Source organism: Westerdykella ornata (genome assembly GCF_010094085.1).
Source record: "Westerdykella ornata strain CBS 379.55 unplaced genomic scaffold EI97scaffold_60, whole genome shotgun sequence".
NCBI lineage: Eukaryota > Fungi > Ascomycota > Dothideomycetes > Pleosporales > Sporormiaceae > Westerdykella > Westerdykella ornata.
The window spans coordinates 1-54,264 of NW_022986910.1; the positions used below are offsets into that span (position 1 = coordinate 1).

The 54,264-nt window shown below is 53.0% G+C and overlaps 21 protein-coding genes across 21 annotated transcripts; 16 read left to right on the plus strand and 5 right to left on the minus strand.

The window, feature by feature from the left end:
- Positions 1-238: 238 nt before the first annotated feature.
- Positions 239-1,453, plus strand: EI97DRAFT_446633 (soluble quino protein glucose dehydrogenase; the record flags this gene model as incomplete). The annotated part of the gene is made up of 2 exons (XM_033800042.1): positions 239-1,005; positions 1,072-1,453. Coding segments are annotated over 2 exons (1,149 nt in total), but the record flags the coding sequence as incomplete, so codon positions are not given.
- EI97DRAFT_283729 (uncharacterized protein) lies at positions 1,298-2,270 on the plus strand. Its single transcript, XM_033794388.1, has one exon. The coding sequence runs from the start codon at positions 1,587-1,589 to the stop codon at positions 2,079-2,081; it is 495 nt and encodes a 164-aa protein (XP_033648939.1). The 5' UTR covers positions 1,298-1,586; the 3' UTR covers positions 2,082-2,270.
- EI97DRAFT_283724 (uncharacterized protein) lies at positions 1,893-4,189 on the plus strand. The gene is made up of 5 exons (XM_033794387.1): positions 1,893-2,412; positions 2,461-2,746; positions 2,802-3,415; positions 3,476-3,868; positions 3,921-4,189. Exons 1-5 carry the CDS (start codon positions 2,332-2,334, stop codon positions 3,999-4,001), a joined length of 1,455 nt encoding a protein of 484 aa, XP_033648940.1. The 5' UTR covers positions 1,893-2,331; the 3' UTR covers positions 4,002-4,189.
- A 954-nt stretch (positions 4,190-5,143) lies between these two features.
- Positions 5,144-7,052, minus strand: EI97DRAFT_437878 (Sec13 protein-like protein). Its single transcript, XM_033799431.1, has 6 exons — positions 6,934-7,052; positions 6,807-6,845; positions 6,430-6,545; positions 6,338-6,368; positions 5,697-6,258; positions 5,144-5,641 (listed from the first exon to the last, which is right to left on the minus strand). The coding sequence occupies exons 1-6, from the start codon at positions 6,934-6,936 to the stop codon at positions 5,478-5,480; spliced, it is 915 nt and encodes a 304-aa protein (XP_033648941.1). The 5' UTR covers positions 6,937-7,052; the 3' UTR covers positions 5,144-5,477.
- A 341-nt stretch (positions 7,053-7,393) lies between these two features.
- Positions 7,394-8,863, minus strand: EI97DRAFT_428292 (uncharacterized protein; the record flags this gene model as incomplete). Its single annotated transcript, XM_033797243.1, has 2 exons — positions 7,394-8,041; positions 8,138-8,863. 2 exons carry the CDS (start codon positions 8,861-8,863, stop codon positions 7,691-7,693), a joined length of 1,077 nt encoding a protein of 358 aa, XP_033648942.1. The 3' UTR covers positions 7,394-7,690.
- Positions 8,864-9,856: 993 nt separating this feature from the next.
- Positions 9,857-11,740, plus strand: EI97DRAFT_453694 (SNF5-domain-containing protein; the record flags this gene model as incomplete). Its single annotated transcript, XM_033800473.1, has 3 exons — positions 9,857-10,218; positions 10,293-11,489; positions 11,539-11,740. 3 exons carry the CDS (start codon positions 9,857-9,859, stop codon positions 11,738-11,740), a joined length of 1,761 nt encoding a protein of 586 aa, XP_033648943.1.
- Positions 11,741-13,062: 1,322 nt separating this feature from the next.
- On the plus strand, positions 13,063-13,749 carry EI97DRAFT_351661 (uncharacterized protein; the record flags this gene model as incomplete). Its single annotated transcript, XM_033794853.1, has 1 exon — positions 13,063-13,749. A coding segment is annotated over one exon (687 nt), but the record flags the coding sequence as incomplete, so codon positions are not given.
- Positions 13,750-15,289: 1,540 nt separating this feature from the next.
- On the plus strand, positions 15,290-16,327 carry EI97DRAFT_446639 (uncharacterized protein; the record flags this gene model as incomplete). The annotated part of the gene is made up of 1 exon (XM_033800043.1): positions 15,290-16,327. One exon carries the CDS (start codon positions 15,290-15,292, stop codon positions 16,325-16,327), a length of 1,038 nt encoding a protein of 345 aa, XP_033648945.1.
- Positions 16,328-16,457: 130 nt separating this feature from the next.
- Positions 16,458-16,955, plus strand: EI97DRAFT_283857 (uncharacterized protein). The gene has a single exon (XM_033794389.1). The coding sequence runs from the start codon at positions 16,617-16,619 to the stop codon at positions 16,866-16,868; it is 252 nt and encodes an 83-aa protein (XP_033648946.1). The 5' UTR covers positions 16,458-16,616; the 3' UTR covers positions 16,869-16,955.
- Positions 16,956-17,508: 553 nt separating this feature from the next.
- On the plus strand, positions 17,509-18,622 carry EI97DRAFT_387985 (SURF4-domain-containing protein; the record flags this gene model as incomplete). Its single annotated transcript, XM_033796155.1, has 4 exons — positions 17,509-17,678; positions 17,770-17,882; positions 17,941-18,499; positions 18,550-18,622. The coding sequence occupies 4 exons, from the start codon at positions 17,509-17,511 to the stop codon at positions 18,620-18,622; spliced, it is 915 nt and encodes a 304-aa protein (XP_033648947.1).
- Positions 18,623-19,268: 646 nt separating this feature from the next.
- On the plus strand, positions 19,269-21,310 carry EI97DRAFT_453698 (nucleoside hydrolase; the record flags this gene model as incomplete). Its single annotated transcript, XM_033800474.1, has 8 exons — positions 19,269-19,304; positions 19,398-19,501; positions 19,618-19,730; positions 19,778-19,834; positions 19,880-19,914; positions 19,974-20,279; positions 20,367-20,670; positions 20,820-21,310. 8 exons carry the CDS (start codon positions 19,269-19,271, stop codon positions 21,308-21,310), a joined length of 1,446 nt encoding a protein of 481 aa, XP_033648948.1.
- Positions 21,311-21,748: 438 nt separating this feature from the next.
- EI97DRAFT_284240 (aldehyde dehydrogenase) lies at positions 21,749-23,764 on the minus strand. The gene is made up of 5 exons (XM_033794390.1): positions 23,578-23,764; positions 23,058-23,457; positions 22,944-23,003; positions 22,046-22,890; positions 21,749-21,997 (listed from the first exon to the last, which is right to left on the minus strand). Exons 1-5 carry the CDS (start codon positions 23,640-23,642, stop codon positions 21,871-21,873), a joined length of 1,497 nt encoding a protein of 498 aa, XP_033648949.1. The 5' UTR covers positions 23,643-23,764; the 3' UTR covers positions 21,749-21,870.
- An 861-nt stretch (positions 23,765-24,625) lies between these two features.
- EI97DRAFT_284245 (uncharacterized protein) lies at positions 24,626-25,335 on the minus strand. Its single transcript, XM_033794391.1, has 2 exons — positions 24,990-25,335; positions 24,626-24,928 (listed from the first exon to the last, which is right to left on the minus strand). The coding sequence occupies exons 1-2, from the start codon at positions 25,181-25,183 to the stop codon at positions 24,670-24,672; spliced, it is 453 nt and encodes a 150-aa protein (XP_033648950.1). The 5' UTR covers positions 25,184-25,335; the 3' UTR covers positions 24,626-24,669.
- A 1,412-nt stretch (positions 25,336-26,747) lies between these two features.
- Positions 26,748-30,212, plus strand: EI97DRAFT_437889 (vacuolar protein sorting-associated protein 11). Its single transcript, XM_033799432.1, has 6 exons — positions 26,748-26,838; positions 26,918-26,986; positions 27,035-27,970; positions 28,019-28,252; positions 28,301-28,636; positions 28,686-30,212. Exons 1-6 carry the CDS (start codon positions 26,824-26,826, stop codon positions 30,018-30,020), a joined length of 2,925 nt encoding a protein of 974 aa, XP_033648951.1. The 5' UTR covers positions 26,748-26,823; the 3' UTR covers positions 30,021-30,212.
- A 167-nt stretch (positions 30,213-30,379) lies between these two features.
- Positions 30,380-34,277, plus strand: EI97DRAFT_387970 (intermediate filament protein-like protein; the record flags this gene model as incomplete). Its single annotated transcript, XM_033796154.1, has 5 exons — positions 30,380-31,240; positions 31,285-33,085; positions 33,135-33,349; positions 33,407-34,152; positions 34,208-34,277. 5 exons carry the CDS (start codon positions 30,380-30,382, stop codon positions 34,275-34,277), a joined length of 3,693 nt encoding a protein of 1,230 aa, XP_033648952.1.
- Positions 34,278-35,092: 815 nt separating this feature from the next.
- EI97DRAFT_471232 (long-chain fatty acid transporter-like protein) lies at positions 35,093-37,321 on the plus strand (the record flags this gene model as incomplete). Its single annotated transcript, XM_033801823.1, has 4 exons — positions 35,093-35,099; positions 35,164-35,624; positions 35,685-36,610; positions 36,767-37,321. The coding sequence occupies 4 exons, from the start codon at positions 35,093-35,095 to the stop codon at positions 37,269-37,271; spliced, it is 1,899 nt and encodes a 632-aa protein (XP_033648953.1). The 3' UTR covers positions 37,272-37,321.
- A 178-nt stretch (positions 37,322-37,499) lies between these two features.
- On the minus strand, positions 37,500-38,918 carry EI97DRAFT_462871 (vacuolar ATP synthase subunit C; the record flags this gene model as incomplete). The annotated part of the gene is made up of 5 exons (XM_033801312.1): positions 37,500-37,700; positions 37,774-38,266; positions 38,320-38,411; positions 38,470-38,564; positions 38,618-38,918. 5 exons carry the CDS (start codon positions 38,916-38,918, stop codon positions 37,500-37,502), a joined length of 1,182 nt encoding a protein of 393 aa, XP_033648954.1.
- Positions 38,919-39,153: 235 nt separating this feature from the next.
- On the plus strand, positions 39,154-40,965 carry EI97DRAFT_497267 (glycine cleavage system T protein). The gene is made up of 2 exons (XM_033802504.1): positions 39,154-39,576; positions 39,641-40,965. Exons 1-2 carry the CDS (start codon positions 39,236-39,238, stop codon positions 40,662-40,664), a joined length of 1,365 nt encoding a protein of 454 aa, XP_033648955.1. The 5' UTR covers positions 39,154-39,235; the 3' UTR covers positions 40,665-40,965.
- Positions 40,966-42,387: 1,422 nt separating this feature from the next.
- On the plus strand, positions 42,388-44,113 carry EI97DRAFT_408255 (uncharacterized protein). The gene is made up of 4 exons (XM_033796638.1): positions 42,388-42,837; positions 42,891-42,998; positions 43,050-43,231; positions 43,281-44,113. The coding sequence occupies exons 1-4, from the start codon at positions 42,637-42,639 to the stop codon at positions 43,888-43,890; spliced, it is 1,101 nt and encodes a 366-aa protein (XP_033648956.1). The 5' UTR covers positions 42,388-42,636; the 3' UTR covers positions 43,891-44,113.
- A 1,135-nt stretch (positions 44,114-45,248) lies between these two features.
- EI97DRAFT_284454 (FAD/NAD(P)-binding domain-containing protein) lies at positions 45,249-47,218 on the plus strand. The gene is made up of 4 exons (XM_033794392.1): positions 45,249-45,676; positions 45,765-46,032; positions 46,093-46,224; positions 46,291-47,218. The coding sequence occupies exons 1-4, from the start codon at positions 45,438-45,440 to the stop codon at positions 47,119-47,121; spliced, it is 1,470 nt and encodes a 489-aa protein (XP_033648957.1). The 5' UTR covers positions 45,249-45,437; the 3' UTR covers positions 47,122-47,218.
- A 1,441-nt stretch (positions 47,219-48,659) lies between these two features.
- On the plus strand, positions 48,660-52,011 carry EI97DRAFT_437898 (uncharacterized protein). Its single transcript, XM_033799433.1, has 3 exons — positions 48,660-49,727; positions 49,779-50,615; positions 50,663-52,011. Exons 1-3 carry the CDS (start codon positions 48,825-48,827, stop codon positions 51,704-51,706), a joined length of 2,784 nt encoding a protein of 927 aa, XP_033648958.1. The 5' UTR covers positions 48,660-48,824; the 3' UTR covers positions 51,707-52,011.
- The last annotated feature ends 2,253 nt before the right edge of the window (positions 52,012-54,264 follow it).

A 54,264-nucleotide genomic window follows, 5' to 3' on the forward strand; every position in this document is an offset into this window, starting at 1 on the left:
CTTCTTCTTTTGTTTTCCCGACTTTTCTTCTTCTTTTTTCTTTTTCTCAATTTTTTTTTTTTTTTTTTCCTTTTTCTCAAATTTTTTTTTTTTTTGGTTTTCAGTCTTGTTTTGTGTAGTTGTGTCTTGGATATCTTATTCTCTCCTAGCTTTCTTTGTTGCTTATATATGTACATCTATATATCTTCCCTGTGTGGAATGACGATGAAGGAGACGACATCTGACTCCCTGCCAACAGATAAACCACGGCATCGCCCTCTCCGCCGATGGCAAAACGCTCTACGCATCCGGCGCAGACGGCGTCTGGGCATGGGCTTACGACCCTTCTACGGGCCGCAACACATCCCGGCCAACGCAAGTCATCGGCGACTTTGGCCCGACTGACGGGCACGTCACGAGAACGCTTTTGATGTCAAGAAAAGCAGAGGGCATGCTGCTCGTCAGCAGGGGCAGCACGTCGAACGTGGATCCCGCAGCGCTGGACGCATCGACGGGCGTCTCAACCATCAAAGCCTTCAACGTCTCGGAGAAACCGGCTCCAGATTCGCAGCCGTATAGTTTCCGCAACGACGGGAAGCTTCTCGGCTGGGGATTGAGGAACTCGGTCGGGATCGCGGAGGAGCCGGTGACGGGGGGGATCTACTCGATGGAGAACAGCGTCGACGATATGGAGCGATTGGGTCGGGATATCCATCGGGATAATCCTGGGGAAGAGCTGAATTTCCATGGGTATCTGAATGGGACGCAGACGAAGGAGCAGGGTGGGAATTTTGGGTACCCGGAGTGTTATGCTGCGTGGAATGTGGGTGCGATTCCGGAGAATGATGGAAGGATCAAGGTGGGGACGCAGTTTGCAATGGGGTCTCTGAATGGGTCGGTGGATGATGAGTATTGTAGGAGGGAGAAGGTGGCGCCGAGGTTGACGTTTGCGGCGCATATGGCGCCGTTGGATGTGAAGTTCAATCGGGATGGGAGCGCGGCGTGGGTGACGTTCCATGGGTCGTGGTAAGTATTCTCCCCTGATGCTAACTCAATATCTCGAGAAAGCTAGATCACTGACTGTGTATGTAGGAACCGCGACGCCCCCGTCGGCTACAAACTCAGCGTCATACCCTTTGCCAATGGCTCGCCCACCGACCCGCCGGATAGCACCACCGCTGCCGTCGACATCGTCTCCAACCGTGATGTCTCCCGCTGCCCGAGGGAATGCTTCCGACCGGTAGCGCTGGCGTGGGATCAGCAGGGGAGGCTGTTTTTCAGCAGTGATGCTACGGGGGAGATTTGGATGATTGAGAAGGACGGCGGTGGGACGGATGGGGCGAGACCGACTGCTACAACGGGAGGGGCAGCGCCGTCGCCGGGTTCGACGGGTGCGGCGGTTAGGAGGTTTGGGGTGGACGGGTTTGCGGCGCTGATGGCGGTCGTGATGGGGTTGCCGTTGGTGGGAGGGTGAGGGTAAATGTAGGGCGGTGTCTCGGTTTGTGTGCTGTGTTATGATCTTCTGAAGTCTCTTTACATCGAGTTCATTTCATCGTTTTTCCTGCCATATAATTCAACCTCTCCTTCGGCTCTGGTTATCTTCCTTTATGCTTACTTGGACAGTCTCGAGCCTGATGGCAGGGTGTGTGGTAAGTGGAGTTGGAGGAACGAGCGTTTGTCCGCCCCGTTGTATCTGCCACATCATATATTTTGGCTCCATTTACATCGAGCTCGATTTATCTGTTTTCCTACCATCTACTCCAATCTCACATTCTAGGTTCCAGTTTCTATTCACTGTCCGAATTGTAAAGCGGCGGTCGATCGGTCGTGCTTTCCTTCTCCGCCCTCAAGCTGAGCTACATCTTCCACTCACCTCCTCTCTTTTCTACTCCCACACCATCACTCTCCATCTGGACTCTCTCATTTCAGTCACCATTCCCCTTTCTACCTCCTGTTCTTCGGTTAAACATTGGCTTTTCCTTGCCGTCGGAAGGGCTCGTGTCGAGGCGGCTTTTAGGCGACTCGCTGCGTTTGCGTACCTCCTCCATCCCTCCCATCACTCCCGCTTAACACCACCTCCTCCACCACGGAGGGTAGAGTAGCAGCAAGCCCGGACGAGTTCAAGCTTCCCCATTACTACGGCGGCCGTGGCTACACCGCTCCAGCGGGACTGCACACTTCTCACTTACCACAACCCACCGCAAACAGCCATCACTTGGGACTCAGACTGCCAAAACACCCTCTTCATTCTCACCTCTGGCCGTTGCCTTACTATTTTGACATCACGATAGCATATCAAGGGTCTGCAGCGTTTCTGCAGGACAAAACCATTCGCAGTTGAGGTTGGATAGTATGGCCAACAAGCACAATATGTCCGCTGCAGACCGCGAGCAGCCATCAAGGCAGGGTGCTTTTCACAAGCTGGCTACTGAAGTAGAGATGCCATTATCCCGCCTTCTGGGTTCAACTAACTGTGACTAGATGCTCTGGCAGATCGCGGGTTATCTGGACAACGACCGAGACCTTTGGGCTTTCCGCTCCGTCTGTCAGCTGACACGTACGTGCATCGATGGCGGTTTTTGGCATGCTCGGTTTCGCAGCAAGTTTGCACTTGACATCAGCAAGGCACCGGACAGCGTGAAACTGGGAACTGAGTATTGGAGACGCAGCAAATGGCTGAGGCGCGGTGCCGTTGTGGACTTCGGCTCCCGTGGAAACGAGCGACGCGAGAAAGGGGTGCTGAATATCCTTCGAATTCTGATTGACGGTGAGTTGCGGCATACGTTCCGTCATTTGATGTCGAATTCGCTAACTGGCTGTAGAGTCGTTCAGCGGCGGATACTATCTTGACGCGAACGGTAGACCACGCTGCCCGAACCAGGACTGCATCATCCAGTTTATCAAGAACTCGAGAGCTTTCCTTTGTGCCAGTTTCAGGCCACCTGTCAGACAAAACTCTGCAGTGGCTACAGAGGAGCCTTTTTATGCAATCCAGCTGATGTGCGCCCAACTACTCTTCAATTTCGACCCCCCTAGGTATGGCCTGTTGTCTTTCGAAGACAGCCAACAGATGGTGTACTCGCACATGCGGGACGAGCCTATATTCCGGGGTTCGGGGAACGTAGAGATCAACATGCGCTGGGTCATGCACTGCTTCAGCTTCTTCCACCGTCATATGATTAGCGACAGTGACGATACCCTCCGGTCTCTCATGCAAGAACTTGAAGCTCCCCAGAGTCCCTCGGCTTGGCAAGGCCCATTGGTGGATGGGCCCTACGAGCTTTCCAGATCCTGGAAAGGAACCTATTCTTACCTGGAACTTCATGAGCTCGAACAGATTCGCGCAATTGCCCAAGCGCGGCGTTCGAATCGCATGGAGGACTATGACAATGACATCTTCATCGACAAGAACATCGACACCGATTCGGCCATTCAGGTGAGTGTCTGGTTTATCGCGATTCGGTAAGCGGTGATCTTGATTTTAATCCTGCACTAGGAGTTGGAGCTACGTTCCCTGGATGAAGGCCAAATTCCCTGGCCCCATGAATTTGAGACCCGATTACATTCACGCCGCCAGACTGTGAGCCCGCGAACGCGCGCCCAGCAGAAACGTGCAGGTGCCGATACATGCCCAAAGTCCATTCGGATCCAAGGCGAGGGCGTCGATGCGAAAGACGAGTTCCATGCATCGGGCTGGATCAATCCCCTAGCCCCGCAGTACGGCATCAAGGGCTGGCAACGCATCACGATGATGAAGCATTTCAACCCGGACTATAGCCAGGTGGACACCGACGATCTGTGGGCATATGAAGGCGTTGTCCTCCCTGGTGGTCGCATCATACTTGGACGATGGTGGAATGCTTCTCCTGACCCCAATCATCCTGACTATGTAGGTGTCACCATATCGTTGTCGAAGTAATTGAGGACTGACATCTTTGAAGGGATGCAACAGCGGGCCGTTCATCTGGTGGGCTGTCGATTACTTGGACAGTGTCTCTGTCGCTGAGGACAACAGTGACTAATTCCGTGAATGACGAGCAGCAGTATGCCCCGAGCATACGGACCCTGATTTCTTGCAAGCTGCCGCGTGCATCCACCGTCCAAAAAGAAGTCCTCTCTTGCCATCCAGGACATATACGATGACGATTTTGCCCTTACACGATACCCGGATATACCGTCTCATGCATTCACTTTTACTTTGCCGCATGCTCCGAGTCCTTTTAGGTTTTTTTGACATGGTTTCACATTTTTCTCTGCAGTCTCTCAGTTTTATATCCTTGCACATATTCATCGATAGCCGGAAAGCATGAAGTACTGCAAGATTTCGGGGAATTCTGGATACTTCCGTTCGTTCTAGCGGGGATTGGGCGGTGGTCATCTTTTCTTTTTTTCTACAATCTACCCTGGACATGGGGCGTGCCACGTGGCGGAGAACAAATACCAATTCCTTCTTCTACCACTTAAGCTCTTTTCTTTTCTTCCCCTTTTAACATGCTGCACTTCGGGTCTTAGATATGGCACACGAGCGAATGAATGGATGGCTGCTGGTGAATGATTTGCGGGCAGGATTGCCCTCTTTCCCTGGTGCGGTCTCGGGTTTGCTCTCTCGAATTTGCATGTAGGACAGCATGAAATGGAAATGGAATGGAAATGCGGCTTTTGTATAACTTGATGAGTTAGTCCAGCATGAACAGTGTGCATGGCGGAAGAGCAGTACGCAGATGCGAAGTGGCGACACTCTTTGCATGACGCGTGGAGCATGAATGGTCAGTGTTGACGGGTACATGCTTTCTTAAGGGGCTGACTTGCCCTGTATGTCTGTGACGTGCTGAGTGACTGGGTTGAGCACTATTCAATCAGTACACAAGGGGTGGTGGGGAGAAGTGAGGTCGAGTGCGATGACAATTTTTACCTGCTGCAGAGCACCGGTACTCTGTGGAGAGGCGGTCGCGTCTCTATGCCCGGTGTGATCTTTCAATCAGATCTACACATCGGACAGATGACGATACGCAGCCTGACAGTCCTTCAGTGCAGAAGAAGGAACAGGCCGGGTACTGGGCAGCTTGCATGATCCTTTCAGATAAAGCCGTTAGAGACTGTCAGTTAAATGTGGTGTCTACTGGAGCGGAGATCCCTGCAAATCACGAAACGGGTGACTGTTGGCCTCGTCCTAAATCTTATGATGACACCCCAGGAAGGAGGCATGATAGATATACGATCTTCTATCTTCATTCTCGGGGGAGCTGGACGTGCGCCACGGGAGAATGTCCGCATAGCTTCTTTTGACCAACCCAGCCAGGCACAAACCAGTCAAAGCCAAATGAACCACTCGCTACAAGAGACCATCCTTGTACAGCTCCCGTTCAATCGCTGAGTCTCGCATCCACCTCTCCTCACGCCGTCTCCTCCTCATTAAACCCTTCTACTTTCAAGCTTCCGCCCACCTCCAATGCCCTTCGTGTCCGACCCAAGCATCGGTACAATCTCCAACGTCGGGCTTACTCTTCAATCGTCTTAACACACTCCCATCCACCGCTCAACCTCTCCTTCCACAGACTGACGCGGTTATCTCCCGTGCTAACAGCCAGCACATTTCCGCTTAGACTCCAGCTAACGCGCCACGCCACAGCGTCGACGTTCAGCACTGTAGACTTCCATTCCCCTAGATCCGGATTAGCAATCTAGTCCCATATATCTTGTTCAATGGTCACACATACGCAGATCCGCAGACGTCCAGATCCTCACTGTCTTATCCTGCGAAGCCGACGCAATGTACGACTTGCTCAGCACAGTCGGACTCCACGCTACATCCCTCACCCAGTCCGTATGCCCGGGGAGAATTTGCGTATTTTGATACGTCCCCGTCTCCGGCACGTACTCCCAGAGCTTGACCTGGCAGTCGCTGCCTCCAGTAACAAGTCTCCTCTGCGCCTGGCCCTGGGCCCCACTCGCGCTCAGAATCTGCCCGGGAGCAACCGCAGGAGCCCAACTGACGGAGTTAACGCCGGAGCCGCAGGCCTGGAAGATTGTGTGCGACCAGTTGTTGTCTTTGAATTCGAGTACGGAGACATTGCCGTCGGAGGAGGCACAGGCGAGGAGGCAGCCTGCTTCATGGGGGGCCCAGGCGACGAGGTTGACGGAGGCGGTGTGGAGGGCTACTTCGTAGATTTTGGACCATTGCGGGGTGGTGGATGAGGAGGTCGGCGGGGATTCGCGCCAGATGAAGACTTTGCCGTCATAGGAGGAGGAAGCGAGGATGGGGCCGTATTTGGGGTGTGCCTGGAAGGGAGAGAGTTAGCAATCACTTCTTCGACTCTAAAGATTGAATGGAGGTATGGAAGGAGGTATAGATGCCTACCCATGCAACACACCAAACAGCGCCCTCATGTCTGCAACAAGCCCATTAGCAACTCCGCCCATCCTCTCATCACATTTCCACAATCCACGTACCCCTTCAATGTCTCAACTAGCCTGTGCGATTCGCCTTCCACCTCGAAGATCTTGATAGTCTTGTCCGACGAGCATGTCGCTAACCGCCTGCCGTAGTAGTCCAGCACGGCATCATGCTGTATATCATTAGTGTCCATGGAGAGCAGATCGACGAATTGCGCCATTGTTCGTTGCAACGTCTACCACCCGACCCGATTCGAAGTGTATGTGTCGAGTGTCGTTGTGTTGCCTCGTGCAATGATATATGTTGTCCGCAGCTGGGCAGTTTTGAGATTGGATGAACGGTGGGACTGGTAGTTGCGGCGGTGGTAGACGCGCGGTGAAGTTGAGGAGTTGTCGGAGAAGTGGTGCTGCCAGAGAACAAGAGAAGAACATACAATCATGTCATCGTGGCCGGAATTCGCTATTACGTTGGCCTTTAGGAATGGGGAAGTCGCGCGTTAGCGGGAGATTCTCGGAAGGCGGGGATTGCACGCGTGGCGGCGAAAGGGACAGCTCCCTTACCATTATTATTTTGCTCTGTTCTATAAATGCCGGGTGAGTGGTGGAATGTGTAAGGATAGCTATGGGGGCAACAACGGCGCAAAAGGGGGCAAGATTATGAAGAGTGAATGATGGCTGCGACGTTTCGGGATTCCGAGCAAGGGCTGGAAGCTTGGTGCTGCGGTGGCCTCTGGCGTGCAGGGGGTTGAGATGAGATTAGATTAGATCGCCAAGAGAAGTGACAACAATAATGACTAAGCAGGGTTGTGAATCCGTGAACAGAGGATGAATTAATAAAGCAGGCAAATAGCGCTTCGGGCTCCGCTTACTACTTCAACTATTCCCTCTAGCCTACCCTGCGCAACGAGCTGTAGAAAAATTGCATCTAGGGGTATAGTCATTGGTCAAGGGAAGGCAAGATAGAAACATGTCTAGATATCTTCAAGGTTGACATGCCTTTCCAAATCTGTCACAGCTGCAGGCATAGAGGAATTCAGAGACAAAAGGAAAATGATGGTTTCTGCGCCATCGAATTGGTGGAGTAGTAAACGCAAGATGCTATTCCATCACGGTACCTAAGTGTCACACTCTTCTTCACAAATAGGAATCAGGTAAAAACACAAACGTTTGTGATGCATATGCAAGAGAATGAACATCAATTTTGCTGATAAGAAATATGTACGCTACCCCCAGCCTGCTAAGGGCAGGCGTATGCACATTGCAAACCCCTCATGGGGCCCGCGAGACCATAGGAAATTCACTCAGACATTGGGAACATCTAGATAGCCGAGCGCTGGTTGCGATGAGTGTAGTCGCGCTTAGCACGGGTGATTTCGCCATTGACGCACTTGGTACCCGGAGCGACAGCTTGCCAGACGATCGTACCATGGTTGCACAGACCGAACTGAGTGTCGCCATTGCAGAGAAGGGCGCCGTCAGTGGCGCAAGTGTTCCCATTCGCGCTGCCTCCAGGAGTCGAAGGCAAGCCAGTTGGTTGAGGAGCCGTGGTAGCAGAGGGCTCACGTGCGCCCCCGGTCTGAGACGTAGTGGCCGCTGGAGTACTAGAGGTTGGCTTTCCGGTCGCTGTGACGGTCACGAGGGTTCGAACGGTGGAAGTGACCACACCGGGCTCAGACGGGGCTGCGGGAAGCTCCGGACCCAGAAATCCAGGCACAGAACGTGTAGGAGCCGGAGCCGGAGCCGGAGCTTGGGAAGTCGGTGCCACTGATTGCGGAGGTGCGGGTGCTTGGATGGCCGGAGGGGTATATTTGCCGTCGTTGGGGGGCTTAACAGAGGGTTGACCAGGCTGTCCGGGCTGTCCAGGAACTGTCTCCCCACCACACAGCGGCTTGAAGGGTCCAGGCCCAATGCGCGTACTGTACTGTCCAGGGTTGTCGAAAGTATAGTCGAAGCCCTCGGTAGTCTTGCAGTTCGCCCCTTCGCCAAATGCGATATTCGCCAGTGCCAGATCGGGCAGCTTATCGAAAGCAGCGGAATCATTGCTGCCACCGGAAATAGTGACAGGGGCGCAGTTCATGTACATCTCGCGATTGCCGATATGGTTGAACCAGGTTACCGCCATGGAGAACTCGCCATTGGGGACCTCCTTGGGAATCGTGAAGGGAATGGCCGAGAGGGGGCATCCACCCTCAATGGAATAGATGACCTTCCACGTGTCTGATTTATTCGGTGTCATATTGGTACTCAAAGCCAGCTGGCAAGATCCGCCCATATGTGCGGCGCCGCCATCGAACTCCAAATTAATTCCTTGTTCGCCAGCTTTATAGTGATTCATGGTATTGACGGTATACTCAACGTTCTGACAAGGGAAATCAGAGCCGTCGGGCTTGAGCGGAGAGCTGGTGGGCTTCCCATAGGGCTTGGGGTTCGATAGGATCATGTGGGCGTAGGCCGCCGGGACCATGGCCAGAAGAACTGCGCCGAGGTGCATCATTTTGCGCCGAACCACAGGAAAGCTCTTTGTAGGGTTGCGAAGTAAGTTTGAAGTGCGCCGATTCGTGCGTAGTCAGAAACTTCTGTGTGAATTTGAGGTTGTGGAATGAATGTTGGTGGTTGTCTGGGGAGTGAGTGGGGATAGACCAAGGGCGTTATATGGACGGTTTGGTGCCTGGAAAGTACAGACACAATCGAACGTGAAGGAACAATGGTGCACACTATTTTCCACATTGTTGTTCTAGAACGCGAGTGAAGGCGAACAGGCAATAGTGAAAGGCCACAACGCCATTGTGCGGTGGGCGTATGGATATTCGAAGTGAAAGAAAGCGCTGTTAAAAGACAATATAAGAAACGATTGGTCGAAAGTGGTGAGAGGACATGACGTATTGGCCATTCGTGGACAAGCTGGAGAAAAGTAAAACGTATGACTCAAATGCGCGGTGTGGTTTCGGAGTCGTCGAAATTCTGCAGACGGTGAGGTCCTCCAAAAGATGCGAAGCTCATGACCTCGATCCTGACACTGCCTTACCCCATGGCCCTATCAAAGTGATGAGAGAGTATTGAGCTGTGAGAAAGTTGGGCAGCAGTTAGCCTCCAGAACGCGTTGTTTTCCGGGGACATTATGACTACCCGGGGGCATGTTGCGTAGATGGCGCGGATGTAGAACGGGCGCTCGTGAATATCAAAGGTGAATGGAGTGAGGTCCAGGGCTCTGAGCGGCTAGAGCCGATAAGGACAAGCGCCTTGGCACAAGCAGCTCTCCCTCTGAAGAAACCGCTGCTGGACCGCAACTTCAAGACGCGCCAACAACTGTACCGTCGGATTATTTGCTCAAAAGCCCCTATCGAAGAGCGACTTATCTGGGCTACACATCCATCGCTCTGCGCAAGTGTGCAGTGTGCGCGTGCTTTCCTATCGCAAGAGCGGGTGCGACGCGTCGCGACCTCTTCCGAGCGGCTTCACTTTTCATAAGGGCATCACAGGAACCATGCTGACGACCAGCGGCAAGCCTGCGCCACCACAGGCGTTCATATCGACGTATGCCCCGCGGCTGCGAGCATATGGCAACTCCCTCCTTGCGCCTGTTGTCCCTCCGTCCAATACTCTCCCTCCACCACGTACCACCAAGCGTGGGACTACGGCTATCAATTACGCGGAAGACGGCTTCGATGATGACGATTTTGAGGATAGCGAAGGTCCGCGACGTGCGACTGGATTGCGAAGTCTACGAAGAGACGAATCAAATGTGGACAAGTCTGCACAGATTGCTGCCCTAGGAAAAGAACTCTCCGCGCCAGTAGAGGTTCAAGGGATATGGCGAGATTGGATGGGAAGGCCGAAGCGCACCCTGTGAGTGTTCTACTACATCCACGTTGAGGCATTGCCTCAAGCGCATGCAAAACAGAAGATTGACAGATACTCAGGACGGAAAAGCAAGTCCAGATTCAAGCTGCCCTTCCAGTAACACTTATCCCCATACGAATAGACTTAGATGTCCAACCATTCCGTCCTGAAGCGCCGTTGCCGATGCCTGCCAATGCCCGCGATTTCGGCATCGACGAGAACCATGTAGCCTATAAACAGCCAGACATGACACCAGCATATCGGTTGAAGGATGCCTTCTTATGGAACCTTCATGAAGCGATGACAACACCGGACCAGTTTGCCAAAGTCCTAGTGGATGAGCTTGACTTTCCCGCCGACAGGAAGGGAGCCCTCATACAGAATATTGCGACGCAAATACGACAGCAATTGGAAGAATATGCAGGAGTAGCGCTCCACCCGTTGTTCCACTCCGCTCCTACGATGGGGCCAGATGGCAATGCGGTCAAGCCAAGTTTGCCAGCCATCTCACGAGACGGGACCTCGACGCCGGCAGCTCCACCTACAAACGGCGCGTCTATACCCGCACGAAACGGAACGGACGCGGCGGAGGCTAATCCTGCCTCCACAGCTGCCCCCCAGGGGATTACTGCAACAGCCGCAGCGCTCCCCTCGGAAGACCTCCATAACCCAGACGATACGTATCGCTGCATAATCACATTGAATATCAACCTCATGAATCGTCTGTACAGCGACAAGTTTGAATGGTCGCTATTACATCCCCCGGGGTTCGCCGAGATGTTTGCGAAAGTGACATGCGCGGACCTTGGACTTGCGGGTGAGTGGGTGCCTGCCATGACACACGCCATCTACGAAGCCGTGCTGCGGCTCAAGAAGGAGGCATGCGAGAATGGTGGGCTTGTGGGCGATGGAGATATTGACAATGACGCCGTTGATCCATATATTGGCGCCGGCTGGCGGTACGATCATGAACACTTGTGTGATGAATGGGAACCAAAGGTCGAGATTCTATCAAAGGAAGAGATAGAGAAGAGAGAAGGCGACAGAGAGCGGCAGATCCGTCGGCTACGCCGGGAGACGGCGCGGTTCTCCTCTACCACGAACATGGCGGGCACACCCCAGAACGACTTCTTCGCGAACCCCGAACAGCAAGAGGGCATGGGCCGAGGCGAGCGGAGTAAGAAGAAGAGGCGGTTCAGGAGCTTGAGTCCTCTCGGTCGGGAGACGCCAGATACTGGGTCGGGATATGGAGGGCAAGGGGGAGGCTTACAAGACTGGTAAGTTGACACGTTATGCGTGAGCCGCTGTACTCTAACAAGATCCCAGGGAGCGACAAACCTGGCGATGCACACACTGCTTTATCTGGGGTTCTGCTGTTTGGGCCGTACGGGATGGACCCAAAGGCCCGAGAACTCTCTGTGCGAACTGCGGCTATCTGTACGAGAGAGACAAGAAATTGCCGCCGTGGTCCGCCAACCTCTTCTACTACGATCGACCGACCTACGACGTGCGACCGTATGCAAGATAAGGCCGACATCCAAAGGGCCATGTTTTTGACAAGAATGCATCTGCGGCTTCTTTTGGGACTAAAGATTTGTGCTGGACTTGGCGACCATTCCAAGGTTACATCTGGGCCACGAAGGCGTTAGGCTATTCCGTGTCTGTAGCATTTCTCAGCGGCGGCGTCGGGATATGGAAAGGCACAAAAGCAGCTGCCACAACATTTTGATAAGAACAGGATCATGCATCTGATCTGGACCTATTGCTGGTACCTCCGAAGAAGTATCGCCATCTGAAATACTCGAAACATTTATCAAATCCGTCTATTCAGCCTGTTCTTTGCGCGCAAACACATCGCAAATCTTCCCACCGACAGAGAAGCGAAATGGGGTTTCACGTTTCGTGTAGCGGCCATGCATTTATCCACCTGAGCATGTTTGAAGAACAATACTTGCGGGTACGTAGCATGCTTCAGCTGTTCCTATTGTTCATTGTCGCAGGCCTTGTCTTGGCAATCCTATTGATGAACCTATTGTTCTGCGAAGCGAGCGCAAACTTCGCAGCAACCCAACTTATTCACGCCCAAATGGAGCATGCGACCCGCACCAATTACAAATTCGCACGCCTCACAGCCGCCTTGCAGTATGCCTGCTATCCAACCGGAGCTCGCCACCCGATCTTATTGTACGAGAAGATGGGTGAATAGCAGGGACGCGTCACTATGACCCAGGATTGCGGCAGTCAAACATGCTGCCCCATTTGGCCTAGCGGGTGCACTACAATAGGGAAGCTCAGCACGGTGCGGTTGCATGCTGCTTGCTATTGTCGATGCGTTTCAGATGGACCTGTGAATAGAGGCCGGGTATATAATCTGCGAAAGAGACCGTCGGTGAAAGGTTCTTTGCTCTCTGCAGTTCATTGAACCTTTGACTAGGTGAGAAGCTGGTTGTTTCCGGGGTTCAGCCAAAGTGGATGTGCGATTACACCTGTATTTTCAGAGCAAGACATACCTAGTGAGTCTCTCCACTCTGTTATTCATCGCTGTGCGCATATTTACAAGCCGACAGCACCGCCGCGCCCCATTGTCGGCAACTGCATCTCAATTCCATTCCCGGTTGTCTTTTCCCCAATATCGCCTGATCGCGAAGCTGTGAACCTGAGATCACCATCACGCCACTGTCATTCTCACAGTACGGAGGTGCCCGTCTCAACCCCCATCGGCAGATAGCTCAGGGAAAAGCTCTACTCCGGTCACAATATCGCCACTGCTTGCATCCCGTCTCCGGCCATCCCTCCAGAAAAAATAAATAAATAAATATATTCACCCAACCGGCTCCGATCTTCATACATATGGACCCTCATTTCAACCCGGTCCTGCACAACGCAAAACTTCACTCTACCTTCGCATCCACAACCACCACAACAACGTTACCAGAACCCCCAAACTACGCACCCCCGGCATACGACATGGTGGTCGACCCCGCCGCTGCCATCCCAAATATGCGAAACGCCTACGACCCATCCGAAGACGATAAGGACGATGCCGAGGAAATCCCCGAAGTCACCATCAACTCTACCACGCAAATACGAGGATCCGGCAACATCATCTCGGTACCTCCCATGGACGCACCGCGCATCGCAGGCCTTCTGCACACAATGATGTACGGTCCACCAGGGCAACCATCAGCAAGTCCCGGTCTTGCCAGAGCGCATATGCCTCGTCTGCACATTACTGTGAATTGCGGCGCGACCATCTTCGGGGATAGGAACGTCGTGGGTCCCGCGTTGGGCGACGTGGCGCGCCAGATGCAGATTGCGAGACAGCAGTTGGCGGCGTCGCAGTCGCAGCAGGCGAGGGGGATGGGTGCGTCGCAGTGTCATCAGCCGGTGCAGGCGGTGCCGCAGCCGGTGCAAATACCTACACCGATTAGGAGTCGCAGTGGGAGTGAGAGTCACAGCGAGAGCCAGAGCGAGAGTGGGAGGAGTGAGGGGAGTGTGGCGGGTGTGAAGAGGAAGGTGGATGACGACGAAGAGGAAGAAGGACAGGGGTTGCCTCAAAGGAAGAGGTTTGTTTCGAGGGAGCACTGAGGAAGGAGTGGCATGTTGTATGAAGAATGACAAGACTGATCTTGTATGAAGGTGATGAAGAGTAATGTGGAGTTTGTATGAAGGTCATATGAATGGCGTCGAGGTAATGTTTTATGATGGGCAAGGTGTGGCGACTCTGGCAATGGTGTAATGGCAAATGGGTCCGGGATCCCAATTCTGTGGGTTTCTGGCGTTTTACGGTCATTCGCATAGGGTCGAAGTGTCCTGGTACAGACAGACTTCGGCAAGGTAGATAGCTACGAGCAAAAGCTTAATTTCTGCGTATCTACCAATGTTTGGACTTTCTGACGTGCAACGATCTCTAACCAGTGATTTACTGGTTAATCTTGCAGTACATACCTAGGGGCTGTTGTAGTAACACGTGATGAGTAAACTTAGTGCATGTATGTAGTTGTAGAACTAGGGAAAGGCACATATATAAACGCTTGATGTAGAATTAGTAGTTGTGCGGAGGTAGAGTCGTTTAAAGCCCCCTCAACCCTCTCAACACACCATGTGGTCTACCTCACTGGAATTTCGACTCTGGTTTGTCAGGGAGAGAGGTCTTCTAGCATAGTCTTATCGAAATTGTTTACGTGGTACGACAATGCCGAGAGCCGTGTCCCGTCAATACGCAGTGGATTTCCGTTAGGGCTCAAGCGCGGTCCCACAGCGTGAACGACCGCAAGGGCAAGGTGGCATCTTCGAGCTTGCCCCATACTGTGCAGTATCAGACCTCTCTCAACACTCTCTCCGTGCCCGCGCACTAGTGCATTGATTATCTCGGCGCAATAAGGAGAGGCGTCGCGGGACCTATTTCGAGCAATTGCCTGAGTGAAAGCTCAGGGGACGGCGTGTGGTGAGAACGATTCACTGTTCGGCGGTTCCTGTCCTGACGCAGGTGACCCCCCCGGCCATTGGCTTGGCGCGCTAGGCCCAATCAGCAGCTCTACGTCGTCGCCCTTCCTCCCTTCTTCAAGCTCACCAACAAACCCCTTTCGCTTTCCTTCCTTTCCTCCTCTCCAACCGCTACCTCTAGCAGTTCTTCTTCATTTCTTGACCCTGCACCGAACTTCTGCTTTATCTCTCTGTCTCACACGGCCCCTGCCGGGGGACTTGAGCACCGAGCTGCGAGGAACCGCATATCTGGCCTCGAGGAGCTCCGAGCCACTTGGTCCTCGACGTCAACCCGCCTACGAACTTCGGTGCTTTCGATCTCGAGCGGGAGCATCCCGGCAGAATTTCCATTGACTTCTTCAACTCGAATTCAAACGACGCTGCCTTACAACCTCCCCTCCGCATCCCCCAGGTGTTCCCAACCGCTGCGTTCCGCCTTTAGCCAACCCACCGCTACTTGGACCTGGCCTGATCCCCTTGCTCACAAGGCTTGCGGCGGTGGAGGCATTCCCAAGTGACTCGAGTGATCTGTGCCGTCGTCTCATCCGCACAATCAATCGGTACCTTTCCTACCTCCCACGTCTGATATACCATGATGGACAAACTCACGAGCTGGGCCGTGTTCCTGGCACTTGTGGGTGCCGGATGGTGGTATTACAGCCAACCCAACCATCGAGGAGGTCGCCAGCGAGGCCGTTCCCTCCTTAGGGCCAACAACACTACGACTGGGGGCGGTGACACCAAATGGGCAGAGGCGGAGACCGCATCCAAGTCCGCCGCCAAGCAGGCCAAGGCGAAAGCGCCTCGCAAACCTGTCAAGAAGGCCGTCCAGAGCGCTACCGAAAAGGCCGAAACCTACCTCTCCGGCGCCTCCACTACCGGTGCGGAGGCGGATGATGATCAGTCTCCTGTCACGTCCCCGACTGGCGGCGCTAAGGCTCCCAGCGGGAAGGACGTCTCCGATATGTTGGCGCCGGGTCCAGCCGCTCCGGCGGTGCTGAAGATCAACCCCTCCGAGAAGCCAGCCAAACCAAGCAAGCCGCAACAGCAGCGAACGGAGACGCCGCACGAGACCAAGAAGCAGCGCCAGAACCGGAGGAAGAATGAGGAGGCCAAGCTGCAGCGCGAGGCTGACGAGAAGAAGCGCCAGGTGCTCCTTGAGAACCAACGTCGTACCGCTCGCGAAGCGCGCGGTGAGCCGGCTAAGAACGGTGTCCTGTCTTCCAAAACCCCCGCTACGAATGCGTGGGCGTCTGGACGTCCTGCTTCGACTGTTACGGCACCATTGCTCGACACGTTCGAGCCCGAGGCCAACTCGACATCGGCATCCAGCGAAGCTGGCGCGAACGGCCAGGACTGGGCCAACGGGCTGTCCGAGGAGGCTCAGTTGAAGATGGCTTTGGAGGATTCGGCCTGGGAGACTGTACCCAAGGGCAAGAAACAGAGGAAGCCCAAGGCTGCAGAGGACTCGACTTCCGAGAAGGGGACTGTCAGTCCTCCCGTCGAGGCTGTGCCTGTCAAGCGGGCTCCCGCTCCCAAGGTTGAGAACAAGGTCCCGCAGTCCCGATACGATCTTCTGGGAGCCCCTGATGTCGCTCATCCTTTGGACTCCGACTGGGGTGTGGTGTAAAGAGGTGGATCGAGAAAGGCCAGACGGAGGTATCAAATGAAGCGAGTAATCATAGCTTCTACCCCTCCAGCCAACCGCAGCAGCATCTCGCTTGGTCGAATCCTTCTTGTCTCATGGATCCAGTTTTGGCATTTTAGGAACTGTTCTTAAGGAACGTTCAAGGCTCGATTGGGCTGCAATACTTGGACAAGGGTTTTCGCCTAGGCAGGTTGTTAGCGGTGTATCTTGCGTGTACAACATTGTGGACAGTGGTCTCATTCTCTGGACGAGCAGGGACGGTGGTGTTTCAATGCATCTTCTGTTGGCCACTAGCAGCCAACTCAAACCAAAATCTGGACAGGTGTCTAGGGGTGGAGGATATCATTTCTACGGCGGGCGCTCTATTTCTTTTGTTCCCTGTAGCAACACTCAGTGTGCTGCCATTTGCTATTCAGTCACTATGATATTTTTCCTTCCCACATTGCTTGCCATTGCCAGAGTAGTAATGGAAATATGTGCCTTCAATGTTCAATTTCCTAGTGGCAGAGTCTTCATATTCTAATCCTGTGATTAGTGCGGGCGACACTGCTATGATGTATCCTCGAATCTCCTCTATATGTACGAGATCGAGGCCAAGACATTCAATTGAAGTCTTGGCAACGTCGAAGTCGCAGCAGATGGCGCTCTTACTGTCATACAAAATCGAGGTGGTTGTATATACAGTTGATATCCTGATCAAGTGCGGTAACTAGCTGTATCTGGGCCGAGCTCGATGCAAAGCGTTCGCGCTCGGCTCCTGTGAAGGGCTTTGGAAATGGACATCTGGCATCCGAGGGTCTTTGATATCGTCATAGCGCAAACCCCTGTAAGCTTCTGCTGGAGCCAGCTTGCCCACCGGCTGTCATAAACGCTCTCCATTCTATACGACGATTGTGCATCACGCGGCTGCAACGAGTCAATCGGTAAACTGGGGGTTTCACTATTAATATCGGAACGTGATTCAAAAGTCTAGACGGTGAGTGTGCAAGATTTAACCCAAACCGCGGCGTGTTTCTCGATCTATGCGGGCAATTCCTGACTAAGCTGGGAAGGACACGGTTTCCTAGCCCAACGACCAGCTTCAAAAAACACCAAAACCCGGGACCGCCTGCCCAACACCCTCTTCTTTGCCCCGCTCGACTCTTTATCTTACTCTTAGTACCATGGCGCAGATCCGCGGTACGGCTGGCTACCACCTGGGCAACCAGAGCCCCTTCGGCAATGCGGGACGCAGCGATGGCAACACAAACGACCCCAGCCCGCTGGATGCGATCCGCGAGCAGACGAGCAAGATTGAGGACTTCCTTGATACTTTGTCGGAACCTGTGAAGCCGTGAGCACCTCCCGATCCGCTGTCGGTCCATCTGTCACCTTATGAACCGGATTGGAACCGACACGCGAGCAATGGAACTGACCGACTCCAGATACTTGCCCGCAGTGGGCCGCTTCCTGATCGTGGTAACTTTCCTAGAGGACGCCCTACGAATCATCACCCAATGGAAAGATCAACTTACCTACCTACGCGACTACCGACACAGTATGGCGCCTTCTGTGATCTAGCGACTGTCGGAACTCTGCTGACATGCGATTGATAGTTCCTACTGGCATCACACACCTGTTTCTGATCGTAAACGTCATCGCCATGACGGTCTGCTCCGTACAAATCATTACTCGCAAACACTCCGATTATGGTGTTATTGGGCTTATTGGTGTGGTCATTCTTCAAGGAATTGGATACGGCCTCGTCTTCGACCTGAACTTCTTCCTCCGCAATCTGTCCGTTATGGGTGGACTCCTCATGGTATTGTCGGACTCGTGGGTACGCAAGAGGTTCGCTCCCGCTGGCCTTCCCACACTCGATGAAAAAGACAGGAGGATGTACTTCCAGCTCGCTGGTCGTGTTTTGCTCATCTTCCTCTTCGTTGGCTTCGTCTTCCGGGGAGACTGGAACTTCTGGAGGATCATTGTCAGCTTGATTGGCTTCGTGGCCTGCGTCATGGTCGTGGTTGGATTCAAAGCCAAGTTCAGCGCCATCATGCTGGTTGTGATTCTGAGCATCTTCAACATCCTGGTGAACAACTTCTGGACGCTTCACCCGCACCACCCGCACAAGGACTTCGCCAAGTACGACTTCTTCCAGATCCTCTCCATCGTGTAAGTGCCTTGCTACTTGGTATCTTATTATCCAGCTAACACTCCCCCAGTGGCGGTCTCCTCCTTCTGGTAAACATGGGCCCTGGGCAATTCTCCGTCGACGAGAAAAAGAAGGTCTATTAAAAAAATGGTCATGTTTCCGTTGTTCCCCTGTTCCACAAGCATTTTGGCGTTGGAGATGAACGATATACACGATACTGGGCCGCGCCCTTGAGAGAAACGAGACAAGTAGTCAAAGTGGGTCATGAGTGCGGGAAGCGGTGAAAAGCGAGTATGCAGAAGAGAGCGCGCCAGTGTGTTAGCCAGGAGTCCCGGGGCTGGGTCTCGTCCTTTTGTAGACTGTGATATTATTCCAGTGGCGTTTTGTCAATTGCTTCGCGCCTGGTTTGGGATATGGCATTGCGAGCTTGTCTTTTCAAATATTTGTTTGCAATCCTTGCACTCATGGACTCTCATGGACAATGAGCGATAAACTTTCGAAGAGTTTCTCTTGTAGGTGCGGTGGCACCTGCAAAGTGCTCTAGCAATTACTTGGTACAACTGGGCTACGGTACCTAGGTATGCTCAGCATGCCCTCCGCCATACAGGCTAGTCTACGTCATGGTTATTTATTGGTGGGTCCAACCGCGGTCTATGCCCAATCTCGCAGGTGCATTCGATCCGTTAGTCATCGTCTATCAACCTTCTCTCTTCTGAGAGGTACCTTTTTCATAATAACGCATTTCTTTGGTAGAATATCCGATTCATCTTGTTAGTTCTGGGCGAGATAATGGCACCCAATCGTATCATTATCGACACTGATCCGGTTTGTTGAGGCCTTTACTTCGAATTCCATCGATTGTGAAAAGCGATGCGGGGATTGAAAGTGGATGGATATAGCTAACGGGGTTGGATGTAGGGCGTGGACGATGTGCTGGCCATGTTGCTTGCGTTTTCAGCGAAACCGGAGGAGCTCGAGGTTTTGATGGTATCGGTGCAGTTTGGGAATGTCGATGTGCAGAAGTGGGTTCTCTCTTGTCTTCGAAACCATCTCTCTCCCTCCTTTGCTTTGAGCCTTCCGGTACTTTTTGGTTTACTGCGTGAGGGGCTAAGGGTTACCGATTAACCTTTGTGGTTAGTTGTCTAAGGAACGTGATTTCGCTTTTCCAGCACGTTGACAATGAGCTGGCATGGAGGAGGGAGAATGGGCGGCCGGAGGGCTTCGAGGCGTTGAAGGCGAGGAAGCCTATTGGTATGGATATGGGACGTTTGAGGGACGAGTTGACTGACGGTTGCTAGTTGCGGTGGGCGCTGAGGAGCCTCTGGCGGAGCACCTATTCGTTGCCGACTTCTTTCGTGAGTGTCTTTTCCGAAGAAGGGAAGTGAAGCTAATGGACGTAGACGGTATTGATGGCCTGGGAGGCATTCATCACAGCGTACGTTGTCCCCCGTCTGTATGGGAAGGGACGTACTTGAACGAATGACAAAACTACAGCACCCCCATCTCACGCCCAAAGAAACGTGGAAGTCACTCTTCCAGCCGGCGCCGCAGAACATGACGCCCGAACAAGCGGCCGAGCTGCGAGCCGTGGAAGAAGAGCACTCCCTCTTCACTCCCTCCCTCCAACCCGCACACCTGGAGATTCTCCGTCTACTCCGCGAGAACGAACCGGATACCATTACCATTGTGGCCATCGGACCACTGACGAACCTTGCCACGGCCGCCGCCACGGACCCGGAATGCTTCCTTCGTGCGAAGGAGGTTGTCGTCATGGGCGGTGCTATTGATGTCCCTGGAAACGTAGGTTCGCCCATTCCTTCTGTCCGCCTACCTCCTTTCTTGCCATAAGGAAGAAAGAACCTCTTAAAAAGTCTGTCTCCCCTACAGCCTCCGAACCTCGCCCTCCTCCACTCCCCCACCTCCCCCATCCAGCACATACCCGTTCCCCCCTTCCACCTTACAAAACAACCCGACACGCCGCTGCGACGCGCGCTGAACGTCAGGAACCAGATTACTCCCGGGGCGGAATTCAACGTGTTTGCGGATAGCGTGGCGGCGGCGAGGGTGTTTGCGCTGACGAGCCCGCACCCCAAGACGACGATGCCGCCGGTGCTGCACGGGAAGAAGAAGTGGTTGGGTGAGTACCCGGAGGCGCTGAGCAAGAGGTTGAGGGTGAAGATGTTTCCGTTGGGTATGTTTGCTTTCATTCATTTTTCTCGTGTTGCTCTTTTTTTGTTTCCCTCTCCTTCTTTCGGGTTGATCTTGACCTCTCCACCCACCCACGATTCTGCCTCGAATTACAACTCATCATTGTGCCACTAACCCCAACTTTAATCCCAGATATCACATCGCACCACCTCCTCCCCCGCACCCTCTTCCACACGCACACCTCGTCCCCTTCCCTCCTCACCTCGCCCCTATCCAACTGGTCCAAGCTCTTCCTCAACCCAACCTTCGACAAGATCCTCTCCCTCTCCCAGTGCCCGGACCCAGACCGCGTCGCACTCGAGCTCCACGACCCCTTGACGATTTACTACGTCCTCACGAGCGACGATCCGGGTTGGAAGTTTACGCAGGACGAGGATGTGAGGATCGAGACGGCGGGCCAGTGGACGAGGGGCGTGTGCGTGGTGGATAGGAGGGGCAAGGTGGTTCGCGATGTAAGTGGTGATGAGGATGGGGATGTCATGGATGAGGTACCGGGGGATGCCGGGGGTTGGTTGGATGCCAGGAGGGGGAACCGCGTCATGCGCTGTACGGGCAGTCCCGATCAGAGGGGCTTTGGCGGATGGTTCCTGAGGAGGGTGTTTGGGGAGGTGCGAAGGGGATGAGTGGGTGTATATTCCCTTGCTTAGACGTGGAGTGGATACATTGTACAAGAGAGGAAGAACAAGAACGCATAGAAACGTAGAATATACAGCCTCTGTTCACATCTATCCAACTGAACACCCCCCTGCACTTCCTCTGTACTGCTGTTTTCTACATCTAATGTAAACAACTAGCAGGCGCAGCAATATAGGAGGTCCTGCAATTAGCTTTGTAGCGCGCCTTTACGTATAGTAGTATGTTTAACAAGAAAATTCTACCTGTCGCAATATTAGGTCGTAGCCAGTTGGCTTGTGCCGGGTAGGTAATTCCACCTACAGAGGAAGTGCAGCCGGATGTTCAGTCGGACGTGGAAAGCCGCAGTACAAGGGCAAGGTGGAGAGTGTGGACCTCACTTCGGATATCACGTCTCTGCATAAGTACGGCACTATCAAGGACAGCACCCACAAGCCACGAACCACATCTATCATAAGCCATCACATTATCATTCAGGCTTTCCTATAATATACATTCAGAACAAAGTTCTTTCGCAGGATATCCCACCTCACTCGTTACCATTCGTCCCTTAGCCGAAAAGAGCGTCCCCAAGTCGAATTGAAACAGTTTTCGTCTGCAGATAGTTGTCCAGCGCCGCCTCGCCCAACTCACGTCCAATACCAGACTCTTTAAAGCCTCCGAAGGGCAATTGCCAGCTGATTTCGTTAGCTTGTTGAATTTAGTAGGGAAAGGGGGGAACTTACTGCAGGGTATTGTATGTGTTGACCCAGACGGTACCCGCCTTGAGCGAGTTGGCCACCTCGATGGCCGTGTTGAGGTTTGACGTGTGCACGGCAGCAGCAAGACCGTACGTCGTGTTGTTGGCATTCTTAATGACCTCCTCCTTGGTCTTGAACTTGGAGATGGTGCAGACGGGCCCAAAGATCTCCTCCTGGACGATCTTCATGTCCTCGCGCACGTTGGAGAAGATGGTCGGCTCGATGAAGTAACCCTTGTCGCCCATGCGCTTGCCGCCAATCTCGACGGTGGCGCCCTCCTGCTTGCCGTGCTCGATGTAGCCCATGATGCGGTCGAACTGGAGCTTCGAGACCTGGGGCCCCTGGAAGGTCTCCGGGTGGAAGGGGTCACCGACCTTGTTCTTCTGTGCGCGCTCCTTGAAGCGCTCGATGAACTTGTCGTAGATGGTGTCCTGGACGTAGATGCGGGAGCCGGCGCAGCAGCACTGGCCGTGGTTGAAGTAGATACCAAAATTGACCCAGGAAATGGCATTATCGATATCGGCGTCGTCGAAGACGATGTTGGGACTCTTGCCGCCAAGCTCCAGCGTAACCTTCTTCAAGTTGGACGCGGCAGCAGCCTTCAAGATTTGCCTGCCGACAACGGTTGAGCCGGTGAAGGCAACCTTGTCGATGTCCATGTGTGAGGAGATGGCAGCACCAGCGACCTTGCCGAAACCAGAGAGGATGTTGATGACACCAGGAGGGAACCCGGCCTCCTTGACCAGGTTGGCGGCGACGAGGGCGGAGAGCGGGGTCTGTTCGGCGGTCTTGAGGACGACAGTGTTACCAGTAGCTACGGCGGGACCAATCTTCAAGCCAAATTAGCTGGCTGTTCACACAGGGACATTGTCAGTTGACTAACCTTCCATGCCCACATGAGGAGCGGGAAGTTCCAGGGAATGATCTGGCCGCAGACACCAATCTAATGGGGAGGATTAGCTCGGATAACGGCAAGGGCACAGGGGCGGATACATACAGGCTCCTTGCGGATGTAGTTGAAGGTGTCGTGGGAGGTGTCAACCACTTTGCCCTCTATCTTGTCGCTCCAACCGCCGTAATACCTCAGGCAGCCAGCACAAGCAGCAATGTCGCCCTTGGCCATGTTGATGGCCTTGCCATTGTCCAGCGACTCGACGGCAGCGAGAAGGTCGATGTTCTTCTCGAAGAGCTCGGCCAGCTTCACGAGGAGCTTGCCACGGTTCTCGGGCGTCTCCTTCCTCCAATCACCCTCGAAGGCCTTGCGAGCAGCAGCAACGGCAATGTCGACATCCTTCTCGGTGGCTTCATGGACGGAGCAGATGACGGTCTCGTCGGTCGGGTTGATGACCTCGAAGGTCTTGCCCTCGACGCCCTTGACCCATTCGTTGTTGATGAAGCTGGTAATCGTTTGTCAGCAATTGGTCTTGTATGGGGCAAAGGAGAGGTTGCTGAAGCTCCAACTCCGCAGAGAGGTCGAGGAAGCGGGTATCGTCGGTCGAAGAGGGGAGCTCACTTACAGGCCGGTGGGCTGGTCGTACTCGCCGCTGTGGGGAGTCTTGAGTCGTACAACGAGATCGGACATGATGGGCAAAGTAGGAGGAGCAGCGAGAGGTTAGGAGAGAGGGGGAGAAGAGGGACGCAGGCGGCGGCTTTGTATTTATTTGGGGAGGGGGAAGCTGCCCAGGTGATGATGAGGGGCTCCCCACTTTTCAGAGGCAAGCAGCTTCCTGCGACACCATGGCGGCATGGGGGCAATGCGCGCGAAGACCCGATTGAACAAGAGGCAACGGAGCTAGCCTCGGCATATGCATTTTGGTGTCATCCGTGATGTTGCAAGGGCAGTATGAACGTACGCGGATACCAGTGGATCAACAGATGTTGGGGATGGTGGCGCCCTCTCCCCAGCCTCGACCCCGCACTCGCCTCCTTCAACCTTTCACCCGGCTTGCCTCAATTGTCAGCAGGGAGGGGCCAAACTCCTCCTTCAATACCCACTCCGCCCTGCCAGATAGGGCAATGCTTTTTCCTTGTGAGGAGCTTATTTCGGCTTCCTTTCGAGCGAACACCGGGGATAGGACAAGACCCCAGTTGATGCTACAGAAAGCAGTAGCCGTGGCTGACACCTATTTTTATAGACATGTTCGCCGTTGTTTGAGACGGCAATGTTGAAAGCTGTCCAGAGGCCGGAACGACTGCATCGGCCGCCGCGTCAGGTAGGCTTCGAGGCCACGAGAGGGCCAACAGGCGGGTCCTCGTAAAAGGCACGCGTTGTCACAGTTAGCCAAACATCGATTTCACACTTGTCAAAAACCATCCTTTGCATACCGAAGAGAGCCACTTGATTCTATCCTTGATTAAAAAGTGCCAGAAGAAACCCGATAGTCGACAAGGAACCGCATCGCTCTGTAATTGTACAAGTGTCCTGCAATCTGCTCTTTTCTCCGTCTCGATGCTCACGCTCCAATTTCGAGTCGAACAGGAAGGAGACGCCTTGTCAAACCAGTCTGTGCCGGCTGGATAAAACTCTTGGAAATGAAAAGGATCCGAGTCGTGGCCGACATCTCAAACTTTCCCGCCGCCCTGCTCGGGCACACAGTCGTCGTATCCGTCTACAGCATCTCGTCGTCCATTGCCGTGTCGCCGCCAGCAGCCTGTCCCGCATTCCCGTTGGTCGCTCCGGCCACATTGCTGCCCTCGTTGGCAGGGAAGTAGTCCTCCATCTCGGCATCGAGCTCTTCCACAGTCTTCTTCTTCTCGCGGCGCGCGCCTCCGCGACCACCTCGACCTCGTCGGTTCCCGCGTCCGCGAGTGCCCGCTGGAGCAGCCTTCGTCGCAGTGGCAGGCTTGGGCTTGTCCTTCTTGGCTTGCCTAGTGACATGGTTAGTCTCACAGTTGCGCCGCAGCCTGCCGAAGGGGAGAAGGAACATACGAAACACGATCAGCAAGAGATGGCGCAGCGGCTGGTGCTGGGGCGTCCTTGGCGCTCACAAGGACCTCCACCTTGATGAGTCGATTGTCGATGCGGATGCCGTCGAGAGCCTTGACCGCTTTGGCGGCATGGTCAGGCTTGTGGAAGATGACCATGGCGCTTCCCAGGCTTCGACCCGTCGGTCCATACTGCATCAAGACCTTCTTCGGCTTGCCCACATTGACGGCGGTAGTGAAGTAATCCTAAAACGGCTCATTAGTCGTCGTTGCAACACGTCAAAGGTACTCGCAGCAAGCAAGGATAAGGCAATTTCAACGAGTCCCGGAGAGCAGGCCATAAAAGCGTAGGTTCCGAATTCTCGCGTTGGATGGTGACGCGCGACGAGCGGGCCCATGCACCAAGGCAAACAATTCCTTCGACGGCAAGACGTGCATACGGAGGTGCGGTGGATCCAGAGGGTAAAGAGCGAAGAGCGGAGCGAACCGATGCCAACATGCCCTCAATAAAGTGATCGTACTCTGCCCTTGCTGACCGAAGTGTTGTGACACTGCCATGCACAGGTCGGTTTTGCTGGGTGCTGCGCCAAACGCGGAGCACCACCCTCTTCACTGGTATCCAGCCAGCATGTTCTCATGGTAGCAACCTCTCCGTTCGAGACGGTGATGGTCCCAAAATCCACATGTCGCGTAGCTCTACACATGTCTGTTTGCCAGACAGACAGTGAGGCTGGGTACTTGGACAAGTAGCGCGCAGACATATCGTGGTGAAAACAACCTCGTCGCCTATGGTAGATCCGTGCTCGACGTGTAAGATCCGTGGTTGCCATCCAAAAGCGATAGGAGAGTAGGTTCAAAGACCGTCGTAGGTCTTACATACCTTGAGTTGCGATTCCTCAACATCCAAAGGCTGCTGGGTGTTAGCTGTGGATGGAAGACTTGAAGAGGCAGCCTGCACATACCAAGTTGGAAATCATGATCTTGGACTCACCGCTGCCAGATGCAGCGGGCCCTGTAGGGACAGCCTTGGCCTTCTGGGCTGGCTTTGTGGTCTTCTGCACACCTCCAACGGGTGCGGCAGAACCAGCGGGGCGGCCGGCACCGCTACGGCGAGTGCCACGGCCGCGACGGGTCGATGAACGACGATCCTTCATGATCTCGTCGAGGGATTGGTCGAGCTTTCCGGCAGACATGATGATGGTTGGGCGAGAGAGTTGAGCGTGTGTGGTGCTGGCGGTTGGGTGGAAGAGTGGTGTTGTTGAGGAGGCGAGGATGGCAGGATGCTGTTGTGGCAGAGAAGGCGACCAGGAGGCTTATCGCAGGACTTGGCGCAAAACGCGTCGGGCTTTCAGATGAAGCGGCGACAGTGAAGGCGAAGGTGAAGGCGGAGGGTGAAGGTGAAGGCGGGTGGCTGATGGAAACGCGCCGTTTGGCTCAAGGAGCGTGTTCGCAGAAACCAAAAACGTGTTTGTGACAAGTAAGTGGCTCTGACGCGGAGGGCGGGCGGCGCAACAGAGCAAAGGAGACGGGGCGCGTCTCTGGAGTGATGGAAATGAAAGTGGTTGGCAGCGGTGAAGATGAAGTTGGGTTTGGGTTGAAAGGGAAAGGGAGAGAGTGTGAGAGAGAAGGCGGCGGCTGGGAGGCGAAAGAGGGCAGAAACACGCACCAGCACAGCCTGGCCGGGAAACCCCCTGCAGCGGGGCCTTGGCATTCGCCGTCGCGCCTTCCCCCAAGCTCACCCCCAGAAGAACGCCGACGCTCCAGCCATTCGACGACAGTGTTGTTGTGTGAGCGCACTATTATACTAAGTATGGACTGGTGAGAGAGGGTTGGAAAGAATGGCCGTCACTCCGGTATGTCACTGCAACTTCCACTCCTCCCTCTTCGCTCCTTTGCATGGCGCTGCCCACATCATCGCTGACCCGCTCGCAGTGGCAGTTCAAGTTCTTCGACGTCACCCCAGTCAAGCTCCCCGACGACGAGAGCTCCCTCCTGTCCGAGGTATGCTGCCGCCTCTACGGCTTGCCACTCCTCTCTAACGCCTTGTAGCCCGGTACCATTACCTCCGTCGTTTCCGGTTCGGAAAGCATCTTCTTGGGTAGCGCCGATGGAGTCGTCCGCATCCTTTCGCAGGCCTTCAAGGTCGTGCGCTCCTTCCGCGCGCACGACTCTGGCGCCATCACGCATATGAAGCAGGTCCAGGGGACTGCACTGCTGGTCACTATTGCCGAAGACCTGTCCAACGAGCCCGTGCTGAAAGTGTGGGCATTGGATAAGCTGGAGAAGAAGACGGGAATGCCGCGGTGTCAGAGCACCCTGACGATCCACAATGGGCGTAAACAGTTTCCGATATCCGCCTTCGCTGCGTTGGAAGACTTATCGCAGCTGGCTGTTGGCTTTGCGAATGGCTCAGTCACGGTGGTCAGGGGCGATTTGATTCACGACCGCGGAGCACGTCAGAGGACCGTCTTCGAATCCGAGGAGCCGATAACGGGCATTGAGTTCCGAGAGGGAAACACCACCACTTTGTATATAGCGACTACTGCCCGCATCATGACGCTTGTTATATCAGGCCGCGGCCAGGGCCAGCCCGCCAAAGCTCTGGATGAGCATGGTTGCGGAGTAGGTTGCATGGCTGTGGATAAGGCGACGAGCGACGTGGTCGTTGCACGGAACGATGCCATTTACTACTACAGCCATCATGGCCGTGGCCCACCGTACTCCTATGAGGGGGAAAAGCAGATGATAACCATCTTCAAGGACTACGTCGCTATAGTGTCCCCTCCAAAGTCAAATGCCCTACCTGGCGAGACCGCCCTTAGGACCTTCGGCGTGGGTGCTGACTCTGACGTGTTCAACACCTCGACTTTCACTCTCCTTAACACCGAGCTGAGGTTTGTGGCGCATCAGGAGCAGTTGGCCTCGCAAGTCAAAGCCATCGTGTCTGAATGGGGCGACCTCTTTGTTCTGACTATGGACGGAAAGGTAAGTCGATGTTGGGATTGAGTGTTGTGCTGCAGGCTGACTTCCCAGATCTTCCGGTACCATGAGAAGCCCTTCTCTCAAAAGCTTGAGATATTGTACCAACGGAATCTCTATGTTCTCGCGATAAATCTGGCTCAGAAAGCTGGACTTGATGCGTCCCAACAAAATGTCATTCTGCGGAAATTTGGAGACTACTTATATCAGAAGCAGGATTACGATACCGCGATGCAACAGTACCTCAAAGCGATAGACAACACTGAGCCTTCACAAGTGATACGCAAGGTCGGTCAACTTGCCGTAACAATCTCGGGACATCGCTAACACAATCAGTTCCTCGACACTCAACGGATTCACAACCTGATCGAGTATCTGGAGGAACTCCATGACCATCACAAGGCGACGTCCGATCATACAACACTTCTGCTGAACTGCTACGCCAAGCTGAAAGATGTCGACAAGCTAGAGGAGTTCATCAAGTCGCCCGGAGATTTGAAATTCGATCTAGATACAGCCATATCGATGTGCCGGCAGGGCGGGTACTATGATCAGGCGGCATTTCTGGCGCGGAAGCACGGCGAGCACGAGTTGGTTGTGGATATCTTGATTGAAGACTCCAAACGGTATGCCGAAGCACTTGCGTACATTTGGCGTCTTGAGCCTGAAGAGGTCAGCCGTCACACTCTGTTGCTCCCGATGGTATACTAAAGTTTCAAAGGCGTACCGCAACCTTATGAACTATGCCACTGTACTCTTGCAGGAGTGTCCAAAAGACACCACCCAAATTTTCATCGATTACTACACCGGCGCATTTTGTCCAAAGAAAGACGCCATAGTCATCCCAAACGCCCCTGCACCGTCGGGCTTGGGAATTGGAAGCGCCGCGTCAAGTGCGGTGCAAAATCTGGCAGCGCTGCTTCCACTGCCGTACGTGAACACCAACTCGGTGACATCCCCACCTTCTGTCAGTGGCCACAAATCAGCAATGAGTCAGGCCCAGATTGTGGAGACAAACGTCGATGAGCCAGCGCCCGAGTATCAAATCCCCAAACCCCGAACAGCGTTTTCGGCTTTTGTGGACCGTCCACAGGAATTCATTGTCTTTCTAGAAGCATGCATCAAGTCGGAAAACCTCCGTGAGGATGACAAGGTCGATCTCTACACGACCCTTTTCGAAATATATCTCCAGACCGGTTCGACAAAAAAAGACGGTGAGAGGCAGGCGTGGGAAGATAAAGCCAAAAATCTCGTCCAAGGGAAGAACATCCCAATTGACACGTCCAATGTCCTCCTACTTTCACATTTGTCCAATTTCCGGGACGGCACGATTCTGGTGCGGGAACAGCAGGGCCTCCACTTTGATATCTTCCGCTCTTACACGGCGGCCGGAGATACCCAAGGTGCTATCCGAGCCCTCCGCAAGTACGGCCCCGTAGAACCAGCGCTCTATCCAGCGGGTCTCGCTTACTTCACGTCGAGCCCGGAGATCCTCGCTGAAGCTGGGGATGAGCTACACCACGTACTCAAGAAGATTGACGAAGACGGGCTCATGGCGCCCCTTCAGGTCATCCAGACGCTTAGTGCCAACGGTGTCGCCACAATGGGCATGATCAAGCAGTACCTCGCTGCGACTATCGATCGCGAGCGCCAGGAGATTGCGACGAATCGCCGCACCATCGAGACCTTCCGCGCAGACACGGAGGCAAAGAAAGCGGAGCTCGCGAACCTGGCGAGTAAACCCGTCGTCTTTCAAGCTGCGCGCTGCCGTATTTGCAGTTCCCCGCTCGAGCTTCCCGCTGTACATTTCTTGTGCAAGCACTCATTCCATCAGCGGTGTTTGAGTAATGGCGAGGATGTTGCGGACGAGAGCGTCGAGTGTCCTGTTTGCGCGCCGCAAAATCAGACGGTGAGGGCGATCCGAAGGGCGCAGGTGGAGAGCGCGGAGAGGCATGACATGTTTATGGATGCGCTGAAGAGGGCCAAAGATGGGTTTGCAGTGGTGAGTGAGTGGTTTGGAAGAGGGGTCATGGGAATACAGGGAAGGGAAGAATAGTTAATCATAATGCGCCCAATGTGGGAGTATGCCATGTTGGGGAATTCACTATTGGCCTCCAGAGCTCAAGTTGATGGGTTCATATTGGAACCAGGGCTGCTGCGAACTGAGTCCATTGATATTGGTCAGTAGATATGGATCACTACAAATCATGGCTCAGTATGTACCGACTAAGGATAATGTAAACTGCTGATGTTTTTGGGTTTGTGCTCAAGGCTTCGGAGGTTCCCATGTCTCTGAATGCAACGATGTCGGTCCGTGCACCGACGTCTTGATCCGAAACGACCTCGAAATGGGGGGGATGAGATCACAAACTCAAAGTCACAACAGCCACGCCACAAGATGCCGGATCCCGAGCTATGGCCTTGAAGCGCAGAGATGTAGTCCTCTCCGCCGTCGCCGTCTTTATCGCCTGGGGCTACCTCACCCACTGGCAGCCCGCCCTCCGCTTCCTCCCCCACGCGTTCATCGCCGGCATCGTCGCAACCCTCGCTTTACAAACATGGCTTATGTGCACGACGGCCTGGCCCAAACCGCAGCCAGCCGATGCGGAGGTAGATTATGGGCCGAAACGCCTCGCCTTCCTCGCGCCGGACAAGTGGAAGGTTGAACGGGAAGCCTTAACGAAGCGTTCGATGTATATGATGGAGCCAGTTTACCCAGCGTCCTTCGTTATATCTGACAGCATCGACGTTTTAATTGGACTTATTCTCCGCGACTTCGTCAAAGGCTGGTATGGGAACATAAGCAAGAGTCCAACGTTTGTAAACGAGGTGGACCGCGCCGTGCGGACTGCATTGGGTGATATAAGGGACCGTCTACTGGCGGTGGACATGGTAGCGACGGCCGTGTCAAAGGTCATACCTCTCATAACGGACCATCTTAGGGCGAGCTATGAGGCAGAGCGCCTGGTCCGCGGGCACAAACTCTCCCGCAATGTCACGGAATCTGAAGAGCTTGATCTGGCCATAGCTGCCAAATATAAGGGCGGACATCTACATCCGGCCGCGTCTTTGGCCTATTCGAATACCAAAACTATTCAGCAACAGCACCTACGGAGCATCGTTGCTCGACTGCTGCCAAAGATCATGCCGAGGAATATGACCACCAGCTCTGCTGTCAATGTCCTGATTAAGGAAATTCTTGCTTGCGCGGTTCTGTTCCCCGTGGTGCAGATGCTTGCAGACCCGGACACTTGGAATCAGCTGATGGAAGGCTATGTAAGGATACATCTCCATGAAGGAACAACTACTCACATCTGCAGGGACGTAAGGTGCTTGAAGAAAGAAAGTCCGTTCGCAAACTGCGTGCTGCTCTCGACGAACATGCTCCACCGTCTCCGAAACGTCCAAAAGAAGTACAATTCCCCAAGCTCAGCCCGCATGATAACGAACGTAGGTTCGAGAGGTTCATTCGAGCCATCAGGCAGACCAATACTTTGGCCGATGCACGCCGCTTCCGAAGCGAAGTCGCAATACAGTTACGAAAGGATTCAGCTGTTGAAGGCCAAGATCCTATCTATATCCGTCGCCTAGAAACCGCGAAGAAGATTCTGGACCAGAAAGTCGATTCGTTGTCAGCCGGTGGATCCGTTCGTGCCAAAGTCGCTGCGCAGGAGAGACCCAAACACAGACGGACGAGATCGAAATTTGAAAACGCTTCACTCAGGGAAGTGCTCTATGATGCCTCGGGCCTCTCTTGCTTCATGGAGTATATGGACCGGCTGAACCTGATGCGCCTTGTTCAGTTTTGGATTGTCGTAGATGGATTCCGAAATCCGCTTGAGCAGGATACGGATGAACCCCTTGAGCATATGGGCTCATTACCTGCTTGGACGGATTCCGACCGAGCAGACCTTGCACAGATTAACGAAGCGTACCTGTCGCGATCTGAGTTCAAGACATTGCAGGAAGCACGCGAAGCTGTAAAGGAGTTTCTGAAGGCAGGCCGAGCCGCGACACCACAACAGTATTTTAAAGCGAGACGGGCTCTTCTACGCGCGCAGACGGCCGTCTACGAGGAGCTGCAAGAACCCCATTTCCGTAGGTTTAAGAAATCCGACTTATACTACAAATGGCTTGCCATGGACGAAGCTGCCAATGGGGACGCAGTTCCCGACAGCACCAAAGCTGGCGCTCAGGGATCAGATACTGGTTCTGCACCTCCAGTCGGAAGGGTACCACGAACCCAATCAGGGCTACGAAACAACCTTCAACCACCAGATCTTCGCAGAGCCATCGCATCCTCGTCGGATCTAAAGAGCCAGAGCAGGGTGAACGAGTTGAACGCACCAGCACGTCGGTCGCTGGACGACAATGCGCCGAGCCGACCGCCTCTGTTCGATGACGAATACGACACCGATCCCCTGGCGAACTCTGTAACCAGCCTGGCATCAGAGCCGGAGAGATCGGGCGCGAACAATCCTAAAGTCGTGGAATCCATGCAGGCTGCACTGACGGACATCATGGGTGCAGAACCCGAAGGTTCGTTGTTCTATGAACCGAGTTTGAACTCTCCGCTTGACAGCGATTCAATGAGGGCGTCTATAGATCTGCCTCGCACCTCCTCGCCAAATCCTGCAAAGATGCAGAAGAAAGACAAAGATGTGCCCAGCATAGCATCGCTGGGCCTAGTGGGAGAACCAAAAACGCGTGGCGTTTTCGACGACGATCTCTTCGGTGAGGAGGAGAAGTTCCTCGAAGACGAATTGGAGGAGAGTAGTCCCGAGACCAATCCGGAGGAAGATGAGATACACGAAGCTGCGCCTGGTGATCTTGGTCTCGCAGAAGCTATTGACAGGCTTACCGCTGAAATTGAGCGGCTCGTGAGGCAAGAGTCTATTGTGGACTCATTGACGTCAAAGGCCGAGCTGACAAATAATGCTGCTGAATTGAGGATATTGCGAAAGTCGAAAGCTAGTTTGCAGAGAGAGATTCATCGTAAAGAGCTTCAACGGCAGCAGTATATTGTTCAAGAGAGCGATAACAGTTTGTACGGCCGTGCTACCGTCTTCATTCAGTCCATCATGGTCGGGACAGAAGCAGACGGGAGAGAGTACGCCATGTGTAAGTTGAAGGCTATCAGGAAAAGAACGTTGCTTACAGGGAAACGCAGACGTGATTGAGGTCCGACGACGTGCTGGTGACCATATGCCTGCCGCTGCATGGGTCATCACAAGACGGTACAGTGAGTTCCATGAGCTGCATAAGCGGCTCCGTGCAAAGTTCCCGCAAGTGCGCAATCTGGAGCTCCCTCGACGGCAGATGGTGCTCAAACTACAGAAGGATTTCTTGCAGAAGAGGCGTGTTGGGCTGGAGAAGTATCTGAGGGTACGTCGATACTATTCTATTCTAGAAACTGGCCCAGTGCACGCTAACATATGACAGGAACTTCTTCTCATTCCCGCAGTGTGCCGAAGTCGCGAGCTGCGAGCCTTCCTCTCACAACAAGCCATTTCACCTATCGACACTGGCAAACCCGAAACCGCCGATCGTGACTTTGTAACGCGCATCTACAATTCCGTGGCGGACGGCATGGAAGAGTTCCTTGGCAACATTCCCGTGCTCGATCAACTCTCAGTGGCAGGGCAGAATCTCATCTCCGCAGCAACGAACCAGCTCGCGGCGAACGGAGCTGCTGGCTCAGCCGCAGGTGGTGCTTCAGCACTAATCGGAGTGCCTGAACCCGCTTCAGACGCTGACGCGGAAGCGGAGCTTCTTGCGTTCGAAAACAAGGAGCTGGAGCCTTTCGTGAAGCCTATATGCGATCTTTTCCTTGAGACCTTTGAGCTCAACCGCGAGAACAACTGGCTCCGCGGACGAGCTGTAGTCGTAGTGCTCCATCAACTCCTGGGCGGGACCATTGAGCGCAAAGTCCGCGACAGCTTTGCGTCGTTAACTTCGGAAGATAGCATCGCGAGATACATAGACACGCTCAAAGATAGCGTTTGGCCGAACGGCAAACTGAAGCAGTCTGTCGAAAGGACGCAGGCGGATCGCGACAAGAGCAGGAAGGAGGCGGGTATGGTGCTCGCGACGCTGATTCCTGAGTTGGCCGCGAGTGTTGTCGGGAGGAGCAACGCGCAAGCGGCGAGTCGGAGGTTGCTTGCTACGTTCAATAATTCGAGACTTAAGTGAGTGACTGTTTTACGATGGAGTCTTTGCTCGGTTTCGCTGACTTGTGCGCAGTACTCATCTTGTGTTTACACTGCTGGATGAGGTGATTCAGATTCTGTTTCCGGATGTTATGGTTAGATGAGACATGGACGTATGACAAAGCATTAGCGGCGTTTCCTTTCCCTTTACTTTGAGGAAGAATGCATTGGGATGGAGTTGTTGCATGATCGAGGCATATTTCAGTTCTAAAACATACACAGGGTGAACTATTGTTGCTTTGCTCACGAAACGACCTGGCTTGGAGGACTACCAGTCTCGACCAACCCGCTGGCCCACGCTAGCCTTCAACACATATAGGCAATATGTGATCAGGTAGGCTATACACACTTAATGCGTGTTTCAGAATTGTTATCTTCCGTCCTAGAATAGTGGAGAATTGCTGATTTTAACGAAGATTTCTCCTCTTAGGAACCTTGGATTCTGAATCACTTTGACATCCAGGATCAAGATAACCACCCGTTTTACTCCTCACCTGTTTCAAATTCGCACCATAGGGGAATGGCACTACTGCAGGGCATGGATACCGCTCCGCTTCCGTTCCGCTATTAGCAAAATGCGGGGTAAGCTCCAAACGGGCAAATGAGAGGCCTAACAGTGCAGTTCGTCTTCCTCCCAATTCGCTGACTCGATCCTACACTCGACCTCGGAGTAACCAGCAAACTCCTCCAGAAGCACAGAAAGACCAGGGTCCAGCCGTGCAAGAGCTGAATACCGAGGATGGACGTGTTATCCTTCAACAATCTGCCACTGGTCGCTGGACGGAGCTTGGGACGAAAGGTCCTTTTTACTGATCCTGCGGACGACGCTCCATCAGCGCGGCTTTGGATATAGGTGATAGCCTGGACACTCCTCCCTCTTTTCCCTGCCATCCACTTATTGGTAGCAAGCGTTAGAACTATGGCTCGTAAGCATTCCACTTCAAACCCTCACAAGTCACTTTTCATAGACACTTTCTAACCATTCACCAGTGCCCATCATCGTCGGTGCCGCAGCTGGCACCGCAGCCGGCACCGCAGCCATAGCCGCCTACCTCAACGCCAAGTTCCACATTCTCCATGACCTCAGGAATCCACGTGCCGGGCTCGCCCCGAGCAAGGAAATCGTCGACTACCTCACCGGCCGCGTCATGGCGAAGCGGGTGCTGTTGTTTCACGTTCTGGAAGACCACGCGTTGCACCACCGTCCGGACCACCCCTTTCTGATCTTCGAAGGCCAGACCTGGACGTACCGGCAGTTTTACGATTGCATAATCCAAGTTGCGAATTGGCTTATGAAAGATATGGGCGTCGATTCGGGCGAGATGGTGGCCATTGATGGTGGAAATAGCCCAGAGTATTATATGCTTTGGTTCGCCCTGGATGCGATAGGTGCAAAGATTAGCTTCTTGAACTGGAATCTGACGGGAGCTGGTTTGGTGCACTGTGTCAAGGTATCCATATCCTCCAATCGTCTCGCGGAATATCCACATCTGACATTGGAATCGGTATAGCTCTGCGAGAGCCGCTTCGTCATCGCCGACACCGACGTCCGCAACAACCTCGAGCCCTGCCGCGAAGAGCTCGAAGGCCTCTCCATCCAAATCCAATACTACTCCCCCTCCTTCTTCGCCTCCCTCACAGACACCACTCCCATCCCGCCAGCCCGCTACGAAGACATCACCATCGACTCCGTCCGCTCCCTCCTCTACACCTCAGGCACCACGGGCCTCCCCAAAGGCGTCATCTTCACCACCGGCCGCGAACTCGTGACGGGCTACTCGTCCGCCAAATACCTCCAACTGACCCCCAACGACCGCATGTACACATGCATGCCGCTGTACCACGGCGCGGCCCACGGCCTCTGCACCTCGCCCTGCATCCACGCCGGCGCCACCATCGTCCTAGGCCGCAGATTCTCGCACAAGACCTTCTGGCCCGAGGTCGCCCGGTCGCGCGCAACCATCATCCAGTACGTCGGCGAGCTGTGCCGGTACCTGCTCAACGGGCCGGCCAACGAGCACGAGCGCAGCCACTGCGTCCAGATGGCCTGGGGCAACGGCATGAGACCCGATGTGTGGGAGCCGTTCCGCGAGCGCTTCCGCATCCCCGTCATCAATGAGCTGTATGCCGCTACGGATGGCCTGGGCGCCACGTTCAACAAGAATTATGGGCCGTTTACAGCGAATTGTATTGGGCTGCGGGGCCTGATTTGGCACTGGCGGTACGGCAATGAGGAGGTGCGCGTTAAGATGGATGTGGATACCGAGGATATCGTACGGGATGGGGATGGGTTTGCTATTCGGTGCGGGGTGGATGAGCCCGGGCAGGTGCTGCATCGATTGGATCCGAAGTTGCTGGATTCGGTACCGGGGTATTATAAGAATGAGAAGGCGACGTTGGATAGGCGGATTGCGGATGTGTTTGAGAAGGGGGATCTGTGAGTGACTATCTTCTCCTACTCCTTTTCTCTTCTTCAAGTGCGGGTCGCCCCTCCTCCCCTCTCTATATTCCCCACTGCCCTGTGTTGATTGTATCCCCTTTTTCAATTTTTCGACTCTTCCTCTCTCGCACCACCAGTCTAATACATTCCCAGCTGGTTCAAATCCGGCGACATGCACCGCGTAGACGCCGACGGGCGCGTCTTCTTCGCCGACCGCCTGGGCGACACCTTCCGCTGGAAGAGCGAAAACGTCTCGACCAACGAGGTCGCCGATGCGCTGGGCCGATTCCCCCAAATCGCCGAGCCAAACGTCTACGGCGTGCTGGTTCCCGGGTACGACGGCCGCGCGGGCGCCGCCAGCATCGTGCTCGCCGACGGCGTCACGCTCGAGACGTTTGATACCAAGGCGCTGGCGCGGTACGTGAGGGACGTGTTGCCGGGGTATGCGGTGCCGCTGTTTTTGAGGGTGACGCCGGCGTTGGAGTATACGGGGACGTTGAAGATGCAGAAGGGGAGGTTGAAGAGGGAGGGCGTGGATTTGGAGAAGGTGGGGAATGGGGATGTGTTTTTTTGGTTGCCGCCGGGGAGTGATCGGTATGTGCCGTATGAGAGGAAGGATTGGGAGGCGTTGAAGAATAGGAGCGTGAGGTTGACCTAGGGGGATACGGATGATGATGCGGCGAGATGAGGTGGTCTCCTGAATTAGGCATTATCATGAGTAGAAATCGATATGGTTCACAACAGGAGCCTGCGTATAACGCCACTCGAAAGAAACCTTGGACTGTGGAGCGGAATTTCGAACACGACTAATCCCACAATCAGCAGTTCACCAAGTTCAAGGTCAACCCACGGATTTGAACTACCAAAGACCATACCATTACGCGTGCTATACGATCTCAAACTCATAATAGACATAAGCAGAGTACTCCTGATCGCCCAAATGGCCGGTACCCTGCAGTTCCGTAGACAGAGCCTGATCGTCCTTCTTGATGCGGCCTTTGCTGTCGCGGCCAAATGCATTGCCGCCAAGGTAGGAGTAATTTGCGTCCAGGTTGGTTTTTGCCTTTTTGGCTTGTTTGGATGTAGTCTGGTATGGTCAGCTTGGCAGCTCACCAAAACGAAACCAAATGTGCGAAGGAAACCGAGATGGAGATACTCACCTGTACCAGAGCACACACAAAATCCAGCGGCAGCCCGTATCTCAGGACCGTCTCGACAAATACCCTTAAAGCAAGCACGTGAATCCAAATCATGGCGCCCTCACTCCACCCTGTCTGTGCCAACCGCAGCGCATCCCCCCACAGCTTCCTCTCCTCCTTCTCCAACCTCCCTACCTCCCTCGCCTCCTCTTCCTTCCCGCCCTCCTTGTACTTGTACTCCCTCGGCGTCCATCTCTTTTCCCTAGCCTTGTGCACGAATTCCGCCGAATGCTTCTTAAACACTACGAGAGAGAAGAGGGTGAATTCGTCGTCATCGGCTATCTGCGTGGCGGAGCGAGGGACAACCATGGGCGCTAGCGTTTCATAGGTTTTGTAGAAGTCTCTGACGGCGGAGTTGGGGATGGCGATGAGGATTGTGTCGAGGTATTCGGAGTCTTGGATTATTTGTGAGGGCTGCACTATTGACGTGAGGGATCTGGTGGCGAGGTTGCCGCTGGGGAGATGTTAGGTCATGAGGAGGTGAGGGTTTTGGGGAGGGAGGCGCACGTCTGGCGGCGTTGCGAGGCTGCTAGGTTGGTTTTGACTTGGTTGTATTGGTTGACTTTGGCTTTGACGTCGTTGTCGATGCCTGCGATCTCCTATGATTATCTCGGTCAGCTTCGCAATGTTCAGAGAGATTCTATACATGTGTCCAACCTTCTGCAATGAATCAATCAAGTCTGCTATCGGCTTATCCGCCCGATACTTGACTTTATTCCACTGGAAATTCCTGAGATACTGCTCCACCGGCTCTTTGCCTACATCAGCGTGTCTCCAGGACCAACACCACGGATCTCACACATACTATCATTTATTGTCTTCTGCTGCCGCACCCTGTCGTCATCCCCATCCAAGAGACTTCTCAAGCTATCCCCCACCTTGCCCACGACGCCCTCACACGTTGTATGCAGCTTCGCCAAATCATCCGCCTGTTGCACTAACGCATCTAGCGTTCCGATCTTGAACGTTGGAATCGTGAATGGGTAGGTTGTACCGACGTCGTCGGCGATTGTGCTTCTCAGCGCATTGAGTGCGTCTTCGGTGTGGTGGGACGGGGTGATGGACGTTGGCAGCGAGACGAGGATATACCGCGGAGCCTTGGACATAGTGCCGGCTTGCCTCTAGGTGGTATATAAGGGTAATAGGATGGGTGATGAGGTCTCAGACGCAGTGCGGAGGTTAGCCGTGTTTGATGTTGTGGGATGGACTATACTGTGTACGTCCATCAATTGATACACCCGGCCTGAGCTCTTTGTGCACGGACCTTCGGGCTGCAGCTCTCCTCTGCCGTCATTGGTCTTGTGCTTTCCCGCCGGAGACGATCGATGTCATACCTAGGTACGCCGGGCCTCAAGACACCATACCACGTCTCGACTTCACCATTGCTTTCCCTTTTCTCCTCCTTTATCCCAATCCTCCCACAATGGCTACGAAAAGGAGCGTCGCTGCCTTGAGACCAGCTCTCAGTGGTCTCAGAGCTCCTCAGATTCGTCCACCATGCCTCGCGCAAAGATGCACGGCTTCGTCGCCGTTGAGACCTTGCGGGGTTGCGCTATTCCGGCATTCTCCAGTACGATATGCGTCCTCCGAGGCGCAACCTGAGAAATTCGGCAAGACGGGACTATATGACTTACATGCTTCACATGGAGCTAAGTTTGTGCCGTTCGGAGGTTACCAGATGCCGGTACAATACAGCGATCTGGGCATTGGAGAGTCACATAATTGGACACGAGAGAAGGCGAGCTTGTTCGACGTTGGACATATGTACGTGCTCGATCATCATATCCAGTATATCTGGAAACATGAAACTAACCCAATTGCTACACAGGGTCCAGCATGAATTCTCGGGGCCCGGTGCGCAGGCCTTCTTGGAAACCCTGACCCCTTCCTCCCTCTCCTCCCTCAACGAGTACACCTCCACCCTCTCCGCCCTCCTCCACAGAGAAACCGGCGGCATCGTCGATGATACTATAATAACCCGTCTCCCGGGAAAGTTCTACGTCGTCACCAACGCCGGCTGCCGCGAAAAGGATCTGGCCTACCTAAAATCGGAGCTTGAAGACTGGGGGAAGAACCACCCAGACCAGCCCGTCGAATGGAAAGTCCTAGATAACCAGGGTCTGATTGCTCTGCAGGGCCCCCTAGCCGCAGACATCCTCTCACGAGTCCTGGACGAGGAACACGCAAAAGAGCTCGAGACGCTGTATTTCGGACAGTCCACCCACGCCACTATCAAAGGCACTGATACCGAAGTTCTCGTCAGCAGAGGCGGTTACACAGGCGAAGACGGCTTCGAAATCAGCATCCCACCCTATGCCACGGAAGCAGTCACCGCCTTTCTCCTCGACTCGGCGAAGGATGAGCTCAGACTCGCTGGGCTGGGCGCGAGAGATTCCTTGCGCTTGGAGGCGGGTATGTGCCTGTACGGCCACGATTTAGACGACACCACGACACCAGTAGAAGCCGGGCTCTCCTGGATCATAGGCAAAGACAGGCGCGCCAAGGGCGGCTTCCACGGCGACTCGGTCATACTGCAGCAGCTGAAGAAGAAATCCGAAGGAGGCGGTGTCTCCCGCCGTCGGGTAGGCTTCATTGTCGAGGGTGCACCCGCACGAGAAGGTGCGAAGATTCTGGATCCGGAATCTGGCGAGGAGATCGGTGTCATTACATCTGGGTGTCCGTCGCCGACCCTGAAGAAGAATATCTCGATGGGATATATCAAGGATGGAATGCATAAGAGTGGCACGGAGGTGCAGGTCGTGGTTCGGGGTAAAAAGAGGAAAGCGACGGTTAGTAAGATGCCGTTTGTGCCGAGTAAATATTTTCGGCCGGCGCCGGGCGCGAACGAGTGATGGGAGAGGAGTGTAAGATTTCACTGGGATGTTATGACCGACAAGAATTGAAGCACGCATTAGTATTCAACATATCGCAAGCAATGGATATGCGTGAAGGATAACGTGTTCAACCTAGCTTTACACAGCGTGACGGACAGACGTATTTAGGCGGGATAATCGGCGGTTGCATCATTAACCACAATCCGGTGGTGCCTTTGCGGATAGGATGGCTGATCAGCATTTAGAATGTTGACTGAGATTCGAAGTGTCACTCCACATACGATCTTCTCCCATGTACCCTTCCTAACGATTTTATGGCTTACATGTGCCTACAAGAACATATATGAACTGCCGCGAGTGGGCGGGCATTCGAAAGGTTTCGAACTGTGGCAAGGAGGCCAACCTGCGCATCCCTCATTGCTGATTGCTCACTCCTTCGGTTATCATTCCACAAGCAAATCACCAACCACTGTTGCCCAATTCCGATGCCGTCAATAGTCCCCCGTTTTTGACTGGACTCTTAGGCTGGAAGACGAATGCACGTTATGGCGAAGCATGCGGGCAAAAACATAACGGGTGGTTTATTGGACTATCGTGTTTACAGTGGCACGTTATGGCCAGCTGAAGGCCGTATTGGCATAGCGAGTCCTAAGTACTTTGTGGATTCCTTCATAATCCGGGCTGGAGCGTCCTGAGGAGGCATAGCTGGCATGATGAGATGGTGGTCTCAGCCCGGGCGGTTAGGCAGAGACTTCCTGAAGCCACTTCGACGCCACCGAGTAGGGCTGATGAGTAAATCAATACTCTTGCATTCTCGCGAATTCATCAGAAAATCGACAGATAAGCCATTCGCATTGCCGAGCGGGGAGAGTGTGATTTTCGCTTCTCGGTCAAGGACCGTCGGCCGGCTTTTGCCGCGCCTCGATGGCTATATCAAAGGGATATTATGAATATAGGCATCGAATGAAACTCTGTTCTAGCGCAGGACTACGGTCTTGGAAATATAATGGTCCCGTACATGGCGAGCTGATGAACCACTGTCGCGGCTGTTGACGCCGCCAGAGAGTCGTGAACGACGCGGTTGACAGGTGATGTGCGCAAGGAAGTTTTTCTTCTGTGGTATTTTCGTCGGGTCGTTCGTACTTGCGTCAACGAAGGAGAACCGTACCTCAGGTCCCTCAAGCTTAGAAGGTGCTTATTTGCTACGACGAACTTGTTGCCTCGAAGATGGATGTTCGTCAAGCATTCTCATTGGCTGTCGATAGTACCTCGATCCGAGCAACGAAGGCGAGTCAAGCGAGAGCCCATGGCAGTGGAGAGCATTACTGGACAAGTTTGGAGATAGGGACTGGAGACTTTGTGCCTTTTTATTTAAACCATTTGCAGTGTGACGTTGGACGGGCCGTACCAGGAGGATTATTCGACGGGATTGCCGGTACCTGAGATGCGGCCAGAAGCGCCCGCACTTCACTGCCCCAGTCTCCGTATTCCCATTGGCGCATACGCCCCGCCACATTTCCCAACGTCTACCCAACGGCGTGTCTCCATCCACACCCAGAGAGAGACAGGATCGCGCGTACTGGCTACCTCCATATACGAGAGACAGTGGTCTCTGGCAAGTCACCGGCGATGACGAGGGTGGCCCCGTGCCTGGACGCTCTGTCCCCTGGTGGTCTCCAAAGCAGCCGTCCAGTACCTGCTGCGGATCACGTTTATTGCCATCTGCGCATGTTCCAGTCACGTCCTAGACAGGAGGATTCTGCATATCCCCATCAGCAGAGAATTCGCCATTGTGGGGTCGTATCCCCTAGGTGGCTTGAGCTGAGCGCGGTATCGATCGCTTCCCAGTGGCAATGATGGGGCGTAGTCCCGAGTAGATATATACATCTGTGCTTGTCCTCGCCCGTGCTTCCTCCTCGAGTGATGCTTCCCCCGCAGTCACATCCCGGCGTCGATTGAAGTGTCATCTTGGTACTTCCTACCTGTCATCATGCGGTTCCCACCACCAGAGGTTCGGAAGACATGGCCCAAGCCGAACTACGTCGACCCCGTCGAGCGAGGCCCCGGATTGATGATCGTGGAGTTGACGCTGTTACCTATAGCGGTGATATGTGTGGCACTCAGGTTGTGGGTGCGGATAGGATGGCTGCACAAGAGTTGGTGGGACGACTGGCTCATGGTTGTTGCTGTGGTGAGTTCCCAGCCGCCAGTGCTTCACTGCCAACTGGAAAACTAATGAACCAGATATTCTCTGCTGGAACGACTGCGCTCGTGATCATGGCCACACAGATGTATGGCTGGAATGTCCACGTCTGGGACCTGCAGATCCACCAGATGGAGACGGGCAGAAAGGTGAGGAACAGTGCCGACACCCCTATGTCACTGCCATGCTAATCCTGCTAGGCTTCAATGGCCGGCCAAACACTATTTGTGCTTGCTTCCAGCTTTGTCAAAATGTCCATCCTCACGTCGTATTTCCGCATCGCGCCCGAAAAATCCTTGTTCCGCAAGCTCGTATGGGCCACTTTCGCTCTCGTCTTCGCTGCCTTCATCGTCTTCCTCATCGCACTATGGGTACAATGCATGTACGTTTGTCCTATTCGGTTGTTGCTGTTCATACGTTGACATTCACAGTCCCATTAGCAGCTATTGGAAACTGCTGGCCGACCACCGCGACTGCATTCCCGAAGGTCCGCCACTCGTAGTCCAGAGCACCCTCAACGTCGTGACAGACTTCATGATCTACGCCTTACCGATCCCGACACTGATCAGTCTCTCGCTTCCTTGGAGCCAACGTATCGGCCTTATGATCCTATTTGGTGTGGGTGGCGTCATCGTCGTTGCAGGGAGCTTCCGAGCATACTGGATCCACTTCGTCCTCTTCAGAACCTACGACGTCACCTGGGAAGGGTTCCAGATTTGGGTTTGGACCGCTGTCGAAACCAATGTGGGAGTCATCTGTGGATGTATTCCTGCATTGAAGCCACTCCTCTTTCCCTCTCGCGCCCGAACTCAAGGATCAAGTAACCGTTCAAAGCCGTACGGCAGCGGACACAGCCGACAGAGAGAGAAGATCCGCCTACCTGATGACCCCGAAAATATGGAGCTGGACACCCGGGTGTTGACGTCGCAGGATCAGAGCATAGCGACTGGGGGTGTTCCAAGCGAACGACCGATGAGTGGCAGAACTGACAAGAGTCGATTCGATGTCGACGTTGAACATCAGAAATCGTTCATGTATTAGCCTTTTAATGGTTCTCTTTTTTTCTTTCCTTCCGAGCGGCAGCTGTGTTCGGGGATCACACTTGCGATTCCGGCGTGTTGCTTCAGGTGATTCAGCTTGGGAGGCGTTTTCGTGTCCCATCACCCACTCTTCGTACGACCAACGAATTCTTTTACTTCCATGTCCTTGAGCAGATATCCAGGCAGGAATCCAGGGAATCAACAATTAAAACGATATGTGAAACGAATGCTGGCCCAAGATGAACTTCGGTGACTATGCAACGTGAGCCGTGGATCGGGCAGGAAGCACCCCTTCCATGGACATTAGCTGCTTCCTTTATGTGCAAATTCTCCAAATTCGCGACACCTTTGTCCTCCTCCGCTTCTCATATGTTCTCTGTCACTTCTCCCGTTCCTTGCATCGGATCTATCGTAGTCTCTTACCCCTCATCATCTCTGTCCAACAGCTTTTTGGCAGCACTGTCGTGAAAACGATTTTGAGCAGCATTTCTATCGCTCAGGCGCTTAAAGTCAATCAACTGTAAATGGCGATAGAGATCTCCTATGATGTCAGTCACGTTTCTCCATCTCGCTCGTCTTCGGTCCATCCTCTTGGCAAGTCTATTCGCCAGCGCACGTTCGACGCCCCGACCTCTCTCTTGAGTCTTTTTGACGTCGTGGCAATGGTGAGCTGGCGACCAGTGCCGGCTCCGTATTTGTGCACGACGTCGCAAGCATGAAGGACCGCAAGCAATTGAATCATGAGGGAGGGCTATCTCCATGTCGCACATACTATGTTACGCATATCGACATTGACAGGACTCCTTGACACGACGCAATGCGGAGCAATGTTTCGACTTGTATCGAAAACCAGGAACCACCCACCATGACGGTTGCGAAGGATGCCCAAAACGTGGCGCTGGGGGCTAGGGCTGAAAACAGAAACCTCGGCACCGTGGTTCCGGACGCTGCCATGCAATCCTATGGCTCATGCAGAATGACATCCACCGCCAGTTGTTCACCGCATCCACGCCAAAGTTCCCCAAAAGAGCTGTTGTCGATAGCACTGCCTCCAGCCACCCAGCAAAGATATGTCGTGGACTCCAGCAGGACAAGTTTGTCGCTTTTCGGTTTCAGACGAAGAGTTGGTTGGATTATTATACCAACGCTGTAATTATTCCGGTCCCCTAGGGGACGCACTGTCGAAATATCTCGAAGCACTGTTCATTTTTAGGACCAGCCCTGCATCAGATTCCATGCCAGAACGTCATGGTCGTTAATCTGATCCTCCGCAATCCGACCCGCTCCCCTGCTTTTCCATAACCGGTCTTCCCTTCCGTCGGCTCCTCGCCTGATCCAGCAGTGAAGCCTGCCTGGATGGCGTTGAGGCGGCAACCAGCCTGGGCCGCTAGTCGTCACAACTTCGACTCGAGTGCCAACGCACCGTGCAGCTGCTGGCCATAACTGAGCAAAAGGAAGATGGGACGATGCCCTGGTTGATGTTGCATACAATAATAAAGGCGCGAGGTACCTCGCAGAAGCTCGTCGCTTCAGATTGAACGTGTTACCATGTTACGACCTGCATTCATGACGAATTTCTTCACACTGTGGTGTCTCCAACTCACGCTTTTTTCATTGACAGCAGAAGCATGGCCGAGGCGACCACCAAGGCCACCTGTGTGCATTGTTGGAGCTGGACCAGCGGGTTTGACAGCAGCAAGTAAACTGGAAGCGAGAGGAATCAAAGCCGTTATATTCGACAAGCAGCCGGAACTCGGCGGCAAATGCCAGTCCTATTACGACGAACAGTGAGTTCCACAGCGTCAAAATCCTGGCGCCTGACACTTTGGCGCGCCGAACGCGCGCGGCTGGATGTTCTGCTGACCACCCTCCTAGAGGAATTTTCCACCCCATGGGCGCAGCCTTCTACTCTAATGGAACGTACACCGAAACGCTGAAAGTCCTCAATACCGCCGGTGTTCCTTCGGAAGAGTTCCGCTTGGCTGGAGATAGAGAGCAGTTCCGGTTCAACTATACGACCGGTGAAATTGAGCCTGTTCCTCCGCTAGACCTGGCATTCGTGGCACAGATGGCAGGAGAGATTCCGCGATATATTCAGACATGGTACAAAGTGTTTGCACCATTGAGTGCACCTGGTTATAAGGTACGTTGTGGATGTGAAACAAGTTGGAAATGTTGCGAATCAGTACTGATCTGGGAGCAGAAAGGCGTTCCCGACGAGCTCAGCGTGCCCGGCGTACAGTGGTTCAAAGCCAATAACTTTACAGCGCTCCCACGATTGCTTGTTAATCCACTGGCATTGTATGGCTACGGAGATGTAAACGTAGTCCCAGCTGTGAGTGTAGATCCCTGCTGCTCCAACGTGCATGAAGCACGCATGCATATACTTACACGTGACCAGTTGTACGTACTCCAGTACATGACACCTGACATCCTTACTGGCTTCATCGGACAGCACCACGTGTATTACACAGATTTCCACAAGGTGTGGGTGGAATGGTCGAAGAAGAAGCTCTGCAAGACACCTATCAAACTGGGCCACGAGATTCGTTGCATCGACCGCACTGGCAAATACCCGGTCCTGAAGTATACGAAGCCTCACGGAAACTTTTACAAGTGGGGTACACAAGAGTGCGCTGCTCTGATCATGGCATTTCCGCCAACGGTCGACAACCTTGAACGGGCCGGGCTTGATCTGACTGAGGAAGAACACGACGTATTCAAGGACGTTGCCATACATAATTACTTCTCATCAGCGGTCGAGCTAGCCCTACCCTTTGGCGTCTCCTACATCGCCAAAGCCGAAAACGCATCCGTGCCGCCTCCAAACGAAGGCGAACCCGTAGCTGTCCTCCGCCTCTCGGAACGCAGCAACGTCTCCGTAGCCTGGTCCTGGGGCCCGGACAACGAGTACGTGCCGGAGAAACCCACACGAAGTCTACTCCAAACGACTTTATCAAGAATCAACAAAGACCCTCGAGACATAAGCGCGCAAGCCGAACCCCTCTGTCCTGCGGACATCCGCGCATTCCGGAAGTGGGATTATTTCCCGCATTTCGGCACCGAGGCCCTTCGCAATGATGCATACGCCAGGTTGCATAAGCTGCAGGGCTGCAGCAAGACCTTCTGGGCCAGTGGTCTCCAGGGTATGGAGACTGTGGAGTGGGCGATTCGCGCTGGGCAGGACGTCGTCGACTCGTACCTGTTTAAACAGGGCAAGTTTGCTCCGTGAGGTGACAGCGTGAAATTTCGGGGCAAAAAGGAAAAAGCATTTGTAGACGTACATATCTGAAAAAGGAGGATATCTGATTTCTTCGGTTGGCCCGGTCTGGGAACGTCGGCAGTTTGCGCTAATGATTGTAGTATAGATAGATGATTCCCCGCCTTCGATGCGCGCGCGTCACGAGTTATGTCTCTCTTTTTGAGTTACGAAGGCACGACATACGGATGACGAGTTTTAATGATAATAGATTTGGGAGTGTTTAGATAGTTATGAGCTGATATGTAGTTTGAACAATGTTTATGCTTGTTGTATATCCACATTTACTTTTATATATGTGCCCCTAAAACTCTTCCGCTCATATGCATACATGTTTGACCTTATTAAGAAACGACCACTTCTTTATTTGACTTATCTCATGCTAGTATTGTTGTCAGTCACAGTTGTTACCTCATGTTTATCACTTTGTAGTCGTAAAAAAGACCGTACGTTTTTGGTGCGGGTCACCCGAAGGAGAGGTCTACTAAAAGGATTTCTAGCGGCAGAAATCGATATATTGAAAACAGTCATCTTATTTCTACTGGACCGACCGAGGTTATAATACTATTTGCTCGTAAGGTCGATGAACCGATATCGATGAAGAGCATTCACATTTCTACCTATCTACTAACGTAACCTGAGTTGACTCTGGCAGTGCCTGGGTGGACTTCAGGTCATTCCAGCTTTCATTCGTGCGAGCGGTTCATTAGCGAGTTGTCCCGCGTAGTCAAGGTAAACCTGGAAACGCCTCAACATCTCCGTTTCTGTATGAATCCAGATCAAATGAGAGGGGCGTGTTGATTCTCTTGTTAACATTTGCAGTAATACTTATGCGTTGAGTTGCTTCATCTGTAAAGGATTGACAATTGCTATAGCAGTTGCATCTACTCTCACTGCTTCTTCCCATCTTTAAACTTTGAATGTGGGTACACAGCTATTGGACAATATTAGAGTAACTCGCTCTGGTGCTGTTTGATCGCACGAGTGGAGTTTCCAGTACAACGAAGCTCACTTGGTGCTGGTTATTCAGCAATTTTACATCCGTCGAATATGGTAGATGCTTTTGACTTTACCATTTTACTGATTGACCTAGTACTGAATATACGTTTCTCTTGATTTCTCTCGACTGTTCAATAATGGAAATGATATCCTTCCCGAATAATGGGCTAGGATTACGGCAATGTTTATCGTATCCTTTACTAATGCTGATAAGTCAAAGTCAAAGATCTAATATCCATAGCTTTGCTTCTAAATATGAGCTCTCCATTATAAACCCATTTCCATCTCTATACCTGGGAATGATATGCATCGATGCTACTCGCTACCAAGTAGACTAATCCTAAAATAAAATCTCTATATTAAATCCTCTTATTCTACATACAATGCAATTAGAAACAATCTAGAATATACATTACGACCCGACCTTACACCTGGGCATGGCAGCCAGAATCACGTGACGTGACTGGTGGTTCACATGTTCTGGTGTCGAGCTGGAATAAGGGAGACGTCACCAGCCACGAGTCTCACAACACTGTTGCCTCAACACCAAGACAGCCTATATTTAACCATCTTCGTGGCTAATCGACTTCTGCCATGGAGACTCTCAAAAGATCTTTTGCGAACGATGTACGGTGATCCCATGCCAGCCCTCAAGGATTGACTACGACCCAACTACCATGACGACTCCCGCCAACCGTTACATTCGCGAGGTCCTACATTCTGTAGAGGCGCCACCGGCAATACCAGTCCGTTATTTCTATACATCGCCGCTCGCGATCGATGACCCCTTGTCACCTCTCCCGCCTCCAGCGACTGCAGCCTCATCGGCACGTAGGCATCCACCGCGACCGTTCTCCGAATATGACAACGATGCCATCGAGAAGTCGTGGCTGGAGTTGCGCAAGAAGATTCTGAAACACAATGAGGAGGTTGGGGAAAAGGCATCGTCTACCGGAACTCCGCCTGACGTCTTCGACCCGGCGATCGCGCGTTTGAAGAGAAAGCGAGGAGAGTCAGCATCTGGCAAAGATATCCCTGGAGCTACACAAGTCAGAGATATAACTCCAACCGGGTCTGTCGGTAAAGGAGGAGAGTATTCTCGATCAGCCGAAGTCCTGCGTGACAGCCGCTTCAGTTCCGGTGCAAGGTTACAAGGCAGCTGCTCGTCCCCGTTGCGGCGTCGGGAAGATTCTGTGGAGCGATCGCCAGTGATGTCTCCTACCATCACCGGTACACCATTCATTCGGGCGCCTTCCCGTAGGGATGTAAATTATGCACGGAGGGATGGATCGATCGATGCTACCAGACGGCCAACTACGCACGAGACGGATAGCTATAATTGGGATGATGATACAGGATCTGCGTCACATTTCCATAAAGACAAGGGGTCGTCTCGCCCAGCTTCAATCCCTAAGACATTCCTCTCTGTTAAGGTGCCCGTGGGAGTCTCCCGACTGCATCATGTTGTAATGGACGCTCAGTCGTTTCGCATGGAACCGATATACTGGTCTCCTGTCAATGACATTGCGGAAGTTGTGCGCGGGTCATGGTTCTATAAGGACACGATGCTCCCTGTAGAAGTGGGTGTTGTGTTGAACTAGTTGTCTTGTTCTACCTGACTCTTGTTGCAGGTACATGTTGCCAACATGCTTGAGGTCGGATATCTGGATCTACAGCCTTGGACACAGACATGGAAAGACGAGTTGGACAGCGCGGTTGAGGCTGGTGCGGCGGGAGAGATGAAGATTCTTCACAAGCTGTGGCCGCAAAAGTCCAAAAAGAAACCCGAGAGCCGACCAGTTTCTTCAGCACAGATGCAGACGGGGCTGGTCCAAAACACGCTACCTGAGGAAGAAGTTGATCCAGAGACAGAGCGCCGAGAAATTGTGGAAAATGCCTGCGACCTTATTGATATCTCTACCGGGCCTGATGGGCCCGACAACAAAGCGTCTGGGGACAGAAATTACAGTCACGATGGGCGGAAGAGGCTTTACCGTGACGCTGGCGTTATCTATGCAAATGAAAAGGAGGCCTACCTGCTTCGGCCGTCTTTACAACCTTCGGATTACTACGGCCGAAGGCCGCTGGCTAACTACATCCGTAAAGGGAGGTCAATAGGAATCCGCGTGGTGAGAGGTTTTGACCAAGCCTTGTGGGATGAATTACATCCGAGCAAGAAGACGACCACCGCAATGAAAGCCAGGGAAGGTGTTTCTTCCGCCCAAGCAGGGATACCACCACAGTCACGTCAAAAGCTGGATCTCGAGCTGGCTTTGTCTGAGCGACCGCAAGTCACTGATCTCGTACTGGTTATTCATGGTATCGGCCAGAAGCTATCGGAACGAATCGAGACCTTTCATTTCACCCATGCAATCAACGCCTTCAGACGCGATGTTAACGTCGAGCTCGGTGCTGCCGACGTCAAACGCCATCTCCGACAAGATGCAGGGGGCATTATGGTCCTCCCGGTATGTACATTCGCGGTGATGTTTGCTCGCTCAGCTGACAGCAGAAGGTTAACTGGCGTCAACGCGTAAGCTTAGAAGACGAAGCTAGCGGTCTCGAAGCAGAGGAGGATCCTTCTATCAATCAATTCACACTAAAAGATATCACTCCCGACAGTTTACCGTCTGTACGTGGCATCATTAGTGATGTCATGTTGGATGTTCCATACTATCTATCACCGACCCACAACAGGAAAATGGTCGCAGCGTGTATCAATGAAGCCAACCGCATCTACCGGCTATGGTGTCTCAACAACCCAGGCTTTTCCAATTGGGGACGTGTCCACCTCATAGCCCATAGCCTTGGTTCAGTTATGGCAGTAGATATACTCAGTCAACAGCCAAGCTATGTCCCGCCTCATTTTGGAGAGCCATCATATCCAGAAGAAGATATACCACGCGACCATTTCATCTTCAACACTACCAATCTCTTCGTCTGTGGCAGTCCAGTAGGGTTCTTTCTTCTGCTCAAGAAAGCCGCTCTCCTTCCCAGACGCGACAGAGAAAAACCAGGAGCGGACTCGTACGCCACACCCGGCGTAGCTGGCGAGCAAGGAACATACGGATGCATCCCTGTCGACAACGTTTACAACATCATTAACCCGTATGACCCCGTAGCGTACCGCCTCAACGCCGCTGTTGATGTCTCATACTCCGAGTCGTTGAAGCATGCCATCATACCCAGTGCTAACGGCTCCTGGCTTGCTTTTTCGAACCCCTTTCGCAAAGCCGACACAGTACATGCGTCCCATCCCAGAGCCTCTGTCGCACGCTTGCCTTCGAATGTCGAACTCGAAACGCATGATTTCACGAGAGAAGAGATTGCGGAGAAGAGGGCCTATCTGCTCAATGATAATGGTCAGATCGACTACTTTCTCAAATATGGCGGCGGGCCGCTGGAGATCCAATATCTTACTATGCTGGGAGCGCATAGCAGTTATTGGGTAAGCAGAGACTTTGTTAGAATGATTGTAGTTGAAGTGGGGCGGGCGCCTGGGAAGGCAGGGACGGTGTTGGCTATGAGGGCGCAGAAGAAGAAGGCCGCAGTTATGTAGGGGGGAGGGGAGTTGTGTTTTCTGAGGCATCAGTGGGCATACTATCGCAACGTACAATCGGGAATAGAATGCGATACTATATTCCACGACGCAGCTGGGGTGCCTGGATTTGCCATTGATAGAACGAGGCATTGTCGCATAATGCTCGGTATAGAGTCGTGTTTTGGATGTTTTATCGTCTTTTTCGTACATCCTTCCCGCAGAAATTCAACAAGAATTTATGCCTCAAAATGCGCATGCACAAGTAGCAGTTTGTTCCTGCTACACTAGGACTCCGCTGTAAATAATACCAATCGACATCCGGTACACACTGAAAGTCCATAGACTAGGCCGGGGTCCAGTTTATATAAACGTTTATTTGCTATTAATAAAACGTGTTAGAAACATATTTATCACTTTACTATATTAGAAACCTACATAAATACAGGGGTAACGTGTTTCATAAGCGAGCGCCCTACCCAAGCGAGCGCCCCAGCATACACTGCCAAAGCGCATGTACAGCAACAACACATAATGTCTCAACAACACCGAGCTCAGAGAACCTATACTGAAGGTGACATGCAGCTTGCTATCTCTGATATCCAAAAAAATCAAATCAAAAGCCTTCGGCATACTGAAACAATCTACACTGTTCCTCGAAGGATGATACAATGGCGACATGCTGGAATGTGCTCTCGATGCGACTGCAAGCCAAACTCAAAGCGCCTGACAAAACTAGAAGAGGAGGTGATTGTAGAACATATACTTGATGAGAGTTTATATGGTGTGCCAGTATCGAAGGCAGATGTACGAGATATGGCCGACAGACTGCTAAGAGAGCGTGGTGGGAAGCCTACTGGCAAGAACTGGGTTGATAACTTTATCAAGCACATACCTGAGCTGCGAACACGATGAAGCTGTCCGTACGATTGCCAGCGAGCTACCTGCGAGGATCCAGTGGTTATCCGGCCTTGGTTCACTCTTGTTCAGTCGATGAAGGTGAAATATGGTATTGTAGATGAGGACATCTACAACTTCGATGAATCTGGCTTCCTAATAGGCAAGATATCATCTCAGCTTGTTGTTACAGGTTCAGAGAAACCTGGAAAACAGAAGAAACTACAGCCTGGTGATCATGAGTGGGTTATCCTGGTACAAGGTATCAGCGTAACAGGATATGTTATCCCACCCTTCATCATCTTTGCAGGCAAGGTTCTTATCTCCTCCTAGTTCGACAATCTACCTCGCGACTGGATTATTGAGGTCTCTCCTACTGGCTAGATTAATAATGATCTCGTACTGGCATGGCTCAAGCACTTCGACATGTATACGAAGACTCATACTGTAGGGGCATACAGACTGCTTATTATTGACAGGCACGAGAGCCACTGCTTAGTAGAATTCCAGGACTACTGCAAGGAGAACAAGATCATAGCTCTCTGTATACCTCCTGTCAGATGGTAAGCCAGTTTATGGATATCCCATCTGGGACTGGAGAGGAGGACTAGGAAGGTGTCTGTACCAGTACTGTCTGAGGATATATAGCTAGTGATTCTGCAGTGGCTAATGCCCTGTGCAGCCTTGATACCCAGAGAAGGAACATCAAAACCGATGTCAGGCCCCAGCCTCACACACACATACACATACACCAGAATACAATCAGTCAACCCATCCTTATTCAATCTTTCTGTCACCATGACATCTTCAGATATCATCAAATCTGACAATTAAGAGTCTCACTGCCTTTACCAATATGTCTACCAACACAATCAATAACCAAACTCAAGCCACTCTGGCTACCAGCAAGGACTGGACCTCCTGGTTCACCTAACTACAATCCAAGGCAGATGCATCGGACATCTGAGACATGATTGATCCTGATGGATTCAAGAAGTTCATGGAAAGACCTACTGCTCTACTCAAGCCTCAAGTCTCAGACTATGAACCTGTACTCTCAGCTATCCCCACTATTGAGACTGCTTCTTCTAACACCATGAGCACTAGAAGCCATACCCAACAATCTATCCAAGCTACCTCCATGAACAATGAAGCAATCGATCGCATTCCATCCAGATTCCTGTCAGACCTATCAACTTCAGGCCTCAAAGCATACAAGGATGACTTGGAAAACTGGAAGATGGAGATGGAGGCATACAAGGAAGAACGGAAAGAGTGGGAGAGAGAACAAACAAGTCGCAAAGATTTGGTCAAACACATCCAATCCACTGTCTCCAAGCATCTGCAGAAGACATGTTGCCGCTTTGGTACCTAACTGAGAGAGCAAATCAGACTCCTCAGAACCACTGTTGGAATTGAGGATGATGTGGAAAGAGACAAGGCCAGGGACCATTATCTGATAGCTCTGAGACCTATGAGATATGCCACCTCATGGGAAGGTTGGCTTGTAGAGTATGATGAGGCTGCCACTGAAGCTGAAGCTGAAGGGATCTCTGAAACTCTGAGAATTCATGATGTAGTCAAGGACTTCCTGACTGCAGTGCAGAAAGTTGCACCAATCTGGACATCACAGTTCAGAAAAGAACTCCAGAATCCAAGGATGTCTAGGAGACAAATGATGA

Excerpts from the sequence above, each read along its gene's own strand:
- EI97DRAFT_437898 (XM_033799433.1), top strand. The coding sequence starts at position 48,825 with ATGACGACTCCCGCCAACCGTTACATTCGCGAGGTCCTACATTCTGTA. Across the intron at positions 49,728-49,778 it reads ACACGATGCTCCCTGTAGAA|GTACATGTTGCCAACATGCT; the intron begins GTGGGTGTTGTG and ends CTCTTGTTGCAG. Across the intron at positions 50,616-50,662 it reads GGGGCATTATGGTCCTCCCG|GTTAACTGGCGTCAACGCGT; the intron begins GTATGTACATTC and ends TGACAGCAGAAG.
- EI97DRAFT_497267 (XM_033802504.1), top strand. The coding sequence starts at position 39,236 with ATGGCTACGAAAAGGAGCGTCGCTGCCTTGAGACCAGCTCTCAGTGGT. Across the intron at positions 39,577-39,640 it reads TTGTTCGACGTTGGACATAT|GGTCCAGCATGAATTCTCGG; the intron begins GTACGTGCTCGA and ends ATTGCTACACAG.
- EI97DRAFT_437889 (XM_033799432.1), top strand. Across the intron at positions 26,987-27,034 it reads AGAGCTCCCTCCTGTCCGAG|CCCGGTACCATTACCTCCGT; the intron begins GTATGCTGCCGC and ends AACGCCTTGTAG. Across the intron at positions 28,637-28,685 it reads GGCGTCTTGAGCCTGAAGAG|GCGTACCGCAACCTTATGAA; the intron begins GTCAGCCGTCAC and ends AAAGTTTCAAAG.
- EI97DRAFT_408255 (XM_033796638.1), top strand. The coding sequence starts at position 42,637 with ATGCGGTTCCCACCACCAGAGGTTCGGAAGACATGGCCCAAGCCGAAC. Across the intron at positions 42,838-42,890 it reads GGCTCATGGTTGTTGCTGTG|ATATTCTCTGCTGGAACGAC; the intron begins GTGAGTTCCCAG and ends CTAATGAACCAG. Across the intron at positions 43,232-43,280 it reads GCACTATGGGTACAATGCAT|TCCCATTAGCAGCTATTGGA; the intron begins GTACGTTTGTCC and ends TGACATTCACAG.
- EI97DRAFT_283724 (XM_033794387.1), top strand. The coding sequence starts at position 2,332 with ATGGCCAACAAGCACAATATGTCCGCTGCAGACCGCGAGCAGCCATCA. Across the intron at positions 3,416-3,475 it reads ACACCGATTCGGCCATTCAG|GAGTTGGAGCTACGTTCCCT; the intron begins GTGAGTGTCTGG and ends ATCCTGCACTAG. Across the intron at positions 3,869-3,920 it reads ACCCCAATCATCCTGACTAT|GGATGCAACAGCGGGCCGTT; the intron begins GTAGGTGTCACC and ends ACATCTTTGAAG.
- EI97DRAFT_283729 (XM_033794388.1), top strand. The coding sequence starts at position 1,587 with ATGCTTACTTGGACAGTCTCGAGCCTGATGGCAGGGTGTGTGGTAAGT.
- EI97DRAFT_284245 (XM_033794391.1), bottom strand. The coding sequence starts at position 25,183 with ATGCAGTATGGACCGACGGGTCGAAGCCTGGGAAGCGCCATGGTCATC. Across the intron at positions 24,929-24,989 it reads TCTCTTGCTGATCGTGTTTC|GCAAGCCAAGAAGGACAAGC; the intron begins GTATGTTCCTTC and ends CCATGTCACTAG.
- EI97DRAFT_437878 (XM_033799431.1), bottom strand. Across the intron at positions 6,259-6,337 it reads CTGTTTGGTGTGTTGCATGG|GCACACCCCAAATACGGCCC; the intron begins GTAGGCATCTAT and ends TCTCCCTTCCAG. Across the intron at positions 5,642-5,696 it reads CTGGACGTCTGCGGATCTGC|GGGAATGGAAGTCTACAGTG; the intron begins GTATGTGTGACC and ends ATCCGGATCTAG.
- EI97DRAFT_284454 (XM_033794392.1), top strand. The coding sequence starts at position 45,438 with ATGTTACGACCTGCATTCATGACGAATTTCTTCACACTGTGGTGTCTC. Across the intron at positions 45,677-45,764 it reads CAGTCCTATTACGACGAACA|AGGAATTTTCCACCCCATGG; the intron begins GTGAGTTCCACA and ends CCACCCTCCTAG. Across the intron at positions 46,225-46,290 it reads ATGTAAACGTAGTCCCAGCT|TTGTACGTACTCCAGTACAT; the intron begins GTGAGTGTAGAT and ends ACACGTGACCAG.
- EI97DRAFT_284240 (XM_033794390.1), bottom strand. The coding sequence starts at position 23,642 with ATGTCCGATCTCGTTGTACGACTCAAGACTCCCCACAGCGGCGAGTAC. Across the intron at positions 23,458-23,577 it reads TACGACCAGCCCACCGGCCT|CTTCATCAACAACGAATGGG; the intron begins GTAAGTGAGCTC and ends AACGATTACCAG. Across the intron at positions 21,998-22,045 it reads AACACATACAATACCCTGCA|CTGGCAATTGCCCTTCGGAG; the intron begins GTAAGTTCCCCC and ends TAACGAAATCAG.
- EI97DRAFT_283857 (XM_033794389.1), top strand. The coding sequence starts at position 16,617 with ATGCATCTTCTGTTGGCCACTAGCAGCCAACTCAAACCAAAATCTGGA.